Raw genomic sequence first — 70409 nt, forward strand, 5'->3', positions numbered from 1 at the left:
TCACATGGATACATAGTCACTCAAACTTCTTATTTCAGGTACTGTTTGTTTTCAAACGGTTACTGGTTAGTATAGACAAGCATGTCATTTTCCATGTGCTATCCTACAGAATGAGGCCTAGCAAATGTAGAAGATGAGTTGGATTGAACAGTTGTGCATCATAGATTCATAGTTCACTCAAAAAGGTAACAAATCTATGCAGATGACACAGAGCAGCAGAGAATCAACTTCAGTGCAACCACTGACATTAAGTACTTTCTGTAACTGCAGCAACATCTACAAAACTCTGAATATCTGATTGGCAAGGTCAGTAGTTCTTTCTTCTTGTATAACAGGAGTGTCACCTCTTATCTAACAAGCAAGCATTGTCGATACACAAGTCTGAATGTGTATAGGAATCAGATAATTTTCTCCAATATATGTAAGATCACCCGTACGAGATTGATATCAAGATCCAGAGAGCGTTTCACCCTGTGTTCCAAGGCTTCATCTGTATCATAAATGTATAGCTGCTGTACTAAATGGTCCAAACGTTTCCTACTCAACATACCTTCTTTATCTTCTGCCATCATCCAAACATATTGTTCTCTCAAACGCCGCCGTTTCTTCCCAGAAGATGCCTCTGACACCGATAAATGGTTAGAATACTTTGTTTGTAAACTCGAAATGAGTCAGTCCGTAATGATTCGCCAGCATACCTTTCAGTTGAACTGATCGAACTGAGTTACTTCTAGGCAGAAAGCTTTCTTGTCCCTGGGCCCCTTCAATCATAGATGACCCACTGCATGGTGTGTTTAGCATCTTGACGGAAGATTGTGTTGATTCAAGTTGACCAATACCTACAGTGCTACATTGCATCATATGCACTTCATAGTGTTAGAAATTATTTGTCGAAACGTCCACGTGATACTTGGACGTTGGTGGCTGCAGCTTTCTTTGCTAGTCTGGAGATCCGGAGCTTCTTGCAGTGCTCTGCTTTCTTCTCGTCGGATAGACTTGCATACCACCCTTGACCACTTCATTTGTTGCACCCAACGCCTGCATCTTCTGGGCGATGGTTCATATCAGTCGAGGCTGCAGTGGTACATATTACACCTGCAACAATAGGAAACATAACACATTACTTACGAGAGCACAATCTCTCAATACAATACTCTGCAAAGTTAATGAATGAACCATGTGTTTGACGTACTTGCTCATGGTCAATGCTAATCAGAGATGCAGCCTTCTTTTCTGCGCGGACCGCCCGTCGCTTCTGGATGTATTCTGCTCTCTTGTCATTGGACATTCGCGCCCACCCATTTTGACCACTCTTTGGGTTTTTTTCTCGCAGTTCTTCGCCCGCTTGATTTGCATTCACATGAATAGGCATATTCTTGAGGTCTTTAAACAGGCAACATTCCCCTGATCCTACCGGGGATGGAGGTGGATGATGATTCTTCATCAGTGTCACGTTTAAAAAACAATGGGATTAAAAAAACAAAATGGCGAACTTCTTAAATCAGGTCAAGCACATAATGATGGTACACCTCTAATAAATTCATAATACACAGGGATCTAGACCGGATTCTTAAATGTTGCGAGAAATGCACAGGGATCAAAACTGGATCCTTAGAAGTTCACAAGCTTTTATGTAGTACTCTTCTTGCAGTTTAATAGGCTCTGTTTGGCATTGCGTTGGATTATGATAATTCAGCTTATCACACCAGCTTTTGATGTTTGTTTGACCAACTGTTAGTTTTGTGGCTATTTTCCCACAACTGATTATTAAACAAGCATATGGAAGCACAATACATCATAGTTGAGCAACTGCAAGCTGAATTGGAGGCTCATATAAGGCTATCTGCATATATCAGTACAAGGAAGTCCTAGGTACGAAAAAGAAATTGAAAAACAAAACGATACTTCAGTTGGGTACTACCTCACTTATCAGCTCCACCCTTTCTATATATAGTAGTATTATAATATGATGAGTGGCAAAGTACAGACCCAATATTTAAAAGAGATGTATGAGTGCTTTTGTTTCTCTGCATTGCATCTATTTTCACCTTCCAAAATTGTCAATTCCTGTAAAGACATGAATTTCACATCAATCAAAAGAGATATCTGAGAGTTTTTTTTGCTTCGCCCTATAGACCCTGTAGAAATCTCCTCCTGGCTACATATAATTTGGAATCAAATGGTTCGGATAAATCCAGAACAGAAACATGCAATCTGTATACACTTCAAGCATGCAAGTAGAAAACTGAATATGAAGCACGTCGTAGTGGTTTACCAAAAGGAAAATCACATGGGTTTCTTCTAATTATTCTGTTGGGCTATCCATGGTGTTTCATGAAACCAGATCCCTTTGATTGCTATATAGAGTACGAGGTACACCGTACACCTAACTGGTGGCTTGATGTTGTTAATGTGAAAAAAACCTGATCAAAGTTTGCCGCTGGCGAGGGCCTGAATGTGGCGGCGTTGGCGGACCGCACTCGAGTCCGTAGGGCAGCAACCGACCAAGAGGAGAGCGGACAGCGGCGAGCCCGTGGGGAAGCAGAGGAGGAGCGGCGAGCGGTGATGGCGATGGCGATCCGCGATGCATCCGTTGGGCAGCAGAGCAGAAGGGCGATCCGCGGAGGAGGAGCGGCTGGCAGGGCGGCGGCCGTGCGCTGGCGTCTGCAGCAGAGGAGGAGTGGCGGGCAGGGATGCCTACGGCGATCCGCGGAGGTTTGGAGTGGCAGACAGGACGGCGACCCTGCGCTCGCGTCGGGGACAGAACGTGTGGTGCGTTTCTCAGCGGAGTCGTGCGTGCAGTTGGATGATACGTGGGGTACGGAGGATTAGTGGCCTGTTTAATTTTTTGGGTCGATGGCTTGTTTAGTGGCTTGTTGTGTTAAACACGAAAGACTTTTGGGCCATTAAATCTTGTCGATGGACGCGACTGATTGTTTGGATCTGCCCTTCTCTTTCTTTTATAGTGGTAGTAGATGGCATGGTGGGTAATTAAAGCGTAAAACGTGTTTAGTATGCTGGAGGGATGTAGACCATCAAATTACAGGTTTCGATGGATAGGATGATCTGGTTCTTCGCCCTCTCTTTCTTTTATAGTGATAGTAGATAGATACTTGCCACATAAGCAAAATTGTCTTGGAATGTGTTAAGTTACTACCTAAGTTACCCCACTATAGCTAGCCTAAGATAGCAATATTACAGAAAATAAGCTGCTAGTAATTCGTAAGACAGCAATATTACAGTTGTTCTCTTTTCCAAGGATGTAAATGCGAATTGCACCTTTGACCTGATCGGAAACCTATCTGTACCGCTGGATGCAAATCTAGCGGCTCAAAACGCTGGAACGCAAGTCTCTCCCAACCCTAACCCGCTTGGAACCCTCTTATCGCACCTCCCTCTGCTCTGCCCCCCCAAATCGCCGCCGGAACACCTTCCTGCGCCATTGCGCACCGGCGCGACCCCCCCCCCCCTCGCTCTCTTCAGTCTACTCTGCGCCGCCGCCTCGTCTTCTCGTCCCCGCACACGCCTCGGCGGCCAACCCTAGCCGCCTCGGGAGAGAGAAAGATCGGCGGCGGCGGCGGCGACGATGAGGATCGAGGAGGTGCAGTCGACGTCGAAGAAGCAGCGCATCGCCACCCACACCCACATCAAGGGCCTCGGCCTCGACGTAACTCTCCTGCCGCTTCTCCGCTCCTCTCCTCCTGCGGGCTTAGGAGTGTTTCCTTCCACTAGTTGTTACCCCGAATTTTCCTTCTCAGGATGGATTCGTTTGCTTCTCTTCGCTTAGCAGGCCAATGGGACGGCGATAGGGATGTCGGCGGGGTTCGTGGGGCAGGCGGAGGCGAGGGAGGCGTGCGGGCTGGTGGTCGACATGATCCGCCAGAAGAAAATGGCTGGACGCGCGCTGCTCCTTGCCGGCCCACCTGCCACCGGCAAGACCGCACTCGCTCTCGGCATCTCCCAGGAGCTGGGCAGCAAGGTCTAATTCATCCTCTTTTCCCTCCCTCACAAATTGCTAGATACAACTTTTACTGCTACTGTTACATGTTTGGCTGCCCCCATCCGAAAGCTTCATCTTCCACCGGAAGAGCACTTGCTGAAATGTATTGACTATCTCAAACCTGTACCAAGAAAATCTCAAACCTGCAGGTAAGGAGCATTGAATTATAAAGACCACCAAAATCTCAAACCTGCACAATCATGTTTTCATAGCAAAAAGCCCAAGCAAATAAGGCAACATTTACATGAATGCAATGCCCATACTTGCACATATAAAATTGTATGATTGTAATCTCTTATTCTCCTGTTATCACTGACTTTACTGAAATCAATCACCAACACAACATGGGGTGTTACATGTTCAAACTTCCCCTCACAATCATGAAGCTAGACAGGATGTGCGTGATACAGATGCAGGGGGCGTTGCCAGACTACTTCCTTGGACGAATGCCATGGTCGTGTCATTCGCCATCAATCCGGATGACATCAGGATCCTCCAATCCTCCCTGTATCTCTTCCCAAATCGCCATACCAAACAGAAGATAGCACTTGCTGTTGCTGCACATGTACGAATTGAAACAGGTCTGATTTTGTACACTCTGGTTATCAGAGGAGCGACGTGCCAGAAATCTGAAAAAAAAACACCCATCTGGGACGTCGGTGGTCTTTCCGTCTCCCGGCGACGCATCCTCGCCTTCTTCGCCGGCAACGTGCATGGCAGGGTTAGGGCAGTCCTCCTCCAGCAATGGGTAGCGGGCAGGACCACGACATGAGGGCGTATGCCTCTGAATCGTGTAGTTCAGGAGTGAGACGCCGACTTCGCCGGAGGAGGTGCCCCGACAGGAAGTTGCGCAGAGCCATGTATCCTGTGATTGCGGATTTTTTAGGGAGAGAGGGCTCTGGGGGCTGGTTGTTTATGGGGACGGAGTACGTGTGAAGGAGTCTGACGCGGTCATGCTTTCCTGCATGTTTCCCTTTGGGCTTTTGAAGCGGCCATACGAGGGGCCATCCGCCAGGAGGTGTGACAGACAAAAAAAGGTGACGTATAAAATCAAGATTTTATTTAAGGCAGCACTGCGGTAAGGTCACGGGAGCCCAGAACATAAACGTGGCCCAATAACAGCATCAAAGTTTTTTCAGGAGCTCAATAACAAAAACTGCGCAAAAAAAATAGTACCACCTTGGATAGTAAAAATTCTCAGAAAATCATAAATAATAATGTGGGTGAATGGATTAAAAAATTGGAGAAACGCACCTTGCTTTATTAGTAAGGTATAGGTATATATATAGATATAGATTTGGAGGCTAGGTTGTTACTACCTTACTGGACAGTCCTTGATCGTTTAGTCTCTTCTCTTTTCAAAAAATGTTAACTTACTGCTCGTGAAGAGCAGCTGTATGATGAACAGGCAGCTCTGCATTTGCGAGGTCTCATCTAGTTCTAGTAAGACAAGCAACCAAAGTAATTCACTGAGCTCTGACCATTGAAGCATTCACCTTTTCATTTTGTTGTAGCTGCGATGTTGCTAGAGTGGTTGAATTTCATTTCATCTACTTAACTAAATTGGTGTTCTGTAGTATCATTTTAGCTAGTAATGTGTTACCATTTGTCTTGGTCATTAAAAAATTATTTTGAGTTCTATATTCTGCTTCTTGCTGGTCCAAAATATGTCAGTATGCTGCCCTGCTAATGGGAAGTATGCTGTTCTTTAGAAAATATACTTACTCCAAAACGCTGGAGTAAATTTGGTGGATTACTAGCATTTGCTAGCAATTTATCAGGCTGTCTTGTCCATTACATTCAATGTATATGATTTTTTGCAGTGAACTATATATTGATTTACATTTGATGCCCTATGTCTATTTCTGTTTTGGAAGAAACTTCAATCTTCTCTTGCTATTCTGGAATGCAGGTCCCTTTCTGTCCTATGGTAGGATCAGAAGTGTACTCTTCAGAGGTCAAGAAAACTGAGGTGCTGATGGAAAATTTTCGTAGAGCTATAGGTTTGCGTATAAAGGAAAACAAAGAAGTCTATGAAGGAGAGGTAGGAGTGGCATATATGCTCCTTTTCAAATTTGAAAAAGATATCATTCTTGAATTAGTGTTTTACTTCATATGAATACTTTCTTTGTCATCATTTTCTAATACAACTAATATTCTAGTGCTTGTGGCTATATTATTTTGTTTGCCTTTTAGGTTACAGAGCTTTCCCCAGAAGAATCTGAGAGTTCAACTGGTGGATATGGGAAAAGCATTAGCCATGTAGTAATTGGCCTGAAGACTGTAAAAGGGACTAAGCAACTAAAGTTAGATCCTACAATTTATGATGCTTTAATCAAGGAAAAGGTTACTATCTGCTACCTACCCTCCCTTGCTCTCTGCCTCTGTTGCTAGACTGTTAAGTTGCATTTGTATTTTCGCTTTGAATTACAGTGGGTGGATTGTGTATCTCAAGTGTTCAGAATATTGTCTTTATGCAATATATAACATGTGCAAACTAATGGCAAGTATTTACTCATGGAAACTCACACGCATGATCATATTTCTCTTGTTCATTGTTAGATGTTCTATTATGGCATAACAAAACATCGTGAGACTTTACTTAAATTGAGATATGATGCATTATAATTTACTTTCGTTGCTTTGCCTTGGCTCTCCTACTTGTCTTCTGCATGAAGCTGGTTAACATTTGATCATTTGTATACGGTATGCAGGTGGCAGTCGGCGATGTTATATACATTGAAGCTAACAGCGGTGCAGTGAAAAGAGTTGGCAGATGTGATGCTTTTGCTACAGAATACGATCTTGAAGCAGAGGAGTATGTGCCAATTCCCAAAGGGGAAGTCCACAAGAAAAAAGAAATAGTGCAGGTACAAATTTGACGCTAGTTCAGCCTTATAATTTGTTTGCATGTACACTTGTTCAGCCAATTCTGCATTGTACCATCCATAAAACAACTTTTTGGCAATTGGATCTGAGATAATACAGTATGCAATTGCAGCATATAATATCTAATCTAAAGGATCAAAGGTGGAAGGATGCTGCATTTGTTAAGATGAAGCTTCTTATTATTATAGTGTTGCTCAAGCATGCTTAAATATGTGGTTTCCCTGCCAGGTAGTTGTAAGTTGCTTGCTCCCGCTAAATTCCAGAAAATAGAAACGGAAAATCCATAACCTAAGGATTAATAAGATTGTATCAAATACTCAGTCCACATTATTAATTGCGCCTTCCTGGATAAGAAAACATAAAGTTCGCGAGCTAATAAGATTGCGCGCCATTTTTTTTATCATCCGCTCAAACCCAGTTAACTATTATCTTCTTGAATTCACCAATTAAGTAGGAATCGTTGTTCTTGTTCTGTCTAAAGAAAGTTAGAATCATCCTTTACGTACCTACATCCGACGAAGGACAATTGTGTTCAGCGTGGTTTGTTCTCTATTTTCTCTCGGTGGGTGATAATCTTTTCCAATAGCATAGAGTGAAAATTCCTGTTTGTGTTGTAACATAGAAGCGTATTCTTCTTGTTTTCAAGTTCAATGTAAGTCAACTGAAAGAAGTAAATTATATGCTTTCATCTGCATAGGACGTTACACTGCATGACCTTGATGCCGCAAATGCCCAGCCGCAAGGAGGCCAAGATATTTTGTCCCTTATGGGCCAGATGATGAAGTCACGGAAGACTGAAATCACTGAGAAGCTGCGCCAAGAGATCAATAAGGTTTCAAAATTCTCGTTATGCAACATTTTATTTATTTACGTTTGGATCAAATTTTGATAGACCTATTGGAATGGGTGCCTTTTCTTTTGTATGGTCATAGGTGGTTAACAGATATATTGACGAAGGTATTGCAGAGCTTGTACCTGGTGTGCTGTTCATTGATGAGGTATTATATTATTATCTCAGGATTGAAAATCTACTTGTCTTCGTAGGTTTGTTTTGGATTTCCTAAAATATGAATGAGCTTGGGCTTGTTTATTTCCAACTTCTCCTATTGCCAAATAAACTAGTGTCCATCTTGTGGAGCAGCATTGTTCTCCTGAACTAATTGGCTTTATGTTACTAAATGGTAGAACTATGCCTTACAGTGATCTGTTTTCATTAATGATAATAATTTTATCTGTAGGTTCACATGCTGGACATTGAGTGCTTCTCTTATCTTAATCGTGCTCTTGAGAGCCCATTATCGCCAATTGTAATACTTGCTACAAACAGAGGAATATGTACTGTAAGGTAAGAAATTTGATTTAGTTGTTGTGAATTGCTCCATGCTGAACTGCAATACCGGGATCTCTGGCAGCGCCTTGCAATTATGCCCACTTTAGGCGCTTAGGCATCAGGGCGGTGTGCTCGCCTTACCGCCTTAAAAACATTTCTCTTATGTACTATTTTGCCATTATTATACATCTTATGATTGTACAACTATTTTATTTATTCAGGGGAACTGACATGACAAGTCCCCATGGTATCCCAGTCGACCTCCTAGATAGGTTGGTTATCGTACGGACACAGATATATGGCCCTATCGAGATGATCCAGGTTCCTATTTCCTGTCTTATCATGTGTTCAACTTTCCTATGTAGAAATGCATTTAATGTTTGTTTATTGTGCGTTGCAGATATTAGCTATTAGAGCACAAGTGGAGGAGATTGAAATTGATGAAGACAGTCTTGCATTTCTAGGAGAGGTTGGGCAGCAGACATCTTTGAGGTATGGTTCTTCTTGTTGTTTCGGATTATGTCCACACACTTGCGTCCCATGCCAAGATTAGAAATGTGAAATTAAGTTAAATAGCTGGAATGTGGGTTGGAAGGACTTTCTCGAGCCTTTAAAGCTAGGACAGTTTCCAACCTGTTTTATTGCTGTCATCCCACTTTTAGTGTTCTACTTATTTGAATTTCAACATGTCTGTATGTCTAGTGTAATCATTGTTGGTTGTAATGGGTTGTAATAGATCTTGAATCTCTTTGCAGACATGCTATTCAGTTGCTATCACCTGCTAGCGTAGTTGCCAAGGCTAATGGGAGAGACAAGATCTGCAAGGTATATGTTGAATTTCAATAACATGTCATCTTCCTAGCTTGATTTCAGTCACTTGTAGTCTGACTTCACGATCCTCTGTCAGGCTGATCTCGAAGAAGTTCGTGTTCTGTATTTGGACGCAAAGTCCTCTGCTCAGTTGCTTCATCATCAGCAGGGAAGTTACATCACCTAAATTACCCTTGCACAAGAATTCTCAGCTGTCGGCTCAGGTGACTGGACTGTCTTCCCCTACCTTGACTTGGCAAGCAGGCGCTGACTTCAAGAGCACAGTTGGGGGCATTATTTTTGTAGCAGGTGCACTCTGGACTGGACTTCCATTGGTTCAAGAGGACAATTTGATTCTGGTCTATGGCTTCTGTTTGCTGATTAGATTTAGATTATGTGTAGGGATTACCGGGCATCTTCGTTGCCCTTGCTAATTAATGGTTAGATCTCGTTTCCCCCCTTACGACTACCAGTCACCCTTGGATGTATCAGGTCGTGATTCCTTTATGGTAGAACTGGAATTTCTTGGATTATGTCTCGTGTTAAGACCGACTCAACTTGTTGAGCATTTGTCATTGCACGTTGCCTTGCTCACTTGAGCTCAGTAACGTATTGAGTTGTGCTGTAAGTTTGCCTTGTGTAACTTGTTACTCCCTCTGATCCATAGTAATTGATGCTGGTTTAGTACAAAGTTGTACTAACTTTGTACTAAGCTAGTATCAATTAATATGAATTGGAGGGAGTAGATTAATTCATCTACTGTTTTTTTTGCTCTATAAAAATCCACTGCCATTATAAAAGGCCAATAAAACGTGGTACTTTGTTTTGTTTCTAATCACAGGCTTCATTTATTAGCTCGAGTTAGAATAATTACCACATGTAGGCATCTGATTGATAATGAGGCTGATTGTTTTGCAGCCAATTTTTGGCATGCCTATTTGCAAGGCTGGAAGTTGCCAGCATTTGGCATGTTTGGCTGCCAATTGGTAAGGCAAAAAAGATGGAATGCGGTGTCAACATGCTTGTCTATCAACCTGGTGAAGAAATTGTTGGTGCTGGTGAATGCACTTCACCAGAGAGAAACGGTATCTAGCAAATTCTTTATAACGGAAGAACCTGAGTAAATGGCGGAAAACCAGCACATTTGTGGACCCTAAATAAAAAAAACCATGATGTTTATGTTTTATTTTTTGCAAAAATCCACCACCATTTTGCTGACAATTTGCGATCGGTCAATAAACACGTCGGATGGGACTTGCTGGCAATGCTGATGTGGCAACAAAACTTGACACTGTTTGACTTAAACGTTATGCTGCACACATGACCCACCGGTCAGCATCTGGGATCATGCCTTGACGTCGGAATTGGCTTGAGAGCGTGCGTGCTGAGAAGGTGGTGGCCACCATCGGCCGCACCTCCGGCGAATCTTCTTCATCAGGCAAACGCTCCCGAGCTAGGCGAGGTGAGGCGGAGCAGGGGCGGAAGAGGATGGAAATTTTACCCACGGGTACAGGTACCTGCGGGTACCGTATCCGTATGGATAGGGTATGAATACACTTTTATACCATGGGTAGTATTAATACCCTACTTGTTAAGTCATGGGTAGGGACGGGTATAATCTTGTATCCATGGGTATACCCATACCCTGACGCTTGTGAACTAACATTAAGTTGTCGTCAATTAATCATCATTAATTTTTCATGTGACTTTTCTACTCCTATTGACTTATGAGTATGTCGTACTCATCCACCTGTTATTGAGCTAAGATAATTATTTTTTGTCAAATGTGCTATCAATGAGTGTAAAAATGTGAACAACTCGTGTGCTATTTGTTCTACCTGCTGGGTACCCAACGGGTATGGGTAAAATTTCATATGCATGGGTACGGGTATGGGTAGAATTTTGTACCCACTGACTATACAGGTATGGGTATGGTATTGCTTTACCCTGCCCGTACCCTACCCATTGCCATCCTTGAGCACCGCATCTGCAGCCTAGCTAGCCAGGTGAGGTGGGGAGCACAGCGAACAGGGGGAAGAGGTAACGCAAGTAGGGCTGGACCAAAAGCTCGCAGCTCGTGAGCTTAATAAGCGCTCGATAGTTTGGCTCGTTTCTTAATAAATAGAGCCAATCATCAATTTCAGCTCGTAGAGATTAACAAGCTTACGAACGAGCTAATGAGTTTCGCGAGTAGCTCGTTAAGCTCGTTGGTAACTACACTGAACAAATTTTCATCTTCGTGCCTAAATTTTTGTGGCAGCTCAACCATCTATTTAATGTGATCTACATATAAGGCAACAAATTAGTGCATTTCCTTTCGTAGTCACCTCATTCCTTATTAAAAACCACATCTACACACTTATTCTATAGACTGTAACACATCAGAATCTGTTAATGAGCGCTCGCGAGCTTAACGAGCTTCAAACGAGCCAGCCGAGCAGCTCGTTAGTCCACCCCTAAACGCAAGTCATGGCGGCCATGGTCTGCACCTCATCGACGCCGCCAAGGCAGCGTGCGTGTAGACCCCTCTCGTGCGGGGAGACGTTCGCCGCGGGTATGCCCCTGCCGCTGTGCCCCTTCTTCAGCAATGTGCTCACTCACTTCAGCACCGCTGGCTGTACCAGGGGCCAACGTGATATGGCCGTATAGCGCTAGCTGTCCTAGGGGCAGCGCGGGAGTGAGTGGTGTGACCTACGAGAGACAATTCGACGGTGCGAACAATTTTCCTAATCTTTCACGATATGATATCACTTGAAATGGTGTGACTCTTGCGATCTTGTAGATGCAATCACCATGAAAACAACACACACCCGACAATAGAAAGTACGGGAACGACCTTCAACAGATCAGTGGAAATTAGAACTATGGAATCAATCTAAAAAAAAACACAAAGCGTCGATAGCTCATCGATAAATATCCAGCGGTGGCTCCGTGATACCCCGACTTGCCGATCTGTCCATGGAAACTATAACCTAAAAACGAAAATGTCGTAATAATTTTTTCGTAGATGTCTTTGTTAGTGTAACAAGTGTGCTTGCCAATTTTCGTGGAAACGGGATGACAGTGCTTCGTCGGTGAAAATAAAACAAAAATAAATATAACACTTGAAGGTAACATTTGTCGTTTGACTTTTTTTTGCATAGATCAAAATACTTAGGCTTTCCTCCTAAAAATTTGCAGGTAACATTTCGGTGTGACAATGATCACATCAATTATTTTGACATTTGAAAAAAACATTTTTGATGAGTAGAAGCATATGCTCCCAAGAGTCGAATTGGATTTCCGACTAAGGAGCTCCAAATCCTCTTTCCAGTATTGTTGTGCAATAAAACTAGTAGAGAGATGTCCAACCCTATGAGCGTTTTGTGTTTTCTACTAGCCATGGTGCACATGTATTGCACGTTTGGAACAAATATATGTCCCATATATACTAATGAGTACGCAAAAACATATTTATAGTTTACACCCTAATAACCATAAAATAACCCATCAATATAGATGCAGGGGACTCATGATTCGAAGTTCTATTTGGCATGTTATCCAAAACGCCCTATATATTTAATATGCGCCACAATTTAAACAAGACAATGATATGTACTAACGAAAGTTCGGTGCACATCATTGTTGCTCTCATCCATAATGTCGATGCTCATGGTGGTAGAGGCAGAGCTACAAAGTTTCTGATGTGCGGGCCACATATTAGTCCCACGTGCTCATTTTTGCTCCTACTCTTTAGAGGTTTATTGCTGGGTTGGGTGGGTCACATCTAGTTTTGACTCTCGCTAGCTCCGCCACTTTTGTAGTGGTTGGCTTATTTTCAGCTGTTCGATGCAAATAGTAACTCTTATAGTAATTTTTATTGCTTGTGCATAGTTGGTGATCATGCAATTCTGTTTTAGTTGCTGAATGGTGAGTTTGTTGTATGGTGATTCATGAAATTGTTTTAAATATATGCAGAATATGCTTGCTCTCATTTATTTGTTTGATTGAATCCATGGACAGTTAGAAATTCTATTACTGCCACAAAACATCCTTTTATTATTGAACTACCGCTCTTTAGCTTCAGACTTCCATTCCTAAAATCGCGCACCCACACCATAGGCCACTAGGAAGTTTTTTTTTTGTTGCATTCATGCACCTAACCGGATATTGTAGCTAGCTATCTAGGCGGGCCGCGGGCTTCTCAAAAAAAAAATCTAGGCGGGCCGCGGAGCACAGTCCGGTCCACCGGATCCGCCGAATGCAACGCTGGCACCTACGCTTCCATTGCTTTGTCGGAAGAACTTGGCGTCGTAGCAGTTGGGCGCAGTGTGAACAATGATTTGGAGAGTTTCGGGGAAAGGGTGCCCATCGAGGTCGACAGCTACGTAACCCTTGATGACAGCGGGTTTGGGGTCGCCGGGTGGCCGTCGTCCGTTGCCCATAACGGTGCCGGTGTGCTTGCCGCCGGGCCATGTGTTGAGCACCGTGCCACCCACCAGGTTGGCAACGGCCTCAGGGAACATCCACCACGGGAAAATGGCCCGAGGGTAGTAGCCGAGGTCCGTGTCGTTCACCAGCACATGCCAAGGCCCAGCAGGGCTCTGCACATCATCCATCCATCCATGCATGGAAAAGGAAAGCTCGTTAACAAAATGAAACTACGTATTTATTATCAACAAAAATCACGGTACATGTACATATACCTTTTGTATACTAACTAGTAAGTATGGCACGGGATCATCTACACCGGATGCACCATTGACGAGGCTAGCGCCCAGGGCGACGGCCCTGCTTGTTTGAACGAACCCTCCGCAGTTCAGGTTGTAGCACAGAGTCTTACCGTCATCCGGCTTTGCACATCAACCAAACAAGATCAGGTCAGATTCATGCAGCTATATATTAGTACTACTCACCATACGAGTACGCATACTCACCGTATAGAATATGTTTAACCGAGGATTATTGTCCTTTTCTGGATAGGCCTGCAGTCAGAACACACTCAGCATGTAAATGTAGTATCATGTTATTAAGTCATAATAATTATAACAAGAATGAGGTAGTATATGGTGCCCACGTGTACGTACAAAGAGGCCAACTGCTATCTGATTGGTGGCGTCGGGTGGTAATATGCCAGGCATGGGCTCGAATTCGGTGCTCTTAGTGCCGGCCAATAGGAGATAGGTCGCGGTGTACTCCGAGCCGTGGACGCGCGCCGGCTTCCACACCGGCAGCTGTACATACGCTCCGCTGTACGGCACGTTGGCAGCAATCGCGAATGCGAACTGCACCCACATCAAAATCAAGGTGAGATCAACGACGACTTGCAAGCATATACAAACGGACAAAATAAGTATACTGATGAGAAAGACCTCGTATCTGGGGCCGGCCGCATTGGCAGCGCCACTCCAAGTGCTAATATTTGCTGCACGTAGCGGCGATGGGAAAAGACTTCCTGTGAGGTAATTAACGGAGGGGTTCGTCCTTAGGATGGGGATGCTCCCTATGGGGCATTGCCTTGTGCCTTTGTTCCATTCCTGCTCCACCGCCGCCGCCTGCGTATCTCCATCTTGTTGCTCAATGCTCAGCCACCGCGCTGGCTATGTCCCTCATTATCTACATGCACCCGCACACACATTTATGCACGGCGTCACTTGATTCAAAAGGAAGAAAAAATGTGCACTAATTTTCTTGGATATGGAGAACAAAAGCAGACCACTCGCGGAAAATTCAGTAGCTAATTATTTGCATGTATAAAATGAGGATCCTTAACCTGGTGTTTCATGTCCTTCAGCAATGGGTTATCCAGGCTCGGTTGCTTATAGATGTCAACGCAGTCAATTATTTCCCCATTTCTGCTCTGCAATATGCATATAGAAAATGATATGCGCATATATAGATATAACAACAGGTCAGAAAGGAAACAAAACTAATGAAAAAAGTATATTCCCGAAAGAACAAAATCGCAAGGATTTGTATAGTTTAGAATCGACTGAACATATATATAGATGGAGATGGATACACGTATATACCTTTATAGTCATCTTAATGTCTTTGGGATCGAATTGTACCGCATCATCAATAACCGCGGCCAGTGCCAACTCTACTGCAAAAACAACCAGCAGAAGTAAGGAGCACCATGACAAGTTCATCGCCTATGTTGCTGACTCTCTATTGTTTTTGAGTTTTGACTGAACCCTGAGATGAACTAATCGATGGATGCTCATATATATAGGCCGGCCGCAGTACTTTTACCAATTCACACTTAGTTGGGCAATAAATGTTGGAAGAGTATAATGACCAAAATATCCTAGGTAAAATACAATGTATATGGTCTGTGTTGAGCTACTAGTGAACAAATAACTCGGTGGAGTAGGGGAAAATGGGAAAATATTGGTCAAATACATTAAAGACCCATAAATTAGCATGTTGTCTCGTATGAGCTGCTAGCTGGCTGTAGTCATTGTAGTAGTACTCCCTCATTTCCGGTTTATAGGGCTTATCTCAAAATCTTAGGTTTCCCATTTTATAAGACTCAGTTTGGTTGTTCCCCATCACAATTTCAGATTCCAAGGTGCATTAAATAATTACATCGTGCATTAAATAATTACATGCAAGTATTAAGAGAAAATTGACCAATGCATGTACTTTATCCTTGCATGCATTGCAATTAATACATTGGTAAACATAAACTTTTGAGGAAAACAAGAACATTAGTTGAGCGCTTTTGCAAATTACAAAAAGTATTCCACCACTCACCATCTATCTTGGTTGGTGAGATTTTTGAATTGAGCCCTATAAACCGGACAGGAGGGAGTAGTAGACAATATGTTGAACTGGCTGCTAGCTGGCTGTCATCTGCACATTCATCTTTTTACTAATTAATTTGACATGTGTTTTATGATGACTTGTCCATAAATGAGTGACGTAAATGGATGTATGAGTTAAAAATTGTACTCATATATATTAGACTTACCTATATAAAAGTTGTACTCAAGAATTATGTCTACTATAAACAGGAAATGATCTCAAGTCCACGAGCAAGATTTTCAATGTCATCGCTGAAACGATGGACTTCAGGTAGGTGCTTTCCTTCTTGGGGCTGTTGATCACATAAATGTCATCTCTATAACATAGTTATTCGAGATCAAGGTGTCGTGTCTCACTGCCTGAATAGCGATAGAGCTATCTGTGTGAACATTTGTTGCAAGAATAATTTGACTACCTATGTTTTTTGTAGCCTGATCCTCATGAGCTATGTACCCCCCCCCCCCCCCCCCCCCCATGTCGGACCACTTCAGGAAACATTTTTGTTTGAAGGACTTAGTTTTTTTAAAGGAAAAAGTCCATTTTAAACCTTGAATTTGTAGAGCCTAGCTAAATCGAACCCTCAACTTCAAATCCCGGTCGTTGGCACTCTGAACTTATCAATCCCGGTCTAAATTGAACCCTGGAGCTATTTGGCGCACCGGGAAAGCGACGATCCTGGGATTGCATCTCTCAGCTTGCTTCTTTGGTGGGCCGACCAGCCTAAAAAATAGTCATGAATTTTTTTACGAATTCGAAAAATTGTGTTTGATATTGAAAAATGTCCGCAAATCAGAAACAATGTATGGAAATAAAAAATATATTATTAAATACGAAAAAACTTCAGGAGTTTGAAAAAATGTTCAGAAATTAAAAATTATAATTAAATACGAAAAAACTTTAGGAGTTTGGAAAAATGTCCATGAAATAAAAAATGGTCGCAAATCAGGAAAAAAGCAGAAATAAAAAACATTCTTAAATTTGAAAAATCTCCAGGAGTTTGGAAAAACCGCGAACTCAAAAATTGTCACAAAATTGAAAAGCTTCTTGCATTTGAAAAAAAAATCGTGAACTCCAAAAATGTTTTGAATATTAAAAACTGTTCACGAATTTGAAAAAAATATCAAGAATTAAAAAATGAAAAAATGTTCACGAACTCAAAAATTGTTTGCATAGTATATGAGATGTACAATGTTTGATTCTTTTTTGAAAACATTGTACATCTCATATACTATTAGACTCACAGAAATTTTGAAAACAATTGTGAATTTGACAAAAAAAGAATCACAAAATGAATTCTTTTATAAAAATTTAATAAATCATGAATAAACATCACAAAATTTAAAAAAATCACGAAGTTAGAAAAAATCATGAATTTCTAAAAGGATCATGAAAAATTGAAAATGTTCACAAAGTTTTAAAAAGTTCACGTGATATGCACTTGAAAAAATTCACAAAATTTATACAATAATTTTTTTGATAAAAACCGACCCTACACCGGACAAAAACAAAAGCATAAAAACGGCCTAAAAGGGCCGTCCTGCTCGAGAGGGGGGAGGGGGGGGGGGTTGTGCCATACCCGACATGCTCTATTTGGGATTCGTGGTGACTATATCTCGTTTTACGCAAGATGGAAGGATCCCTCTTATGAAACATCTGCAGTCACGAACTGGCCCATTAGCACCACTAAAATAGGAGAAATGAAGAAAAAGCGAGGATTTGATCCTAGGTCACGCATGGAGGTGCTAGGTGTTGCATTCATCGTAATATGGGAGGTGCGACTTACTTAAGGGAAAAAGACCCTAGATTTTTTAATTCTCCTTATTTTTCCTTATTTTTTCTTATTTCTTCCCTGGTTTTCTTTGAGGTTTTTTATCATTATATTTGGTTTTTTTCCTTTGTTTTTATTTTTTTATCTTTGTTTCTTCCATGATTTTTATCTGTTTTCCCTTTCTTTCACATTTTCCTTCAATTTTTTTCTTTATCAGTTTTCAAAGTTTTTCCATTCTTTTTGTGTTTGTTTCTTTGGTTTTATTTTTTCGTTTCTTATTACTTTGGTTTATTTTTTTATTTTCATTGGTTTTTCGGTTTTCTTTCTTTGATTTCGTTTTCATTCTACATTTTTCGTATCCAGGACATTTTTTAAATACACATCTAACATTTTTCAAATACGAGATTAATTTTTTTAGAATACATGGTGAACTTTTTATCCATAAAATTTTCAACAATTTTGAAATGCTTGATTAACATTGTCGAAATAAAAGATAAACATTTTTTAATACATGATCAATATTTTTTCTATACACACTAAAAAAATTCAAATGTATGATTAACATTTTCAAAAAGAAGACCGACATTTCTTTAACACCTGGTCAAAATTTTTCTATACACATTTAATATTTTTCAAATGCTTTACTATCTTTTTTATATGGTCAACATTTCTTCTACATAAATTTAATATATATTTTTATTACATGGTCAACATTCTTTCCATATATTTTGACATTTTTTAATTGCTTGGTTAACATTTTTTATTACAAGAACACGCCAGGACTAACGTGAGTCGCTTGAAAGATAGTATAGCCTGAAGATTTTTCTTTCCCCGCATATTACTAGGCTAGGCCATTTCCAACAATCGTTCATGTTACCTTGCTTGCTCATGTTTTTTCCTTTTTTTTGTTTCATCCGTTTTGTTTGTTCCTTCAGACGTTTCATCTGTTTTTTTGTGTTTCCTTTGTTTTTCACAGTTTTCTATGTTTTATTCCAGTTTTCACTGCCTTTTTTTTTATTTATTTTTTCTTTGGTTCCCTTTTGTTCCTTACTCTGTTTTATTGTTTTTTTCTTTCTTCCATTTTCTTTGTTTTTTGTTTCTTTCTTAGTTTTCATCTGTTTTGTTTTGTTTTCCTTGCTTTTTCTTCGTTTCGTGATGGGTTTTAATGGGTTCTTTGGCTTCTTTCTTTTTCTTCATTTTTGAGGAGTTTCTTTCGTTTGTTTCTTCTGTTTCTTTGGTTTTCACTACTTTTCTTTGTTATTTCTTCAAAACATATCTACATTTTTTATAAACATTTATACATTTTACGTAGTAATAAGGTACACGTGCATTGCATGCATGAGATTTAGTAATCAAATTATAAATAAATAACACACTATAGCATGTAAACCTTGAGTCATATATGCGTGATGTAGATGTTCGTTTAATTCTTATAGTTCATCTAGTTCAAAATCAATTAGCAACAACCAGGTTTTTAGACCCAACGACGTGTACTATCACGTTCAACCATCATCTCCTCTTCAACCTCCCGCTTATATGTGACTCAACGGAGTAGCATGGCCTTTCTTATGGCAACTTCTTGGCCGGTAGGAATTTTGATACATCTGCCATTCTGTCAGGAGAGTTGTCGATGATGTGACAAAAGACCCGCCTTCAACTGGAGTCGAGAAGACGCAGGCAGCAAAGCTCAATCATGCGCGCCAACAATGATGACCCACTCCGCCAATTACTCTGTAAGGCCTCCTCCCTTAACTCCTCTCCCACCTTCATACAGGCTAAAAGCAGGGCCGGCCCAGGGCCCAGGCAGGAGGGGGGCCCATGATGTAGTACACACATATAGTATAGCCCAACAAAAAATAGACAAGGAAAAAAAATATGAGATGAGGAAAACAAGATGGGCTCGACCCAGCAGATCACCTGGTAATGTGTAGCGAAGCGTCACACACGCAAGTCACGGCCGCACGATGCACGCGTACATGTGAAACAAACCAATCGGATTTTTTTTGGAAATGGAACAAATCAATCGGTTCGTCTTCGTCGTCTCATCATCCCGTCGCTCCGTCGTTCCTCGCATGGTGCCTCAGCCGCTCGTTGCCTCCGCGGCATGCAGCAGTCCGGCAACTCGGCCTTCTAGCAATACAACAATACGTATGTATGTGAACGCAGGTACGTATCCAATATCCATGTTCGGATGTTCCTGATCCATTCATTCCTACCCTAATTCCAGTAGTTTCTTTAGCACGTATATTAAAAGAATCATCCATGATTCATCCCATGAAGTATCAAAAAATTTATGTATAATTTTCTATTTCAATCTTTCATAGTATGTATTAAATCATCCTAATTTTTTGTCATTCTGTGTACATGTCTAGGGTTCTGATCATCCGATCTATAAAATTATAATTCGTTGTCTACTCTTTGCTTCGTAATATTAGGACATTATCATGCCATGTTGCCTAAGAAGCATTTGTCGGGTGCCGAAAAAAGAAAAAGAAAGAAAGAAATATATCTAAAAATTCAACCACTAAAGGGTTCTTTGACAAAGTATTTTGCATCTTCAAGTATTGTTGATGTCAATGAAGAACATAGGCAAGGAACTAATCCTGAGCATGAAAATTTAGATGTTAAGGTCAATGAAGATGGTGCAAGTACAGAGGAGCAAATAATTTTGTTTCCTATTTGAGGTAATCATGTCATGTTAGTTTTATTTTGCATTGCTTAACAATTATTGTAGTCCAATTTCAAACAAAAGATGTGTGGTTGAAAGTTTACTTTTAATATTATGCAAATGAAGTTATATATACTGTTTATGTATCACGCAAATACATACATATATGTATGGTCTTAAGACTTTGGGGCCCATATCGTCGAGTTCGCCTAGGGCCTCCCGAAACACAGGGCCGGCCAGGGCTAGAAGAGATGAGAGAACCTAGACTTCCTTGAGAAGAGACCTCAAAATAAGCTTATTGACAAGGTTCTGTCCCGAACCTCCAACAACCACTCTCCACTCGGCACACTAACCAAAGCTTAGGTTGGATCTTATGCTCAATTGTCGGGGAGACTAAAGCCTGAGGACTTGATTTCATCAAGGTCGCTTCATGAAGGAAAAAAAAAACTCGAATACAAAAGCCCACAATCTCGCTCGCTACGCTCTATCTTTAGATGTTGGTCGCCATACACGGCCGATCTCACCGTATGATGCACTACCTCTGTAAAGTAATATATGACCTTTTAGGGCATGGCCATCGCTCCAACATGGACCGCTGCCTCACGTGCCCACGTAGGCTCGGATGCCAGATGGATTCAAAGGTGTAGCCCCGCAGGTGGCAGGTGCATCCTACAGAAGAGCTGTCTGCTTTGTCAGAAAAAAGGTAAAGCTAGCAAAAAGATGAGAGGAACTGGGTAAAGAAAGGATAGAGAAAGGCCCCCACTTTGATAGATGCTACTGCAGCCTCCATTGGGCTTTGATCAATCAACTTGGTGGTTTCACCCTCAATTGTACATGCCCTTAGATCACTATAGTTGTTTGTTATCCGTATAAAGCCAAGGGAAAAAAATCGTATGTTCATCCTTTTACTTCATTGGATTTTTTTGAGTCTGATCGTATATATCCATCCTCGTGGTCCAGACGGGGGCACCGTCATCGGTTGCGTACAAAATTTCTTATCCAATGCACACATCGTTGCCAGCACGGCAGACCCTCTCTCACTCTGGTGGCGTGGATGTACATGCCGCGCCAGCAGGAAAAGGAAAAAAAAAACACGCGAAAAGAGGAGGAGGAGGAAGAATTCCATCGACAGCCCTCCCTCGGAACTATCGGATCTCGGGAAGAAGATATATCCATCGCTGGCACCCGTCGTCTTCCTCCCCCTTCTTCCCCATCCCATCTTCGTCCACTCGCGAGCTCGCCATTAATCCCACTCCACTCGGCTCCAGGAGGGCCGGCCGGCGGCCTCCGCTCGAAGTCGAAGGTGCGACGACGTCGTTTTCCACCCGCCCCCACGTCAGCCACTCCACTCCCGGTACTACCAGTACTAGTCAACGCGCCGGTTTAATGCGATTTTCGCCGTTACATTTTTTTTTTGGTAACGGAAGCTGAGAATTCCTGCGGTGGTGTGCGTGCGATCGCAGGAAGGTCCCCCTCTCGCCCCCCGTTAAGATGATGCGGTGCGCCGTGAGGGGCGGCGGTGCTCACGTCGTCATCGGCGAGCGGAGGTCGCCGTCGTCGTCGCCCGGCGGCAGCGGCGGAAGGAGCGTCGTGCGGATGTCGGAGGGCCGCGGCGGGCTCTGCTGCGGCGGCGTGAGGTCGCGCGCGGCGGATCTCGCGGGGCTCGAGATGGGCAGGCCCAGCGCCGGCGCCGCGGGGCTCTTCCGGAGCCCGCGCTACGGCCGCGTGCGCGCCACCGCCTCAGGTGCGTCGCCGTCACTCCCGATTCGGGGTACACAAGCGTGCTTCTGCAATCTGGGGTTTGGTTGTTAGGGGTGATGCAAGCTCCAGCAACAACCTATACCAATCGCCGCCAGATTCCGTGCGATTCTGTGAATATTTGGCAGGGGGAATGTGACGGGGGGTCATGCCTGCTGCGCCGGCCAGCAATTTCGTTGTGAATTCCGCTTTGGGGAAACAGGGATTGCATCCGCGCTGTCTATCCAGTACTAGTACCAGCTGTAGTTGTCGTGGGTGCTGTACTAGTGTGGTTGCCAGCGGACTTGTGACATGCTTATTGGCCGTCTGAGATTCAGCTTCTGGTGTACCATGGGAATGTCCGGGTTGCATAGTAGGCTCCGAATTGTGCAGGATGTTGGTAAAGAGCTTGCGGTTAGCTGCACATGATGCCATGCCAGTGTATTGTCACTGGAATTTTTCAACCGTTTAACCGTGTCAGCTAATCTAGACTCCTTTACCATCTTATATCCAGCTGACCCCGAGGATATTCCATCTGACAAGCTTCAAGCTAAATCATCTGGGAGTGTTCTGCCGTACGTTGGCGTTGCTTGCTTGGGGGCAATTCTGTTTGGCTACCATCTTGGGTATGTTTTTCCCTTTCACTCTACTGTAGCGTAGAAAAATTTCCCATGCATTGCAAGGGGATAAAAGCGCAGTTTCCTGGTCTAATTGTTAACTGACGAATACCAGTGTCTAGCAAAACTGAATATCTCATTTTGAATACATGTGCTTTAGTGTGGTCAATGGCGCGCTTGAATATCTCTCGAAAGATCTTGGGATTGCTGAAAATGCTGTGTTACAAGGTATGCCATTCTTTTACTTACTAGTATAAGCCACACTTCAATTATTGTAGTTTTAGAATCTTTTCGTACATATCTTCTCTTAGTGTCTGCAATAGGGACATCTGAAATGTCAGATCAATTATGTACAACCATTTTTCTTTTGCAAGATACTTGCATACTGTTTTTAAAAGGGATAAAGAATAACATATGCACTAGGACTTTATGCATTATGAGGATTCCATGAGATATCATTTTGCCTATATGCTTCACAATACATCTGCCTTTTCACTCAGGATGGGTGGTTAGCACAACCCTGGCTGGCGCGACAGTAGGTTCTTTTACTGGAGGGGCTTTGGCTGATAAATTAGGGAGAACACGGACATTTATCCTAGATGCCATCCCTCTTGCTGTAGGCGCATTCTTGAGGTGTGTTCTGAGACTGAATTCACTGCTATAACAATTTATGGTTCAAGGTATACTATTGCTATGTAAACCTAACTCGCAAAACATTTGTAGTGCAACAGCTCAAGATGTCCGTACAATGATTATTGGTCGATTACTTGCTGGGATTGGTATTGGGATCTCTTCCGCTCTTGTGCCGCTTTACATATCTGAGGTTTGTGATATCTCAAAATTATCACAACCACTGTTCAGCAACTTCTGCCTGTGATATTGAGAACTTCCCCAGCTGACCTATTTGCACCTTGTCTCAAAATTATCACAACCACTGTTCAGCAACTACTACCTGTGATATTGAACTTTCCCAGCTGACCTATTTGCACCTTGCAGATCTCACCAACTGAAATACGTGGAGCACTTGGTACGATTAATCAACTTTTTATCTGCATTGGAATTCTTGCAGCTTTGGTAGCTGGATTGCCATTAGCACAAAATCCTGCATGGTTAGTTTTCTCCTATCCTCTTTAACTTTGTCACATTCTGTTGGTGCCTTCTGAATTTATTGTGCTTGTGCTTAAAATCTGTTACCAACTTCTGAATTCTCGAAACTTCTAATTTATGAAACCATGATATATCTAAGAGCAATTGTTTTTTGTAATTACAAGGGGGAAACCTCTTTCTTCATTTGTTTGTGAACAAATGCAATTGTAAGGGAGGAAGTCAGAAACAACAGGAATATTTATTTTTAATACATATGACAGAACTAAAGATGCAAATCCCAATAAATCTGGCATGATAAACGTATGAGTTATTCACTTTCTCCTATGTGGTTGTGTGTAATCAGGTGGAGGACAATGTTTGGAATTTCAGTAGTTCCATCTATTTTGCTGGCTCTAGGAATGGCTGTTTCACCTGAAAGCCCTCGCTGGCTATTCCAGGTTTGTGCTGTGCCAATTCTTTCACCATATTTCGTACTCAGGTGCCAACACTATATTTGAGAATAACTTTCATGCGATTAAACGCAGCAAGGAAAGATTTCTCAAGCGGAAGCAGCTATAAAAAAATTGTATGGGAAAGAGAAGGTTACTGAAGTTATGTATGACCTAAAGGCTAGTGGGCAAGGATCTAATGAGCCAGATGCCAGCTGGTTTGATCTATTCAGCAAACGCTATTGGAAAAGTAAAATTTTCTCTGATTGTTTCCCTATACACTATCAAGTCAATGTCTTGGTACAAAGGAATTAGTGATAAAGTTTCATGTGTTGTCTTGATCTTATAGATGCAAGTGGTTTGGGCAAAGCAACTTCTGCCTATCATCTATGACAGTTTTTTTTTTTTTTTGCATAGGAATGATAATAAGAAGAATTACTATGGTTTTTATGCTCTCACATTTGCATAGTTGCTCGATGGAAACTATCATCTCAGGGTTAGCCTAGAACTTTTCCTTGCAAACTGCTTCTACCAACCATGTTCTTTACAGTCCACGATTGAATGAACAATCATGACTGGGGTACATAACTTGGGTAGCAGTTTATAAGTATTCTTCTGATACTCATTTGTGCCTGCGTCATAATTGATAATCATGATGAAATTTTGGTATATGTGTCCTGATATATTCCTCATACTGCAGTTGTGAGTGTGGGAGCGGCACTGTTTTTGTTGCAGCAACTTGCTGGCATAAATGCTGTTGTGTACTACTCTACATCAGTGTTCCGCAGTGCAGGCATTGCATCTGATGTTGCAGCGAGTGCTCTTGTTGGTGCTGCCAATGTTTTTGGTTAGTTCCGTGTTCGTAAGAGTGTTTCGGTAGTAACTTCCAATTCCTTTTCTGAGGTGTATGCATACTTCTCATAGGCACCATGATTGCATCTTCACTGATGGACAAGCAAGGGAGGAAGAGCCTTCTCATAACAAGCTTTTCTGGAATGGTACTGTCTTTTCTACAGTAGTCTGTGTATTTGTGTTTCTCAATGTGCAAATGACTTATGAATTACTGTATCTTCTTTCTCTTTTGAAGGCGGCGTCGATGTTACTCTTGTCATTGTCCTTCACCTGGAAGGCTTTGGCACCTTATTCTGGCACTCTTGCTGTTGTTGGCACTGTCCTGTAAGTAGTTTACATTCACCTAATATGGATTTCTCCTGGTTTTTCTTTATTAAATAATTTTAGCACTTAACTAACTTGAAATCTTGATTGTAATTTTTGTTCAGGTATGTGCTGTCATTCGCTCTTGGAGCTGGCCCTGTTCCAGCTTTGCTCCTTCCTGAAATATTTGCCTCCAGAATAAGGGCCAAGGCTGTAGCATTATCAATGGGCATGCACTGGGTAAGTCTCTAGTGGTCACAGTTGTGACAACTGACAACTGACAAACAGATGTCTGCGCCAACCAATTATATTTTGTACCCTCCTTCAGCAGTATCGCGTATCTTTTAGTACAAAATACAGGTGGTCATATCTTGTCCACTATTAGATAGATGAAACTGGAAGGAGAAGAAAAAGAAAAATGCATTCTGTAACAGTGATAATCCTTTCTACTCCCTCCGTCCCGTAATATAAGATGTTATTACAACTATCGGTTGTTTAGTTGTAATAACTTATATTATGGGACGGAGGGAGTACTTGCTTAGATGATCAATGTTTTGTACTGTCAGACTTAGCCTACTGGCACCAGTGAATCATCACCTGTTCTTTCTCTTTGCAGGTATCCAACTTCTTCATCGGCCTGTACTTCCTGAGCGTCGTCAACAAGTTTGGAATCAGCACCGTGTACTTGGGATTCGCGTCCGTGTGTGCTCTCGCGGTCCTGTACATTGCCGGGAATGTGGTCGAGACCAAGGGGCGATCCCTGGAAGAGATTGAGCGGGAGCTAAGCCCGCCCAGTAAAGCCGATGCTAATGCTTTCTTGGTGAGTGATCAATGAGCACCGAGCAGAAACCATCCTTGGACCTGGGGATGTTGTCTCTGCCTTTTATGAGTAGTTCCTGAAAGAGTAACTCTTCCTGAAATAAGTGAGCCGCAAGATCACCTGACGCCATGCAAACCGCCTGGTGCTCAGGGTGTTGTGGCACCAGTAAAGCTCAGCTATTTCTTGTCACATCTCAAAATCAAAGAGCTTATGTATCATTGCTCCGGGAGGTGCAAGATTTAGGCTGGCTGTTAGCCCTTGGATGTCATCGTTTTTGAGTGTACAGATGATCTCCTTGTATGTGTCGGAAATAAAACTCCGATTTGCCGAATTTCAAAGCGTGATGTGTAATTATGCTTACCAATTGAAAATGCCCTATCTCGTACTGTGTAAATGAGATCCTGATGCAGCGGTAAATCGGTAAGTACTCCACACAGTTCATGTGTTCATTTGCGAGCGGGTGCGTCTAAGTCAAGTGATGGGTGTGTCTAAGTCGAGTGATATAACATGTAAGAAAAAAAAGGTAATTTTTTGCACGGATCTTAATGCAAGATCCGACAAATATAGCATCGATTGAGACTTGGTTTTCTTAGCAATCCCATTTGCGAAATCAGTAATAACCATGTACTGCCAGCAAAGAATTATTAAAAAAAGGGATGTACTACCTACAAAAGAAAAATCACTTCTTTTTTTTTTGCTGGAAGAAATCAAATCATTCGATGAACTCGAGCAGCGTCCTGGCCACCTGGTCCCTCAGCTCGGCGCGCTTCATCCCGGCCTTCAGCTCCGCGCGCCGCTGCTTCCTGACCCTGGCCTCCAGCGCCGCCGCCCTCTCGTCGCCGATCATCCCGAACGCCGTCCTGAGCACCCCGCAGGGCCGCCGAGACGCGATCGCGTCCACCTCCGCGGCGAGGCAGGGGTACAGCGCCTCGAGCTCCGCGAAGCCCCTCCGCTCGTGGTGGCGCCTCGCGGCCTTGTCGGCGGCGCGACGCTCCCGGCGCCGCGCCCTCTCCGCCAGCGTGTCCGCCACCGTGCCCTCCCAGAGGCGCTTGGAGAGCTTGTAGACCCTCATGTCGTCGTCCGTGACGGGGACGGTGCCGCGGGAGAGCCGCCGGACGGAGCCGTAGTATCGGTTGCGCAGGTTAGACACGCGCTCGGCGGCCTGCTCGCCGCTGAACCGGATGCGGCCGGCGAGGGCGGCCGCGAGGTCGTCGCGGGAGGGGAGCTGCCCGCGCCGCTCCCGGTGCGCGACGACGGCCTCCAGGAGGACCACCTCGTCGGCGCTCGGCCAGCTTCGCAGCCGCGCCCCGGTGCCGGTCCGCGGTCGTCGCGGTTTCTTGGCCGCGGGCGCCTCGGCCGCGCCGTCCGAGGAGGACGCGTAAGGTTCGGGAGAGGGCTCGGGAGACGGGGAAGGTGACGGCGGGAGGCTGATGTCGTCGTCCTCGGACGATACGGAGGAGATCGCGGCCTCGTCGGAGGAGGACGACGGAGACATGGGCGGCGGCGGCGGCGGGTGATTGGCGATTTGGGGAGGGGGCGGGGGTTTGCCGGTTTGGACAGTTCGTGGGTGTGTCTGATCTTGTTTTCTTTTTTTGAGGGAAATGTATCTGGATCTTGTAGGTAGGAGAGTTGTAGCTCAACTGGGCCATTAGGCCCAAAATGCCACATTAATTTTCTGGATATTCTCACATTTTATCACAGCGCATAAACACGTTGCAACATGCAAATCGGGCATTACAATTCCCTCCATGTAATTTCCCTGTATTTGATGTTCTTTTCTTGGAGGGAAAACTGCGCGGAGAAGTCAAATAAATACAGGGGGAAACCACTGTAAAAAGAAATAGCAGGCACGCCTCAAAAATTTGTAGAGAGAAACCTGGTTCAACGTTCCAGGAGAGTGACATGGAGAGTGGGTTTTCGAAATCCAGGTGCACTGAAACGAAAAAAAGGCAATACATAAAATAAAATAAAAATAAAAATAAACAGAAATGCCCACAAGGAGCCACCTAGAAGTTCTCCTAAAAAAAACTTAAAAATGCATAAATATCCATCTTTGTTAGTGGTTGGTTATCTAGTTGCTCATGGTACCATTGCACGACAGGTTTTCGACCGTTCGATTTGCGATTCGAGCGGTCTGGGCTGCCCGTTCGGACATAAGAACTATCGGGATTGCAATGCATACTTACAATTTTTCACGTTTTGCCACAAATTGGTCATACGATGACATACGAAGTAAAATAAAACAAATTGGTTTTACAATAGTGAACGTTAAGACTCAGATGGACATATGATTTTTGCTGCTTACCGATATCTCTTTTAAAAATTTATAGAGCTTAAAACAGAGTAGCAGATCGCCTGGCGAGCTATGGTAGAATAGAGCGTAGCACGGCTTGTTGGCTACAGGATTGCGCACCTTGTATCGCCGAGCTTTTGCCAGCTGATTGTAACTCTGCATCTACAGAATAAAACTCCTTATCGTCGCAAAAAAAAAAAGAATGTTACTAGAGTGTGAACAGTAGTTTTGTCACATTTTCCTCATACATTGTCGAAAATGAATTTGTTTTTCTCACAACAAACCCATACCCTGCAAGCTTGCTAGGGCATTGTGTGCAAGTACACTAGTACATTCGAACTTTCAGAATGTTGGGGAAATCGTACTCCTTGTAACAGGCGAAGGAAGGCAAGATGAGCGACATGTTCTTCACTCCCGGCCGCGGAAGCAGATCACCAACCAACGCCGTCATCACGCCCAGATTCGAATTGAATTCTTCCGGAAGCGTCTCTCCCCTTGTCGTCAGTGGTCTCGGCGTGCGGGCCGACGGACCAACCCAAGCTCCCTCCCCTCTCACAACAGGCGCCAATAATCCCAACCCCAACCCCCAAGCCAGAGATAACAACCCCAGCGAGTCGGCGGCAACCCTCCCTCCCGCACCGGTGGAGATGGGCGCCCCCTCGTACCGGCTCGCGGCGGCGGTCACGGGCCCCTCGGGCGCCGAGGCCGAGTTCCTCGTCGTCCGGCAGCTGCCCCCGCCGTCCCCGCCCGGGGGCGAGGAGGAGGGGGAGTACGGGCGCTACGTCGACAGCGACCTCTACGACCTCCCGTCGGCGCCGCTGCGGCGCCTCGCGGAGGGGGAGCCGGCCCGGCCGGGCGTCGCCGTCGCCGGCGCGGAGGCGGACGGCTCCCTCGACCTCTCGCGCCTCGACGTCCCCGCCGCCCTCGATCAGGTGACCCATCGTTACTTCAGTGAAATCTGGTCGCTCTGCTGAGTAGCTTGCAAAATCTGGTGGTATATATCTGGGGGAGCTATGGATTACGAGTTTGTACAAGCCTTGTTTACTTGTCCTAGTAGAACCATAATTTGACAAACGGCAACTGATCTAAGAGATGGGCTCTTCTCACTCGCTAGATTTTGAGCCAATTGGGCCTGACGAATGCAATGTGCGGGGAGTGGAGGCTCCTCAAGCATATTGTGGAAGCAGAGTTTGGCCCGGACGCGGGCGTCAACACGGTGCTCGTCATCACGCCGCTCGAGTCGAAACCGGAGGCATTGCAAGGTCTGCTGCTTCATTTCTTACTAATGCTTGTGTCCAGGAATTTGCCTGGCCACCAAAATCCACCGTAACTCGAGTTGTGCGTTGCAGACTCCTGTAAATGGATGACCAAGGAGGGTGCTCGGGAATTGCTTTCTGACGTGAAAACCGGTGATACTCGAATTGGGCCCTATGTGCACGCTGGATTTGTGAAATCGGAGCTATCGTCAAATTGTACCACTGACTCCACATTGGTCTCCCAGGTCTGTATAATTTTAATTTTGTTTGGATCAAATTTCGGTTTCTAGTCAACTGTCATGCCGATTTGTCTCCTTTTTCCTGAAAAGCAATGTTTGGTGACAGGAGTACCCTCCTGGAATAACCCTTGTACCAATGAAGAGTAGTACCTTACGGCCATTTCGTACGACTAATCTCGTGGTAATACAAGCAACCAGTGGTACATGCGGATCGAAGCGCCCTGATTATTTTGCTTGTGGTGATGCTTTACTGATAGATCCTGGATGTTGCTCACAGGTTCATACAGAGGTAAAAGCAATATCTATGATTACATTCTTTTAGCTCTACATACAGCGACGGGGTGTATATCTTGAGGATGCAGCTTCTGCCTTGGACTTATTTTGTAAAGTATTATTATCTATTTAATTGCTTTGGTTCCTTCCATGGGACTTTGATTATTCAAACCAACTTCTTCGTACTGGCCTCAAAACTACCCCTAGCTTTATGAGGGAAAGAACTTGTGCCTAAAATATTTGCCTATTAGATTAGAATCACCAAGGAATACCAAAGAGTGACACAAGGGGCCAAAAAGCGCTGAATACTTAATGTGAAAACATTCTCTTTTCAGAGTTGCGGCTATCAGTGCAAAGAACACAACTTGGTGCATAATGCCACAAAATTTGGTTCGGGAAAGAATTAACTTGAATTGTTTGAGAAGACTAGATCTGATTTGTGGTGGGTTGTATAACTCTTTAAAATGTGAACTTTAAACTCAAAGTATGTTAGATGACGGATACAAGTTTGCTGTAAATAGTAACAGTTGTGCTTTTTCTTCCCTTGCTGATTTTTCATTTGTCAAAAGTATGGCATTGTTACTCTCACTGTGGAACAAGTTTGAACTTGAAATTTTATACATAAATTAGTAGAATAATTTGAGAAGTATGCCTTCCATTTTATAGATATTTTCTGTTGCTGATTTGGTAATTGGTACCCAAACCAAAAGTGCACAAAATTGTGCTTTGCAATAGACTTTGTTTTTAATCCGTTAGATGATACTGCATGCACAGCTATAGGGCTGTTGGCCTACAACAGTAGTTGTTTATATTGAATACTGTTTTAAGCAGAAACTGTTCATTCTGTCCTAACAAATGATCACATCCCTGCCATCTCCAGCTTGCAGATCTTGTCAATTCCCTTCCAAAGAAGTTATTGGTCCTTGTTACACATCATCATAATGATCATGTTGAGGGTACGTTAGAATGTTTTCTGTAGCACTTCTTAGTTTTTCTGTTGAAAATTAAGATCATATCTGGGAGAAAAAGGAAAAAGTCATGAAGCTGGAAACATATACCATGCTATAGTTCTTTAGCTCCTCATTTGTGTTAATTGTTATCATGCCTATTTGTCCATCGTAAATAAACTGGCTGCATTTGGCTGAATGACTTAGGTCTTTCGGTTGTTCAGAGATGCAATCCTGATGCTGTTCTTTTGACACATGAAAACACGATGAAGCGCATAGGGAAAGGTAACGACTTACACCTTTTTCTAAACCAAAATTGTAAAGGTTGTTATCCACTTTGCCAATTCATATTTGCCTTCCTATTTTTGGAGTACAAAAGTAGTTCAGGAATGAGTTTACTTGGGATAATTCCATTGACATCTAGCAAGTGAAACCCTTCCCTTAGACCTTGTTTTGACCATCCTAAGAGGTTCCTGCTAGTCATAAACCTGTGATTAATGGTGGAAGTAGAGTTTACAAACAAAAGGAGAAAGGGGAAGAAATTTTTATCTAATAAGCAAGAAAATTATTTAATATTTGCAGCACCTTGAATGAATGGAAGGTTTTGACCACTATAAGTTGGGTACCACATGTCAGCGCATTAGTGGTGGAAGGTGGGGCAAGAGAGCCATCAGGCGTACGAGGTGGTTAAAATCATAAAAAACGACAATATCTCTGGTGAAGCTTGCAATGCAACATATCTTCTTGTTTACTTGGATACTCTCTTAGGTATACGGTATACCTTTCTACATGGTCCTCCTCATAGTGGTTTTCACTCTGTCCTGGTATGTTTGGCACTTCTAAGGTGCTGTATTGTTGGATCATTATTCATTATTAAATGTCAAACTATTAGTTTGTTTTAGTTTTGATTGCCTGTGAACGACGGTAGTAATAATCCAATTTTATTTCATTAATTTAGGGTACTCACTAGCCACCATCTTCAACTGCTATATACCATGGCTATCTCTGTGAACTAGCTCAACTTAATACTCATTAATTTATTTGTGCTGTTCATACACATCTTATATTTCATTCGTGCATGGTGTATAGGGAACTGGTCAACCGGCTATACTGCTGTGACTGGTGGTGAAAGCATATGCATAGGTGACCAAGAACTGCAAGTCATTTTTGCTCCTGTAAGCCAGTGTTTTCCTTGGAGAATCGTTCTCTGGTTTTAGCTTATGCCATTGTTTCGTTACCTAGCATGATAATTCCTTTGAACTTTCCAATAATTAAATACTTAATTATGTAACAATTTTTGTGAAGTCCAATGCAAGAACATAAACCCTAATGGTTATAGTAGCATTTGGCAGTCCGACGTATATTGTTTGGTATTTTGCTTCTTGCTGTTCAAATATAGTTGCATGCCATAGTCCATACAGAATGATTATGCCAACCACTGATAATATTTTGCAACGATTATTTTAAGAAAAGATGGTGGCATGACATTTGTTACTTGAATGGATTTACATTTTATAAGAATTAAAGAATGTTAGGACTTCAGAAAAAATAGTAAAATACACAAAACGTAGCATTCCTAACGTTGTTTTGAAGCAAAATAGTAGCAACACTATACATGATCTCTGCATGACCTAGAAAGTATTCTCCGGAAAACAGTTGACTTATACAGCAAACCAATATTCACATTTGAAGAAGTCTATGTTTCTGTTATTCTGTTGAATTAACTATGTGAACTCATAATGGCCGAAGCATACGATTTGTCTATTTTAGAGTTTGGAGTTCATCCATTTACTGGTATGATCTGATCTGAAGCATGTATTCAGCTGTTTCTGTGGAATCTGCATCATATTTTAGACCAGAACATACTGAATTTATTGATTGATACTTCTCTATGTTTTCAATACTAGGGTCATACAGATGGTCATATGGGGCTTCTCCATGTCAATACCAATGCACTAATTGTCGGAGATCATTGCGTAGGGTAAGCATCATTCTTCAGCATATTAGCAGCAGTTGTTGCAGATACTATATGACCATTCTTCACTGATATCTAAATTGATGCAAGTATTAAATCGAACTACCATATCTAAATTGTATTACTTGTTAATGTTATATTTGACGAATGGATAAGACACACGAATAGAATGACCAGCTTCAAGGACTACAACATGCTCGGATTTTTAACTTGTCCCCACTCACTAAAGAAACTACTGGGCTGTCATATATAGGCCATGTATAATGTACAGAGGCTTGTCTATAGACAGCATATTAGACACCCACCAGTTTTTTTAATTTTATTAATAAAAAAGATGCAAGAACTAAAGTACTGACTACTTTTGCTCAAAAGTTATACAGAATAAAATCACACACTAAACAGGCAAGTGATGCTAAATAAAATAAACACTGAGAAGTAATGATGCATAATTTTGCCATTTTCAGGCATGGAAGTGCAATATTGGACAATAGAGCTGGTGGCAACATGAAGGTAACAATGATTTTTGTTTGGAAGCTCATTTCTTGCATTATAACCGAAGTTCGCAAATCGTGGAAAATCTCTCGGTTTCTTTCCCATCTTGTACTTTGTTTCTGTGCTTTACGTTTTCTAGCAATGCTGCCTCGAGAGAGTTGTGTTGTCTAAATCAGAGTTGCATTGGCATAAGGGTGTTCTGAATTATGCAGGACTACTTCCAAACCACATACAAATTCTTGGAGATATCGCCACACGTGCTAATTCCAATGCATGGAAGAATCAACCTATGGCCCAAGCATATGCTTTGTGGATATCTCAAGTATGGAATTAATCGCTACTGCAAACTTTGTCTACACTTCACATGTTCTATGGTTGAACAAGTTCATTTTTAGCAGAATATAAGATGAACTTTATAGTTTCAGATTTGTCGAATCAATTCAAATGTAGTCTGTTCCTTTGTTGCAACTTTTCCTGTTTCTTCTAAAAAGTGGCCTATTATCGTTTTCTACATACCCACCTCTTGATGGATGCACAATTATGTTGTTATTTCTTCATCTTTGTTCGTACCTGATAGTACGATACAGTTATCTGTTTGTAGATACTGCAGACATTAGCTCAGATGTAATGTGCATCTTACTGAATTTGTAGGAATCGAAAGGCTAGAGAAGCCTCCATTCTGCAATCCATAGAGAATGGTGCTCAAACTTTGTTTGATATAGTTTCAAAGACTTACTGTGATGTAGACAGGAAATTATGGATTCCTGCGTCCTTTAATGTTCGCCTTCATGTTGATCATCTGAACTCTCAACAGAAACTTCCCAAGGTGAGTGAAAACTGCACTCAACTTCTGTATGTTTCATGATTAATCCAGAGTAAAGAGCCTGTATGTTCCATAATTAATACATGAAAAAAGACTACAAGTGAGTGGTTACCATTTTGAGAGCTTTTCCTCCTGTGGGCTCTGAAAATTCAAAGAAACACAATAACACATCAAATTTCAGAATATTTTTTGTTTGATATTGTAGAAATATTTATAACCTATACTAGTGCAGACCTGTAGGGGAAGTATTATGGGACGAAAATTTAGCCAGATGCAAATCAGAATGCACCTGAATGTTTTCTGCAATATTTTACACTGTAACAATATCTTCGACGAAAAAACACATCGAAATATTCTGAAAACTGTCTGCAACTTCTCACGTTTCCTTATTTGACAAGCATGCTCTTGTTAGAACCAGTTATTCATTGATTCTGATGATGCTTCAATTTAATTTTCTTGGGGATCACCATGCAGGATTTCTCCTTAGAAATGTTCAGTGGAAGTTGCGATGAATTTATGTCTAGCCTGCAGCAGTGACCATGAGTGTGAGAAGTAAATCGAATGCTCCTTCTGAGTTTGTATTCCATCTAGGCTGCTCTGTTGAGTTCTCTGGCGTTTTTGTGCACAAAACTAAACAAAGTGATAATGGGGGTTATGTTATTGAATAAACCGAAACGTTTTAGCTATTATCAGAAGTGTACATACATATCGAGAAGCCCCATTGATATAACATGTTACTCAATTTATGCAGGACTTCTCAACGGAAAAGTTTGAATCGAGCTGCGGAGCACATTTCATATTTCGGTGGGGCGTGGCGTATGCCCAAGCCAGGAGCTCACCCGCCCTCATCATCGCGGCAAGTGCCCTCGCCGCTGGTGGTCTGGCAATTGTGTATGCCCTCAGAAGGAGCAACGTCAACCAGCCCTAGGATTCTTCTCCGAGACCCGGCAATCCCCATCCGCGTACACGCGTCTGTCGACCTACGATCGTGCTGTGAGTCAGACTGTAAACTCCCAAGATTGTTCGTAATTGCACATTTGTGAACTTTGCTCCGTATACACACAACGCAAGGGAGAAGCTCCCGGTGCTACGTTGGGTTCCTCCTAATCCACAGGTACTTTCGACCTAGAGATCCATGTGTAGGTTAATCGAATACAGAGACTTTTGACTTTGTTCTAAAATAAAACCCGCACTGACCTGGGTCTAGGTTTCAGCTGTCGGCCCAGTTGCCAATTTGTGAGAAGACCAGGAGTGGCCATGTTTACAACTGTACATGTGAAGAGAATTGCTTCCTTGGCAATTACTACCGCTGACAAAATTAAAAGTATGTGTACAAACTTATGCAAAGAGCAAGCGATGTTCGCCAAAGCATCAGGGTGGCCGGTTGCGCGTGTCTGCCTGCCGTAGCTGTAGCTGGTTATGAAGGAAAGAGTGCCTGGAAGTCCCACTCCGGTCTTTGTCGGCCTGACGAGGGAAAGGGGGAGAAGGAGAGGCTCTAAAGACATAGAATGGTTGATGCCGGAGCAGGAGGGGACGGTGCAAGAGTTGCTCTAAAGAGAACAAGCTAGAGATGGAAAAAGAGTGACTGATACTTTTTCTCTCAAATAAAAGAAAGAAAATAATGCCTGATACGTACTCCATCTGTTTTAAAATAGATGACTCAACTTTATACTAGTATAAAGTCTTTATACTAGTAATAGATGATTCAACTTTGTACTAACTTTATACTAGTATAAAGACTTTATGTTAGTATAAAGTTGAGTCATTTATTTTAAAACGGAGGGAGTACTAGGTTGCTTTCGTGCTAATTACCACCGCTGCCGAAAGTAGCACTGTTAGGAGTGATACCGACTTCTGCATGTAGTGGAATTAGCAGAGCAGCAAGGATGGACGGTTGCACGTGTCTCCCGGACGTAGCTGTGGCCCAGTGTTCCATGTATGTAGTATAAGTAACCAAGAGCTGCATTTCTTTATGCCCGACGTAGCATGGCGAGCAGCAGCACGGCCAAGCCCATGGAAGCCCTCCCTTCCGGTTCCGGGAGCATCCTCTCCAATGTGGTCACCGTCCTGCTGCTCCTCTCCTTGGGCTTCGTCTTCGGCATGGTGTACAACGCCAACTTCCAGGAATCCTACCTCACGCCCTTCCTGCAGCCGCTGCCTTCTCTCCTACGGCCATCGCCGACTCCGGTGGTAGCGTCCGGCGTCGGGCCACCGTCGCCCTCTCCCACGTCGTCGTCGCAGTCCCCGCCGGCGCGAATGGGGTTCGTCGACTTCCTCGCGCCGAGCGGCGGCGGCCTCACGCACAACATGACCGACGAGGAGCTCTTCTGGAGGGCGTCCATGGTGCCCAGGGTCGCTCGCGCGCCGCGACGCATCGTGCCCAAGGTGGCCTTCCTGTTCCTGGTGACCGGGGACATGCCGCTGCGGCCGTTGTGGGAGAAGTTCTTCGCCGGGCACGAGGGGCTCTACTCCATCTACGTCCACGCCAGTCCCGCCTACACCGGCTCGCCGCCGGCCGACTCCGTCTTCTACGGCCGTATGATCCCGAGCCAGGTAACCAGCAAAATGCAAAATTGAAATAAGAAAAAACGGTGCACACACACCAAAAAAATAGTAGTTGCGGTGAGCGTGGATCTAACACGCGACCTTCAGATCTTCAGTCTGACGCTCTCCCAACTGAGCTATCCCCGCTAGTGTTAATTTCCATGACAATAAGCTTTATTTAGAGGTGTTGCGCAGATAATTTCCATCCAGGCATTCTATGTTGGCACACAAACTTTCGCAAAGAAAGACATTTTTTTTGTGTCATGTATAAAAAAAATGTCTTGTCACTAGCTGTAATCAAGCATTGAAATTGTCCTTTTACACAAACCACAAAAAATGTCCATTTTCACTGAAACTTTGTGCACGATCATATAATGTCCGGATGTACATGCAGGATTTCTTCTCGAAATGTTTTAACTTTTTAAAATGTGTATTCACCTATGAGCCAAAGTGAATTTCTGACTATATTTTTTATACACGCAGAACACGAGCTGGGGCAACATGAACCTGGTCGACGCCGAGCGACGGCTGCTGGGGACGGCGCTGCTGGACCTCGGTAACGCGCGGTTCGCTCTGCTATCGGAGACGTGCATCCCTCTCCTCTCCTTCCCGGCCGCCTACGCCTTCCTCATCGGCGCCAACGCCAGCTTCATCGACAGCTTCCCCACCCGCGCGCGGCACGCGCCCTTTTTCCTCCGCCGCAACATAAGCCGCGCGCAGTGGCGCAAGGGGTCGCAGTGGTTCGAGATGGATCGGGAGCTCGCCATTGACGTCGTCGCCGAGGAGCGGTACATGGCCGTGTTCCGCGGCGACCACGGCATCGCCAACATGTTGGAGCACTACATGCCGACGCTGGTGACCCTGCTGGGCTGGGGCGTGCGCGCTGCCAACCGGACCCTCACGTACACCGACTGGCCGAGACCGGGCCCGCACCCGGCGAGCTACGACGTGAGGGACGTCACGCCGGAGCTGCTGGGGGGGATGAGGCGAGGGAACGGGGAGTGCGGCTACGGCGCCGGCGGGGCGGTTGAGTTCTGCTTCATGTTCGCGCGCAAGTTCTCCGGGGACGCGCTCGGCAAGCTGCTTGAGCTCGCTCCTAAGGTCATGGGGTTTGGTTGAAATTTTGTATGTATAATAGCCGCTAGTTCGTGTGTGTTTTTTTCACAAAAGAAAAGGTTGTATTTGAATTTTTTTACGGAAGGCCATGGCGGTTTATTGATTATGTTGTTAGGAAAAATGATTGAAATTATTATTGATCAAACTTATGCATTATTTTAGTATTAGTACTTTATAAATTATTTTTTTATCATTTACCTACTTGAGGACGAGCAGAAATTAAGCTTGTGATGTTGATACGTCTCCAACGTATTTATAATTTATTAAGTGTTCATGCCATATTTACAATAAATTTATATGGTTTTGTTGTACTTTTATATTATTTTTCTAGACTAACATATTAATCTAGTGCGCAGTGTCACTTCCTGTTTTTTTGCCTATTTCTTTGTTTTGCATAAAACTATACCAAACGAGGTCCAAACGCGATAAAAATTTACGGTGATTTTTTATGAAGGAAAAGAGACCAACGAAAGCTTCGGGGAAGGACTAGAAGATACCCATGGGAGCCACAAGCTCAAGCGGCGTGCCCTCCCCCGGGGCACGGTACCTGAGCTTGTGGCCCCCCAGGAACCCTCCTGGCGTGATTCCAACACTAAGAAATCCTATAACAGCGTGTTTGGTAATAACAGGGAAAGGGAATGGGAGTTTAGAGATGGGAGTTTGCGAGCGGATTAGACATGGGAAATTGATTTTAAGTCCCATTCCTCTGTTTGGCATGTGAAGGCAATTAGAAGTGGGATTTTAAGAGGGAGTTAACTGCCCCTGTTTGATTGGTGGGATTAGGCAGGAGAATGCCTTCCTCACGTACGTACTCAGCTAACCAAAGGTCCCTCACGAACGTGCACAATCAACGAAATGTTTTTCTTTTTTGCTAATTCCCAATCCCCAGTTCAATTACCAGGGGTCCCCTAGGGAAGAGATCTGAGGGAGTTGGCCCTCTTAATTCCCCTTCCCCCTCCTTTCTTAATTCCCATGTCCCTGAGTCAATCAAAGGATTTTAAGTCTCACTTACCTTAAACTCCCATTCCCAATCAACAACTCCTCCCAACCAAACAAGCTGTAAATTCATAAACCCCTGGAAGTTGACCTATATGAGTTATCTACCGCCGCAAGCCTCTGTTCTGAAGCGATCTCATCTGGGGTCCTATTCCAACACCCTGCCAGAGGGGGAACGTCGTCACCGAAGGCAATCTTCATCATCCCCGCTGCCTCCATGACGAGGAGGGAGTAGTTTACCCTCGGGGCTGAGGCTATGTATCAGTAGATATGTGTTTGATCTCTCTCTCATGTTCTTGATGTGGCACGATCTTGATGTACCATGAGCTTTGTTAATAAAGTTGGATCATATGATGTTGTTCCTTCTCTATCTTTATTGTGATGAATTGAGTCTTGCACTTTGAAGTTTTGTATGTTGGATTGAATACTTTGGATTTGAGACCACTTAATGTATGTCTAGCTTGTGGGTACTCGTGGTGACAATGAGGTAATCTATCGAGATCACTTGATATATGTTTTGGTAATCAACTCGCGAATTCTCGTGATGACTGTTGGGGATCGTAGCAGAAATTTAAAATTTTCTACGCATCACCAAGATCAATCTATGGAGTCATCTAGCAACGAGAGAGAGAGAGGAGTGCATCTACATACCCTTGTAGATTGCGAGCGGAAGCGTTCAAGAGAACGGGGTTGATGGAGTCGTACTCGTCGTGATCCAAATCATCGATGATCCTAGCGCCGAATGGACGACACCTCCGCGTTCAACACACGCACGGAGCGGAGACGTTTCCTCCTTCTTGATCCAGCAAGGGGGAGGAGAAGTTGATGGAGATCCAGCACCACGACGGCGTGGTGGTGGAAGCAGCGGGATTCCAGCAGGGCTTCGTCAAACGCTACTGGAGGAGGAAGAGATGTCACGGGAGGGAGAGGGAGGCGCCAGGGCTTAGGGTGCGGCTGCCCTCCCTCCCCTCCACTATATATAGGGGCTTGGAGATCCCATCTAGAGAGGGGGGGCAGCGGCCCCCGGGGCGGCGGCCCCTCGGGGGGCAACGCCCCCCTTAGGGTTTCCAACCAGGGGGGCGCATGCCCCCTCGGGGGGCAACGGCCCCCTAGGGTTTCTAACCCTAGGCGCCTTGGGCCCTTAGGTTGGACGCACCAGCCCACCAGGGGATGGTTCCCACGCCATTTCAGCCCATGGGGCCCTTCGGGATAGGTGGCCCCACCCGCTGGACCCCTGGGACCCTTCCGGTGGTCCCGGTACAATACCGGTGACCCCCGAAACTCTCCCGGTGGCCGAAACTGGACTTCCTATATATAAATCTTTACCTCCGGACCATTCCGGAACTCCTCCTGATGTCCGGGATCTCATCCGGGACTCCGAACAACTTTCGGTTAACCGCATACTAATATCTCTACAACTCTAGCGTCACCGAACCTTAAGTGTGTAGACCCTACGGGTTCGGGAACTATGTAGACATGACCGTGACATCTCTCCGGCCAATAACCAACAGCGAGATCTGGATACCCATGTTGGCTCCCACATGTTCCACGATGATCTCATCGGATGAACCACGATGTCAAGGATTCAATCAATCCCGTATACGATTCCCTTTGTCTATCGATATAGCACTTGCCCAAGATTCGATCGTCGGTATACCGATACCTTGTTCAATCTCGTTACGGCAAGTCTCTTTACTCGTTCCGTAACACATCATCCCGTGACCAACCCCTTAGTCACATTAAGCTCATTACGATGATGTTTTACCGAGTGGGCCCAGAAATACCTCTCCGTCATACGGAGTGACAAATCCCAGTCCCGATTCGTGCCAACCCAACAGATACTTTCGGGGATACCTGCAGTGTACCTTTATAGCCATCCAGTTACGTTGTGACATTTGGCACACCCAAAGTACTCCTATGGTATCCAGGAGTTTCACAATCTCATGGTCTAAGGAAAAGATACTTGACATTAGAAAAGCTTTAGCAGACGAACTACACGATCTTGTGCTAGGCTTAGGATTGGGTCTTGTCCATCACATCATTCTTCTAATGATGTGATACCATTATCAATGACATCCAATGTCCATGGTCAGGAAACCGTAACCATCTATTGATCAACGAGCTAGTCAACTAGAGGCTCACTAGGGACACGTTGTGGTCTATGTATTCACACACGTATTACTGTTTCTGGATAATAGAATTATAGCATGAACAATAGACAATTATCATGAACAAGGAAATATAATAATAACCATTTTATTATGACCTCTAGGCATATTTCCAACAGTCTCCCACTTGCACTAGAGTCAATAATCTAGTTACATTGTGATGAATCGAACACCCATAGAGTTCTGGTGTTGATCATGTTTTGCTCGTGGAAGAGGTTTAGTCAACGGATCTGCGACATTCAGGTCCGTATGCGCTTTACAAATATCTATGTCTCCATTTTGAACATTTTCACGAATGGAGTTGAAGCGACACTTGATATGCCTGGTCTTCTTGTGAAACCTGGGCTCCTTGGCAAGGGCAATGGCTCCAGTGTTGTCACAGAAGAGAGTCATCGGGCCCGACGCATTGGGAATAACTCCTAGGTCGGTAATGAACTCCTTCATCCAGATTGCTTCATGTGCTGCCTCCGAGGCTGCCATGTACTCCGCTTCACATGTAGATCCCGCCACGACGCTTTGCTTGCAACTACACCAGCTGACTGCCCCACCATTCAAAATATACACGTATCCGGTTTGTGACTTGGAGTCATCCAGATCTGTGTTGAAGCTAGCATCGACGTAACCCTTTACGACGAGCTCTTCGTCACCTCCATAAATGAGAAACATATCCTTAGTCCTTTTCAGGTACTTCAGGATATTCTTGACCATTGTCCGGTGTTCCATGCCGGGATTACTTTGGTACCTTCCTACCAAACTTACGGCAAGGTTTACATCAGGTCTGGTACACAGCATGGCATACATAATAGACCCTATGGCCGAGGCATAGGGTATGACACTCATCTTTTCTCTATCTTCTGCCGTGGTCGGGCATTGAGCCGTGCTCAATCTCACACCTTGCAATACAGGCAAGAACCCCTTCTTGGACTGATCCATATTGAACTTCTTCAATATCTTGTCAAGGTACGTGCTTTGTGAAAGACCAATGAGGCGTCTCGATCTATCTCTATAGATCTTGATGCCTAATATGTAAGCAGCTTCTCCAAGGTCCTTCATTGAAAAACAATTATTCAAGTAGGCCTTTATGCTTTCCAAGAGTTCTATATCATTTCCCATCAATAGTATGTCATCCACATATAATATGAGAAATGCTACAGAGCTCCCACTCACTTTCTTGTAAACACAGGCTTCTCCATAAATCTGTGTAAACCCAAACGCTTTGATCATCTCATCAAAACGAATGTTCCAACTCCGAGATGCTTGCACCAGCCCATAGATCGAGCGTTGGAGTTTGCATACCTTGTCAGCGTTCTTAGGATTGACAAAACCTTCCGGCTGCATCATATACAATTCTTCCTTAAGGAAACCATTAAGGAATGCCGTTTTGACGTCCATTTTCCATATCTCATAATCATAGAATGCGGAAATTGCTAACATGATTCGGACAGACTTCAGCTTCGCTATGGGTGAGAAGGTCTCATCGTAGTCAACCCCTTGAACTTGTCGATAACCCTTAGCGACAAGCCGAGCCTTATAGATGGTTACATTACCATCCGCGTCTGTCTTCTTCTTAAATATCCATTTATTTTCTATGGCTCACCGATCATCGGGCAAGTCAGTCAAAGTCCATACTTCTTTTTCATACATGGATCCTATCTCGGATTTCATGGCTTCAAGCCATTTGTCGGAATCCGGGCCCGCCATCGCTTCTTCATAGTTCGAAGGTTCACCATTGTCTAACAACATGATTTCCAGGACAGGGTTGCCGTACCACTTTGGTGCGGAACGTGTCCTTGTAGACCTACGAAGTTCAGTAGCAACTTGATCTGAAGTTTCATGATCATCATCATTAACTTCCTCTCTAGTCGGTGCAGGCACCACAGAAACATTTTCTTGAGCTGTACTACTCTCTGGATCAAGAGGCAATACTTCATCAAGTTCTACTTTCCTCCCACTTACTTCTTTCGAGAGAAACTCTTTCTCTAGAAAGGATCCATCTTGGCAACAAAGATCTTGCCTTCGGATCTGAGGTAGAAGGTATACCTAATAGTTTCCTTAGGGTATCCTATGAAGACGCATTTTTCCGATTTGGGTTTGAGGTTTTCAGGTTGAAGTTTCTTGACATAAGCATCGCATCCCCAAACTTTCAGAAATGACAGCTTAGGTTTCTTCCCAAACCAGAATTCATACGGTGTCATCTCAACGGATTTCGACGGAGCCCTATTTAAAATGAATGCGACAGTCTCTATAGCATAACCCCAAAATGATAGCGGTAGATCGGTAGGAGACATCATAGATCACACCATATCCAATAGAGTGCGATTACGACGTTCGGACACACCATTACGCTGAGGTGTTCCAGGCGGCGTGAGTTGTGAAACAATTCCACATTTCCTTAAGTGCGTGCCAAATTCATGACTCAAATATTCCCCTCCACGATCTGATCGTAAGAACTTTATTTTCCTATCACGTTGATTCTCAACCTCACTCTGAAATTCCTTGAACTTTTCAAAGGTCTCAGACTTGTGTTTCATCAAGTAGACATACCCATATCTATTTAAGTCATCAGTGAGGGTGAGGACATAACGATAACCACCACGAGCCTCAACACTCATTGGACCACACACATCAGTATGTATGATTTCCAATAAGTTGGTTGCTCGCTCCATTGTTCCGGAGAATGGAGTCTTGGTCATTTTGCCCATGAGGCATGGTTCACACGTGTCAAATGATTCATAATCAAGAGACTCCAAAAGTCCATCTGCATGGAGTTTCTTCATGCGTTTGACACCAATGTGACCAAGGCGGCAGTGCCACAAGTATGTGGGACTATCATTATCAACCTTACATCTTTTGGCATTCACACTATGAATATGTGTAACATCACGCTCGAGATTAAATAAGAATAAACCATTAACCAGCGGGGCATGACCATAAAACATGTCTCTCATATAAATATAACAACCATTATTCTCAGATTTAAATGAGTAGCCATCTCGCATTAAACGAGATCCAGATACAATGTTCATGCTCAAAGCTGGTACTAAATAACAATTATTGAGGTTTAAAACTAATCCCGTAGGTAAATGTAGAGGTAGCGTGCCGACGACGATCACATCGACCTTGGAACCATTCCCGACGCGCATCATCACCTCGTCCTTCGCTAGTCTTCGCTTATTCCACAGCTCCTGTTTTGAGTTACAAATATGAGCAACTGCACCGGTATCAAATACTCAGGAGCTACTACGAGCGCTGGTTAGGTACACATCAATAACATGTATATCACATATACCTTTGGTATTGCCGGCCTTCTTATCCGCTAAGTACTTGGGGCAGTTCCGCTTCCAATGACCGCTTCCCTTGCAATAAAAGCACTCAGTCTCAGGCTTGGGTCCATGCTTTGGCTTCTTCCCGACAACTGGCTTACCGGGCGCGGAAACTCCCTTGCCGTCCTTCTTGAAGTTCTTCTTACCCTTGCCTTTCTTGAACTTAGTGGTTTTATTCGCCATCAACACTTGTTGTTCCTTTTTGATCTCCACCTCCGCTAATTTCAGCATTGAATATACCTCAAGAATGGTCTTTTCCATCCCCTGCATATTGAAGTTCATCACAAAGCTCTTGTAGCTAGGTGGGAGTGACTGAAGGATTCTGTCAACGACCGCATCATCCGGAAGATTAACTCCCAGCTGAGATAAGCGGTTGTGCAACCCAGACATTTTGAGTATGTGCTCGCTGACAGAACTATTCTCCTCCATCTTACAACTGTAGAACTTGTCGGAGACTTCATATCTCTCGACCCGGGCATGAGCTTGGAAAACCATTTTTAGCTCTTGGAACATCTCATATGCTCCGTGCTGCTCAAAACGCTTTTGGAGCCCCGGTTCTAAGCTGTAAAGCATGCCGCACTGAACCATGGAGTAATCATCACTACGCGACTGCCAGGCGTTCATAACGTCTTGAGTTGCTGGGAAAACAGGTGCTTCACCTAGAGGTGCATCAAGGACATGTGCTTTCTTGGCAGTTATGAGGATAATCCTCAGGTTACAGACCCAGTCCGTGTAGTTGCTACCATCGTCTTTCAGCTTGGTTTTCTCTAGGAACGCGTTGAAGTTGAGGACAACATTAGCATGGGCCATTTGATCTACAAGACATATTGCAAAGTTTTAGACTATGTTCATGATAATTAAGTTCATCTAATCAAATTATTTAATGAACTCCCACTCAGATTGATATCCCTCTAGTCATCTAAGTGATACATGATCCGATTCAACTAGGACGTGTCCGATCATCACGTGAGACGGACTAGTCATCATCGGTGAACATCTTCATGTTGATCGTATCTTCTATACGACTCATGTTCGACCTTTCGGTCTTCCGTGTTCTGAGGCCATGTCTGTACATGCTAGGCTCGTCAACTCAACCTAAGTGTATTGCGTGTGTAAATCTGGCTTACACCCGTTGTATGCAAATGTTAGAACCTATCACACCCGATCATCACGTGGTGCTTCGGAACAACGGACCGTAGCAACGGTGCACAATTAAGGGGAACACTTTCTTGAAATTATTGCGAGGGATCATCTTATTTATGCTACCGTCGTTCTAAGCAAATAAGATGTAAAACATGATAAACATCACATGCAATGAAATAGTGACATGATATGGCCAATATCATTTTGCTCCTTTTTGATCTCCATCTTCGGGGCGCCATGATCATCATCGTCACCGGCTTGACACCATGATCTCCATCATCATGATCCTTGTCATCGTGTCTTCATGAAGTTGTCTCGTCAACTATTACTTCTACTACTATGGCTAACGGTTTAGCAATAAAGTAAAGTAATTACATGACGTTTATGTTGACACGTAGGTCATAAATAAATTAAGACAACTCCTATGGCTCCTGCCGGTTGCCATACTTATCGACATGCAAGTCGTGATTCCTATTACAAGAACATGATCAATCTCATACATCACATATATCATTCATCACATCCTTTTGGCCATATCACATCACACGGCATATGCTGCAAAAACAAGTTAGACGTCCTCTAATTGTTGTTGCAAATTTTTTTCGTGGCTGCTATAGGTTTCTTAGAAAGAACGCTTCTTACCTACGCCAAAACCACAACGTGATATGCCAATTTCTATTTACCCTTCATAAGGACCCTTTTCATCGAATCCGATCCGACTAAAGTAGGAGAGACAGACACCCGCTAGCCACCTTATGCAACTAGTGCATGTCAGTCGGTGGAACATGTCTCACGTAAGTGTACGTGTAAGGTCGGTCCATGCCGCTTCATCCCACGATGCCGCCGGATCAAGATAAGACTAGTAACGGCAAGTAAATTGACAAAATCGACGCCCACAACAACTTGTGTTCTACTCGTGCATAGAAACTATGCATAGACCTAGCTCATGATGCCACTGTTGGGGATCGTAGCAGAAATTTAAAATTTTCTATGCATCACCAAGATCTATCTATGGAGTCATCTAGCAACGAGAGAGAGAGGAGTGCATCTACATACCCTTGTAGATTGCGAGCGGAAGCGTTCAAGAGAACGGGGTTGATGGAGTCGTACTCGTCGTGATCCAAACCACCGATGATCCTAGCGCCGAACGGACGGCACCTCCGCGTTCAGCACACTTACGGAGCAGAGACGTCTCCTCCTTCTTGATCCAGCAAGGGGGAGGAGAAGTTGATGGAGATCCAGCAGAACGACAGCGTGGTGGTGGAAGCAGCGGGATTCCAGCAGGGCTTCGCCAAGCGCTACTGGAGGAGGAAGAGGTGTCACGGGAGGGACAGGGAGGCGCCAGGGCTTAGGGTGCGGCTGCCCTCCCTCCCCTCCACTATATATAGGGGCTAGGGGGGCGCATGCCCCCTTGGAGATCCCATCTAGAGAGGGGGGGCGGCGGCCCCTCGGGGGGCAACGGCCCCCTAGGGTTTCCAACCCTAGGCGCCTTGGGCCCTTGGGTGGGACGCACCAGCCCACCAGGGGCTGGTTCCCACGCCACTTCAGCCCATGGGGCCCTCCGGGATAGGTGGCCCCACCCGGTGGACCCACGGGACCCTTCCGGTGGTCCCGGTACAATACCGGTGACCCTCGAAACTCTCCCGGTGGCCGAAACTGGACTTCCTATATATAAATCTTTACACCTGGACCATTCCGGAACTCCTCGTGACATCCGGGATCTCATCCGGGACTCCGAACAACTTTCGGTTAACCGCATACTAATATTTCTACAACTCTAGTTTCACCGAACCTTAAGTGTGTAGACCCTACGGGTTCGGGAACTATGTAGACATGACGGAGACATCTCTCCGGCCAATAACCAACAGCGGGATCTGGATACCCATGTTGGATCCCACATGTTCCACGATGATCTCATCGGATGAACCACGATGTCAAGGATTCAATCAATCCCGTATACGATTCCCTTTGTCTATCGATATAGCACTTGCCCGAGATTCGATCGTCGGTATACCGATACCTTGTTCAATCTCGTTACGGCAAGTCTCTTTACTCGTTCCGTAACACATCATCCCGTAACCAACCCCTTAGTCACATTGAGCTCAGTACGATGATGTCTTACCGAGTGGGCCCAGAGATAGCTCTCCGTCATACGAAGTGACAAATCCCAGTCTCGATTTGTGCCAACCCAACAGATACTTTCGGGATACCTGTAGTGTACCTTTATAGACACCCAGTTACATTGTGACGTTTGGCACACCCAAAGTACTCCTACAGTATCCAGGAGTTTCACAATCTCATGGTCTAAGGAAAAGATACTTGACATTAGAAAAGCTTTAGCAGACGAACTACACGATCTTGTGCTAGGCTTAGGATTGGGTCTTGTCCATCACATCATTCTCCTAATGATGTGATCCCGTTATCAATGACATCCAATGTCCATGGTCAGGAAACCGTAACCATCTATTAATCAACGAGCTAGTCAACTAGAGGCTCACTAGGGACACGTTGCGGTCTATGTATTCACACACGTATTACTGTTTCCGGATAATACAATTATAGCATGAACAATAGACAATTATCATGAACAAGGAAATATAATAATAACCATTTTATTATTGCCTCTAGGGCATATTTCCAACAATGACATTGGAGTAATCTATGCATAAATGTTGATAAACGTTTTCACCATACTTTCTCCAATAGAAACTTTGGAGTGATTCTTTATCACATGTTGAGGGATGATACGTCCATTTTGCATCATGCTTTTATATCAATATTTAATAAATTATGGGCCGTTATTACACATTATGTCACAATACTTATGCCTATTCTCTCTTATTTTACAAGGTTTACATAAAAGGGAGAATGCCGGCAGCTGGGATTCTGGGCTGGAAAAGGAGCAAATATTAGAGACCTATTCTGCACAACTTCAAAAGTCCTGAAACTTCACGGAAGATGTTTTCCAAATATATAAAAAATACTGAGAGCAAGAACTTCACGAGGGGGGCCACACCCTGCCCACGAGGGTGGGGGGCGCGCCCTACCCCCCTGGGTGCGCCCCCTACCTCGTGGGCCCCCTGGTGGTCCTCCGGTGGCCATCTTCTGCTATATGAACTCTTTCGATGGGAAAAAAAATCATAAGCCATCTTCTCGGACGAAACTCCGCCGCCACGAGGTGAAACCTTGGCGAAACCAATCTAGGGCTGTGGCGGAGCTGTTCTGCCAGGGAAACTTCCCTCCCGGAGGGGGAAATCATCGCCATCATCATCACCAACGCTCCTCTCATCGGGAGAGGGCAATCTCCATCAACATCTTCATCAGCACCATCTCATCTCAAAACCCTAGTTCATCTCTTGTACCCAATTCTTGTCTCCAAGTCTGGGATTGGTGCTAGTAGGTTGCTAGTAGTGTTAATTACTCCTTGTAGTTGATGCTAGTTGGTTCAATTGGTGGAAGATCATATGTTCAGATCCTATATGCATATTAATACCCCTCTGATTATGAACATGTTTATGCTTTGTGAGTAGTTACTTTTGTTCCTGAGGACATGGGAGAAGTCTTGCTATTAGTAGTCATGTGAATTTGGTATTCGTTCGATATTTTGATGAGATGTATGTTGTCTCTCCTCTAGTGGTGTTATGTGAACGTCGACTACATGACACTTCACCATTATTTGGGCCTAGAGGAAGGCATTGGGAAGTAATAAGTAGATGATTGGTTGCTAGAGTGACAGAAGCTTAAACCCTAGTTTATGCGTTGCTTCGTAAGGGGCTGATTTGGATCCATATGTTTCATGCTATGGTTAGGTTTACCTTAATACTTTTGTTGTAGTTGCGGATGCTTGCAATAGAGGTTAATCATAAGTGGCATGCTTGTCCAAGTAAGGGCAGTACCCAAGCACCGGTCCACCCGCATACCAAATTATCAAAGTACCGAACGCGAATCATATGAGCGTGATGAAAACTAGATTGACGATATTCCCATGTGTCATCGGGAGCGCTTTACATCTTATAAGAGTTTGTCCAGGCTTGTCCTTTGCTATAAAAAGGATTGGGCCACCTTGCTGCACCTTATTTACTTTGTTACTTGTTGCTCGTTACAAATTATCTTATCACAAAACTATCTGTTACCACTTATTTCAGTACTTGCAGAGAATACCTTGCTGGAAACCACTTATCATTTCCTTCTGCTCCTCGTTGGGTTCGACACTCTTACTTATCGAAAGGACGACGATAGATCCCCTATACTTGTGGGTCATCAAGACTCTTTTCTGGCGCCGTTGCCGGGGAGTGAAGCGCTTTTTTTAGGTGGAATTTGGCAAGGAAAAATTTATATAGTGTGCTGAAATTTACTGTCACTTGTTTACCATGGAAAGTAATCCTCTGAGGGGCTTGTTCGGGGTATCTTCACCCCGACCAGTAGAGCAAAGAGTTGCTCCTCAACCTACTGAACCTACTGAAAAATGAAAATGAAAATGAAAATGCTTGCTTTGAAGTTCCTTCAGGTATGACAAAAAAACTGTTAGCTAATCCTTTTTTAGGAGATGGAACAAAACATCCTAATGAACATCTGATATATGTGGATGAAGTTTGTGGATTATTTAAGCTTGCAGGTGTACCCGGAGATGTTGTTAAGAAGAAGGTCTTCCCTTTATCTTTGAGGGGAGATGCATCGACATGGTATAGGCTATGTGATGATATGAAGTCTTGGAACTACAAATGATTGAAATTGGAATTTCATCAGAAGTTTTATCCTATGCATCTTGTTCATCGTGATCACAATTATATATATAATTTTTGGCCTCGCGAAGGAGAAAGCATCGCTCAAGCTTGGGGGAGGCTTAAGTTAATGTTATATTCATGCCCTAATCATGAGCTCTCAAGAGAAATGATTATTCAAAAATTTTATGCTCGGCTTTCTGGTAACAATCGTACCATGCTTGATACTTCTTGTGCTGGCTCTTTTATGATGAAGTCTATTGAATTCAAATGGGATTTATTGGAAAGAATTAAACGCGACTCTGAAGATTGGGACCTCGACAATGGTAAGGAGTCAGGTATGACACCTAGTTTTGATTGTGTTAAATCTTTTATGGATACCGATATTTTTCATAAATTTAGCACTAAATATGGACTTGACTCTGAGATAGTAGCTTCTTTCTGTGAATCTTTTGCTGCCTATGTTGATCTCCCCAAGGAGAAGTGGTTTAAATATCATCCTCCCATAGAAGTAAAAGTAGCTGCACCTATTAAAGTTGAAGAAAAGACTATCACTTATAATGATCCTATTGTTCCTACTTCTTATGTTGAGAAACCACCTTTCCCTGTTAGGATAAAGGATCATGCTAAAGCTTCAACTGTGGTTCGTAAAAGCAATATTAAAACATATACACCTCCTGAGCAAGTTAAAGTTGAACCTAATATTGCTATTGTTAAAGATCTCTTGTCTGATAATATAGATGGGCATGTTATTTATTTCTGTGATGAAACTGCTAGAATTGCTAAACCTTGTGATAAAGATAAACCTAGACCTGTGGTAGGCATGCCTGTTATTTCTATTAAAATAGGAGATCATTGTTATTGTGGCTTATGTGATATGGGTGCTAGTGCTAGTGCAATACCTTATTCTTATGCATGACATTGCACCTGCTGAGATGGAAGATATTGATGTCACAATTAAACCTGCCAATAGAGATACTATTTCACCAATGGGAATTGTTAGAGATGTTGAAGTCTTTTGTGGGAAAACTAAATATCCTGCTGATTTTCTTGTTCTTGGTTCCCCACAAGATAGCTTTGTCCCATTATATTTGGTAGACCCTTCTTAAATACTGTTAATGCTACCATAGATTGCAAAGAGATGTTGTTACTATCGGTTTAGATGATATGACTCATGAATTTAATTTTTCTAAATTTAGTAGACAACACTGCGAATAAGAATTACCTAGTAAGGATGAAATTATTGGTCTTGCTTCTATTGCCGTACCTCCTAGTGATCCTTTAGAACAATATTTGCTAGACCATGAAAATGATATGTTTATGAATGAAAGAAGGGAATTAGATGAAGTATTCTTTAAACAGGAACCTATTCTGAAAAACAATTTACCTGTTGAAATCCTAGGGGATCCTCCTCCACCCAAGGGTGATCCCGTGTTTGAGCTTAAACCGTTACCTCATACTCTTAAATATGCTTATCTTTATGAGAAAAAGATATATCCTGTTATTATTAGTGCTAACCTTTCAGAGCATGAGGAAGAGAGATTATTGAAAACTCTGAAGAAGCACCGTGCTGCTATTGGGTATACTCTTGATGATCTTAAGGGCATTAGTCCCACTCTATGTCAACATAAAATTAATTTGGAAGAAGATGCTAAACCAGTTCGTGATCATCAATGCCGGCTGAATCCTAAAATGAAAGACGTGGTAAGAAAGGAGATACTAAAGCTCCTTGAGGCAGTTATAATTTATCCCGTTGCTGATAGTCAATGGGTAAGCCCTATCCATTGTGTCCCTAAGAAGGGAGGCATTACTGTTGTTCCTAATGATAAAGATGAATTGATTCCTCAAAGAATTATTACAGGTTATAGGATGGTAATTGATTTCCGCAAATTAAATAAGGCTACTAAAAAGGATCATTACCCCTTACCTTTTATTGATCAAATGCTAGAAAGATCGTCCAAACACACACATTTTTGCTTTCTAGATAGTTATTCTGGTTTCTTTCAAATACCTGTGTCAGCCAAAGATCAATCAAAGACAACTTTTACATGCCCTTTTGGTACTTTTGCTTATAGACATATGCCTTTTGGTTTATGTAATGCACATGCTACCTTTCAAAGATGCATGATGGCTATATTCTCTGACTTATGTGAAAAGATTTGTGAGGTTTTCATGGACAATTTTTTCGTCTATGGATCTTGTTTTGATGATTGCTTGAGCAACCTTGATCGAGTTTTGCAGAGATGTGAAGAAACTAATCTTGTCTTAAATTGGGAAAAGTGCCACTTTATGGTTAATGAAGGTATTGTCTTGGGGCATAAAGTTTCTGAAAGAGGTATTGAAGTTGATAAAGCCAAGGTTGATGCTATTGAAAAGATGCCATGTCCCAAGGACATCAAAGGTATAAGAAGTTTCCTTGGTCATGCCGATTTTTATAGGAGGTTCATTAAGGACTTCTCAAAAATCTCTCGGCCTCTTACTAATTTATTACAAAAAGATATACCATTTGTCTTTGATGATGATTGTGTAGAAGCATTTGAAATACTTAAGAAAGCATTGATCTCTGCACCTATTGTTCAGCCACCTGATTGGAATTTACCCTTTGAAATTATGTGTGATGCTAGTGATTATGCTGTAGGTGCTATTCTAGGACAAAGAGTTGATAAGAAATTAAATGTTATTCAATATTCTAGTAAAACTCTAGACAATGCTCAAATAAATTATGCTACTACTGAAAAAAAAATTCTTAGCAGTTGTATTTGCTTGTGATAAGTTTAGACCTTATATTGTTGATTCTAAAGTAACTATTCACACTGATCATGCTGCTATTAAATATCTTATGGAAAAGAAAGATGCTAAACCTAGACTTATTAGATGGATTCTCTTGCTACAAGAATTTGATTTGCATATTGTTGATAGAAAAGGAGCTGAGAACCCCGTTGTAGACAACTTGTCTAGGTTAGAAAATGTGCTTGATGGCCCACTACCTATTGATGATAGCTTTCCTGATGAGCAATTAAATGTCATAAATGCTTCTCATACTGCTCCATGGTCTGCTGATTATGCTAATTACATTGTTGCTAAGTTTATACCACCTAGTTTCACATACCAGCAAAAGAAAAAGTTCTTCCATGATTTGAGGCATTACTTTTGGGATGACCCACATCTTTATAAAGAAGGAGTAGATGGTGTTATTAGACGTTGTGTACCTGAGCATGAACAAGAATAGATCCTACGCAAGTGTCACCCTGAAGCTTATGGAGGACACCATGCTGGAGATAGAACTGCACATAAGGTACTGCAATCTGGTTTTTATTGGCCTACTCTCTTCAAGGATGCCCGTAAGTTTGTCTTATCTTGTGATGAATGTCAAAGAATTGGTAATATTAGTAGACGTCAAGAAATGCCTTTGAATTATTCACTTGTTATTGAACCATTTGATGTTTGGGGCTTTGACTATATGGGACCCTTTCCTTCCTCTAATGGATATACACATATTTTTGTTGCTGTTGATTACGTTACTAAGTGGGTAGAAGCTATTCCAACTAGTAGTGCTGATAATAACACTTTTATTAAAATGCTTAAAGAAGTTATTTTTCCAAGATTTGGAGTCCCTAGATATTTAATGACTGATGGTGGTTCACATTTTATTCATGGTGCTTTCCGTAAAATGCTTGCTAAATATGATGTTAATCATAGAATTGCATCTCCTTATCACCCTCAGTCTAGTGGTCAAGTAGAATTGAGTAATAGAGACCTCAAATTAATTTTGCAAAAGACTGTTAATAGGTCTAGAAAGAATTGATCCAAGAAACTTGATGATGCATTATGGGCCTATAGAACTACATATAAAAATCCTATGGGTATGTCTCCGTATAAAATGGTCTATGGAAAAGCATGTCACTTACCTCTCGAACTAGAACACAAGGCTTATTGGTCTATTAAAGAACTTAGTTATGATTTTAAACTTGCCGGTGAGAAGAGGTTATTTGATATTAGCTCACTTGATGAATGGAGAACCCAAGCCTATGAAAATGCCAAGTTGTTTAAAGAAAAAGTTAAAAGATGGCATGACAAAAGGATATAAAAGCGTGAGTTTAATGTAGGTGATTATGTATTGCTATACAACTCTCGTTTAAGATTTTTTGCAGGAAAACTTCTCTCTAAATGGGAAGGTCCTTACGTTATCAAGGAGGTCTACCATTCCGGTGCCATAAAAATCAACAACTTTGAAGGCACAAATCCGAAGGTGGTGAACGGTCAAAGAATCAAACACTATATCTCAGGTAATCCCATAAATGTTGAAACCGATGTTATTGAAACCGGAACCCCAGAGGAATACATAAGGGACACTTTCCGGAACATTTCAGACTCCGAAAAGGAATAGGTATGTGGTACGGTAAGTAAACCGACTCCAAAACAGTTTTTAAGGCAATATTTCTCCGTTTTGTAATATTTAGAAAAAAAAGAAAAATAAGCAGCAGTCCGGAAAGGACATGAGGGCTCTTCGAGGGTGGAGGGCGCGTCCCCCTACCTCGTGGGCACCTCGTGTGCTCTCCGGACTCCGGACTCCGTTTTCGTACACGACACGTATTTTGGTCAGTAAAAATTCATTATATAATCCCCCGGAGGTTTTGACTCCTGTATCACGCAAAAATCTCCTATCTTTGTTTCGAGCTGTTTTTCTGACAGATCTAGATTATCATGGCGTCTCCAAGTGCTCCCAAGGACAAGTTCTTTGAGAAGGTCATCAACCCTTACCTCGCGGAGGTGCAACGACACCCTCAAACCATTGAGATGCATGATGGGTTGCTGCACATCCGTGATGCTGAGGGACCGAAGGAGACCAGAAACGTGGAGACGAGGCTCAAAGCAATGGAGCAACAAGTTTTCAAGTGTCAGGGGATGGTGGAGCGTGGACTCAACTCTAACCACATGATGATCGCAGAATTCACCAACAAACACAAGCGGGATGCCGACAACATCAGGGAGACCATCTTCAAGCTTCAAGAGAAAATTGAGCACCTTCAAGCTCAAATCTATGACCTGCAAAACCAAAACTGTGAGTATGAATATAGATTCAAAAGGATGAGTTTGGCTGCAGATTTGAGGATCCCGGAGACTCGGTCATCTTTCTATGATGGTGAGCCTATGACTTGGAAGAAGGACGACAAGCCTACGCCATCAACAAAATCACCATCGTCTCCACCAACAAAGAAGAATTGAGTATCTGGTATGGGCACTCCACTTGGCAACTGCCAAGCTTGGGGGAGTGCCCGGTATCGTATCACCATCACTTTTATCTTTACCGTTTTTCTTAGTTCGATCCTTTTGGTAATATCTTGATCTAGTAGAATAAAAGTTCTTAGTATGATCTAGTCGTGAGTTTTGCTCTATTATCCTTCTATGTAATCGAGTCCGTGAGCTATATAATAAAGATTAGTGTTGAGTCAAGGTCTTGATTATTTTGCCATGATCCTAAGTGAATAAAAGAAAAGAGAAATAAATAAAAAGAAACAAAGAGATCATGTGAGTCTTATGGAGAGTAATGAGCTCACATAGAAAGAGTATGATGAATAAAAGTTGTTGAGGGTTGACAAACATAGTTTTGGTCATTGTTGCAATTAATAGGAAGTAATAAAGAAAGAGAGGTCTTCACATATAAATATACTATCTTGGACATCTTTTATGATTGTGAGCACTCATTAAAATATGACATGCTAAAGAATTGACATTGGACAAGGAAGACAACATAATGGGTTATGTTTTCTTACATCTGAGATGAATTATATTGTCTTGGATCTTCCAACATGATGAGCTTGCCTTTCCCCCTGATGCTAGCCAAATTCATTGCACCAAGTAGAGATACTACTTGTGCTTCCAAATACCCTTAAACCAGTCTTGCCATAAGAGTCCACCATATCTACCTATGGATTGAGTAAGATCCATCAAGTAAGTTGTCATCGGTACAAGCAATAAAAATTGCTCTTTAAATATGTATGATTGATTGGTGTGGAGGAAATACACTTTATACGATCGTGTGATATGGAAGTAATAAAAGCGACAGACTGGATAATAAAGGTCCGTATCACAAGTGGCAATATAAAGTGACGTTCTTTCGCATTAAGATTTTGTGCATCCAACCATAAAAGCGCATGACAACCTCTGCTTCCCTCTGCGAAGGGCCTATCTTTTACTTTTATCTCCTACCTTGCATAAGATTCATGGTGATCTTCACCCTTCCTTTTTACATTTTATCCTTTGGCAAGCACAATATGTTGGAAAGATCCTGGTATATATGGCTAATTGGATGTGAGTTTTCATGAACTATTACTGTTGACATTACCCTTGAGGTAAAACGTTGAGAGGCAAAACTATAAGCCCCTATCTTTCTCTATGTCCGATTAAAACTCCATACCCACAAGTATTGCGTGAGTGTCAGCAATTGTGAAAGAATATATGATAGTTGAGTATGTGGACTTGCTGAAAAGCTCTTATACAATGACTCTGTCCTATGTTATGATAAATTGCAATTGCTTCAATGACTGAGATTATAGTTTGTTAGTTTTCAATGAAGTTAAAGATTCAAACTTGATATTGTGATTGAATTATTACTCTAGCATTAGAGATTATATGACAAAGAATTATATGAGTTGTTGTTCTAAGAATGATCATGATGCCCTCATGTCTGTATTTTATTTTTATCGACACCTCTATCTCTAAACATGTGGACATATTTTTAGATTTCGGCTTTTCGCTTGAGGACGAGCGAGGTCTAAGCTTGGGGGAGTTGATACGTCCATTTTGCATCATGCTTTTATATCAATATTTATTGCATTATGGGCTGTTATTACACATTATGTCATAATACTTATGCCTATTATCTCTTATTTTACAAGGTTTACATAAAGAGGGAGAATGCCGACAGCTGGGATTCTGGGCTGGAAAAGGAGCAAATATTAGAGACCTATTCTGCACAACTCCAAAAGTCCTGAAACTTCACGGAAGATGTTTTCCAAATATATAAAAAATACTGAGAGCAAGAACTTCACCAGGGGGGGCACACCCTGCCCACGAGGGTGGGGGGCGCGCCCTACCCCCCTGGGCGCGCCCCCCTACCTCGTGGGCCCCCTGGTGGCCCTCCGGTGGCCATCTTCTGCTATATGGAGTCTTTCGATGGGAAAAAATCATAAGCCATCTTCTCGGACGAAACTCTGCCGCCACGAGGCGGAACCTTGGCGAAACCAATCTAGGGCTCTGGCGGAGCTGTTCTACCGGGGAAACTTCCCTCCCGGAGGGGGAAATCATCGCCATCGTCATCACCAACACTCCTCTCATCGGGAGAGGGCAATCTACATCAAGATCTTCATCAGCACCATCTCATCTCAAAACCCTAGTTCATCTCTTGTACCCAATTCTTGTCTCCAAGTCCGGGATTGGTGCTAGTAGGTTGCTAGTAGTGTTAATTACTCCTTGTAGTTGATGCTAGTTGGTTCAATTGGTGGAAGATCATATGTTCAGATCCTATATGCATATTAATACCCCTTTGATTATGAACATGTTTATGCTTTGTGAGTAGTTACTTTTGTTCCTGAGGACATGAGAGAAGTCTTGCTATTAGTAGTCATGTGAATTTGGTATTCGTTCGATATTTTGATGAGATGTATGTTGTCTCTCCTCTAGTGGTGTTATGTGAACATCGACTACATGACACTTCACCATTATTTGGGCCTAGAGGAAGGCATTGGGAAGTAATAAGTAGATGATGGGTTGCTAGAGTGACAGAAGCTTAAACCCTAGTTTATGCGTTGCTTCGTAAGGGGCTGATTTGGATCCATATGTTTCATGCTATTGTTAGGTTTACCTTAATACTTTTGTTGTAGTTGCGGATGCTTGAAATAGAGGTTAATCATAAGTAGGATGCTTATCCAAGTAAGGGCAGTACTGCTACCTCTTGAGCTTGCGTTGGATTTCCCCGAAGAGGAAAGGATGATGCAGCAGAGTAGCGTAAGTATTTCCCTCAGTTTTTGAGAACCAAGGTATCAATCCAGTAGGAGGCCACGCTCAAGTCCCTCATACCTGCACAAAACGATAGCTACTCGCAACCAACACGATTAGGGGTTGTCAATCCCTTCACGGTCACTTACGAGAGTGAGATCTGATAGATATAATATTTTTGGTATTTTTGGTATAGAGATGCAAAGTGAAAAGTAAAAGGCAAAGTAAAAAAGCAAAGAAATATTAAAGTGATGGAGATTGATATGATGAGAATAGACCCGGGTGTCGGTGTCAAAACCGGTGGATCTCGGGTAGGGGGTCCTGAACTGTGCGTCTAGGCCGGATGGTAACAGGAGGCAGGGGACACGAAGTTTTACCCAGGTTCGGGCCCTCTCAATGGAGGTAAAACCCTATGTCCTGCTTGATTAATATTGATGGTATGGGTATTACAAGAGTTGATCTACCACGAGATCAGAGAGGCTAAACCCTAGAAGCTAGACTATGGTATGATTGTTGATGTGTATGTTGTCCTACGGACTAAAACCCTCCGGTTTATATAGACACCAGATAGGGTTAGGGTTACATAGAGTCGGTTACAATGGTAGGAGATCTGATCATTCGTATCGCCAAGCTTGCCTTCCACGCCAAGGAAAATCCCTTCCGGACACGGGACGGAGTCTTCAATCTTGTATTTTCATAATCCAGGAGCCCGGCTGAAGGTATAGTTCGGCTATCCGAACACCCCCTAATCCAGGACTCCCTCAGTAGCCCCTGAACCAGGCTTCAATGACGACGAGTCCGGCGCGCAAATTGTCTTCGGCATTGCAAGGCAGGTTCCTCCTCCAAATACTTCATAGAAGATCTTTAAACACAAAGATAGTGTCCGGCTCTGCAAAATAAGTTTCCACATATTGCCATAGAGAGAATAATAATATTAACACAAATCTAATCTGCTGACGTATTCCGTGGTGCAACATGCCACGGCCAAGCCTTTATCCAAATCGTTTCATTATCCCACCTCAGCGCGTTATGCGAGGCGGTTTCCTTGGCACGTCTTGTCAAAGAAGAGATCGTGTCCCCTCATTTCGGGATTCTCATCAATACGGGCGTGGGTAACCCAACCGCACCTTTGATTACGGCGCTTGGAGATAAGCAAGTTTTACCAGGCTGGTGGGGACACATAATCGCGTCCACCCATATAAGGGGATAAGGATCCACCTTTTCACCCACGCCTTCTTCCTCCTCTGCCTATCCATTCTTGCGCACTCGAGCTCTAGCGCCCAAGTCCGCACTACCACCTCAACCCTCTCCAGTCATGTCCGGAGCGGGAGGCAAGTGGATGGTCTCCTCCGTCACGGAGGGACACATCAAAAAGCTGAGGAAGGCCGGATATCTGGCCAGCGACATCGCGCACCGGCTCCCCGAAAAGGGGCAGCTCATCCCCACTCCTAGGCCCCACGAGAGGGTGGTATTTCTCCCCCATTTCCTCCGCGGACTGGGCTTCCCTCTACATCCATTTGTCCGGGGGCTCATGTTCTACTATGGCCTGGATTTCCACGATCTGGCCCCGAACTTCGTCCTCAACATCTCGGCGTTTATCGTCGTGTGCGAGGCCTTCCTCCGCATCCGCCCCCATTTCGGCTTATGGCTAAAGACCTTCAACGTCAAGCCGAAGGTGGTGCGCGGCAGCCAGGCGGAGTGCGGCGGCGCCATGGTTGGCAAGATGGCCAACGTTCTGTGGCTCGAGGGCTCCTTTGTGGAGACCCTGAAGGGGTGGCAATCAGGGTGGTTTTACATCACCGAGCCACGCGACGCCGAATGGGTCGCATCCCCTGAGTTCCGATCCGCCCCCCCCCCCACGCGGCTCACCTCCTGGAAGGAGACGGGCCTATCTTGGGGTAAAAAAGGAGAGCTGACCGGACTCCAAACATGCATCCAAACCCTGGTGGACAAGAAGCTCAAGCTTGTCAACGTAGTCCAGGTTATGCTCGTCCGCCTAATCCTCCCGTGCCAACGACGGGCCTTCAACCTTTGGGAATTCGACCCGGCGCAGCATCAAACTCTTAACAGGCTCTTCGACACGATGTACGAAGATGCCTGGAGGGTGCTTTTCAAGGGCGCCGAGGCTCCCGTATCCGTTGCCGAGGATCACGGATTCAGTACTCAGCATCACGCTCATGCGGTAAGCTGTTTTTGTCCTTTTGCAGGGTATCAGTTTTTCATAGTTTGACCCTATGCGGGATCTGAGTTCCCTTATCCTGGATAGGATTGGGTGGTGACGTCCGGACACATCAACTGTCCGGCTCCTCTGCCCGAAGGCCCAGCGGACGCTCGCTTGGCGAAGCTGCTGGTTCCGGCGCCCTATGTGGTGCCGGAGAAGAAGGCCACGAAAAGGGCCACGGGAACTCGAAAGAGTGCCCGACGCCAGGAGGTGTCGGATTCATCATCCGACGGTCCCGAAGCGCCTTCCTCTCGTGAAGACGAGGAGGAAGAAGAAGAGACCTCTCCCCTTCCAGCGGAAGGAGAGAAGAAAAGGAAGGCCGCCCTCTCTGAGGAGGCCGGAGGGTCCAAGAAGGGGAAAACCCTTCCTCCGGACTGCTCCACTGACGCCGACGATGATGAAGAGGAGTGGCAGCCCAGGGCCAAGCCCCTGGCGAAATCGTAAGTATCCGGATACCGGAGTGACTCATAGTATTTGCCTATTGCATAGCTTTCCCTTATGTCGAACGTGTTTATGCAGACCACCCAAAGACCGACTCGACGCGTCGTCGAGCGGCTCACTGGGCTCGTCGGAGGTGAACTCACTCCCGACGGCTTCCTCCCCACGCCCTACGGGCGACACTGAAGTGTTGTCCCAACAGGTTCCAAGCAGGGAGGAGGTGGTCCTGGAGGCGACATAAGGCGACCTCCCGGACTCCAGGAGTAAAGGGGAGGAACCCCCCTAGGGCTCCAAGTCCGGCTTAAGGCCGGACACAGCTCCGGAATCTTCAAGGGTTCCAGAGTCCGGCGGGCGATCTCCTTCCAAGAGGAGCAAGCCTACCGTGCCGGTGTCCTCTGTCCAACCGGAGGCGCCGGACAATATGTTGGAGGCGCTCCAAGGTGCCTCCATCGATGAGGGGCACCACACTATTATGAGTGCGGTGATCCAGAAGGTTCAGTCCGCCAAAAGCGGACTGACTGAAGCTTGTACAAGCCTTTACACAGGCTTTGAGGTAAGTAAAGAATGTTCAAATAATGTTACCGCATAGACAGTAGCCCCTGATGCTCTGTTGGGTGTTCGGGAAGAAAAGCCGAATAGAGGATCAAAGAATTCACAGGAGTCTAACAAAAGGAGTCAATATGCGTATGCAGGCTTCTCTGCTAGCGTCCGCCGCATTGACTGCGGAAGTGGACGTGCTGAAGCAGAGTCTCGAGAAGTCCGAGCAAGAGCTCGGGCGTGCCAAGAAGCAGCTCGAGGAGAAGGAAGGTAAGAAATACCCTGTTTGAATATGTATATAAAAAAGGTGCAATTGCAAAAAATGACAGGATTGACATGGCTACTGCAGGGGCCACGTCTGAGGTGGCGACCCTTAAGCAAGCGCTGCTCGAGGCCGAGAAGAGTGCGGCCGTGGAGCGCACCGAGCGGGAGAGGTATGAGGCTGAGGTTGGCAAGGTGCGGCAAGAGCTCCAGGTTCTCATGAAGAAACATGAGAGCTTGGAGCTTGACTCGAAGACGCGAGCGTCCGAGCTCGCGGCAGCTATAGAAAATGCCAAGACTGCCAAGGCCGAGTCCCAGAAGACCCTCCAGGAGTTGGATGAGGTGAAGAAGATTGCGGCGGGTAAGGCATTCTTTATGCAAAGCAAACACATAAACGTGAGTTACCTATTACTTACCCGAATCCGGAGCTCTCCAGGGGCATTTGCAGATCTTCCCCAGAGTGTGTCTGATGCCGCCGCATTCTATCGAGCCGAGGAGGGCAGCTCGATGGAGAAGGTGTTCTGGGCTCAGTACGCTGAGGCCGGACACCCCGTGCCCCTGAGCGACCAGCTGAAGCAACTGGTCGAGCTCCACAAGGCGGCCGAACATGCCATGAAGGGCCTCCTAGTTCGGCTGTGGCCTGGAGAGGCCCTGCCTGGGAGCTATTTCGGGCTGGTGCGGCGGCTGGTGGAGGCCTGTCCAAGGCTTGAAGACATCAAGCACTCTGTCTGTATTGAAGTTGCCCGTAGGGCCCTTGCCCGTGCTAAGGTGCACTGGGGCAAGCTGGATGCGGAGAAGCTTGTGAAGGACGGGCCACCGCCGGGGAAAGAGCATCGCAAGCCCGAGAAATATTATAAGGATGTTCTGAAGGGTGCCTGCCTTGTTGCGGATGAATGTACCAAGGATGTAGTTTTTGAGTAAAACCCGCTCGTGTTATCCTGTGTGCTGAAGACTTGTTCATATGCACTAAGCAATGCTGCTTGAATTTAAAATATTACCTTCTGTGCGGTTGTTTATCAATACTGAGAGATGGCGAGTCGTCGGCTTCTGCCCCCTTGCCGCTAGTGCTGGGGTGTTCGGGGATAAACCTGGGCGCTCTTTTTCCCATATTTGGGTCCTTCGAGGGAGGCGCTCAGCCCAACGAACGAGGCAATCGGACTATAATGCGTGAACACTCTCACTTAGCCATAGAATTCTATAATTTTAAATTTCGGCGAAGCCCCTAGTATTCGGAAGACCGAGTTCGGGGCGCTATCGACACCTTGGACGGACAGAGTCGACTCCTCGCCCTAAGCGGCATAAGTCTTTAAGGACTCGAAAAGACCTCTCGAACAGCGACCAGCTCTCGCCTCATCATGACGGTCAGTTTTAGCTTTCTCCACTGAGGTGCTCGGCCCAGCTTAACCGGGGCACAATCGCAGTGGTTCTCCTAGTGCTACCTTAGCTGATATAGCGGAACGTAAGGCACCAAAACATAGGAGCCGGGCAAACCCAACTATTGACCCAAGACATGATTCAGAGCCGATGCATATAATGCTATAAGTTCGGGGTGCCGCACTTGTGAAAGTGTTCGGACTTCTTACACCATGTTGAGGGGTACTAAATCCCCTGGCGTATTTTGGCCGTACCAAAGTGTACGGGTGCAACATGTCATGAAGGAACATATATATAAAGAGGGTAATGCAAAAAAATAGACAAAAGCTATGCATTGTTCATTAAAATAGCTGCGATCAAAGCAGAACGATACAAGTAATGCGGTAAACAAAAAGTTGGATTATTTAACATGTCTGCTCTAGGGGCAAGCTGCGGAATAGTATGCAAAACAGGTATACTGCTCGTGATAGAGGCCACCTGTGATTTCCGTAATGCGGCATGGCTTGTATGCTTCCCTGGTTCTTGCATCATTTGTGCGGCAGTTGAACTGCCGAACAGGCCTTTCAAAGAGTAGAGTCCTGAAAGTAAGAGAAAAGTAGAAAATCGGCAGCCCCTGTTGCAGTTTAAGCCGTGTTTTGGGCGTGCCGTGATGGTGCCCCTCCCCCAATGCCCATGGTATTTCCAGAGCGTAGTTATGGACGTGCAGTACTAGCGTCGCCTTTTTGCGAGGGTTGGGGTTGGGGCCGCATTGCTACGCCTGCTCGGAATGTGCCAGGCGGTCTTGTTGTAGGTTACTCCGGGCGCGCTTGACGGTGTCCGGTCGTTGAATGGCCGTACTGGAGAACTGCCTGGAGAGGCTGCTTTGTACTTCCACTGTGAGGGCCGTCGTGTGCTCCTTCGTTCGGAGGGAGCGTTCGGTGTTTCCATTGACCGTAATTACTCCTCGAGGGCCTGACATCTTGAGCTTAAGGTATGCATAGTGCGGGACCACATTGAACTTGGCAAATGCGGTTCGCCCGAGCAGTGCATGATAACCACTGCGGAACGGGACTATGTCGAAGATTAACTCCTCGCTTCAGAAATTATCCGGAGATCCGAAGACCACTTCAAGTGTGACTGAGCCTGTGCAGCTGGCCTCTACACCTGGTATTACGCCTTTAAAGGTCGTTTTGGTGGGCTTAATCCTCGAGGGATCTATGCCCATTTTCCGCACTGTATCCTGGTAAAGCAGGTTCAGACTACTGCCGCCGTCCATAAGGACTCTAGTGAGATGAAATCCGTCAATAATTGGGTCGAGGACCAATGCGGCGAATTCGCCATGACGGATGCTAGTGGGATGGTCTCTTCGATCAAAGGTGATCGGGCAGGAGGACCATGGGTTGAACTTTGGGGCGACTGGCTCTACCGTGTATACGTCCCTTAACGCGCGCTTCCGCTCCCTTTTGGGGACGTGGGTTGCGTATATCATGTTCACCGTCCGCACTTGTGGGGGGAAACCCTTCTGTCCATTGTTGTTCGGCGGCCGGGGCTCCTCGTCGTCATCGCTATGCAACCCCTTGTTTTCATTGTCAGCGCTTAATCTGCCTGCCTGCTTGAACACCCAACAATCCCTGTTGGTGTGATTGGCTGGCTTTTCGGGGGTGCCATGTATTTGGCACAAGCGGTCGAGTATTCGGTCCAAGCTGGACGGGCCCCTAGGATTCCTTTTGAATGATTTTTTCCGCTGACCGAATTTAGAGCCTCTGAATCCGGCATTAACTGGCGTATCCTTAGCATTGTCGCTGTTGATTCGGCGCTTCTGTTGGTTGCGACGCGACCTGCCACTAATGTCACTGATGTCCGAACTACCAGGTTTCTTGGTCATATTGTTGCTACGAGCAAGCCAGCTATCCTCTCCCGCGCAAAAGCGGGTCATGAGTGCCGTGAGTGCTGCCATAGATTTCGGCTTCTCCTGTCCTAGGTGCCGGGCAAGCCACTCATCATGGATATTATGCTTGAAGGCTGCTAAGGCCTCTGCGTCCGGACAGTCGAGAATTTGATTTTTCTTTGTTAGGAACCGTGTCCAGAATTGCCTGGCTGATTCGTCTGGCTGCTGAATTACGTGGCTTAGGTCGTCAGCGTCTGGGGGTCGCACATAGGTGCCCTGGAAATTGTCGAGGAATGCGGCTTCCAGGTCCTCCCAACAGCTGATTGACCCTGTTGGCAGGCTGTTAAGCCACTGCCGGGCTGGTCCTTTAAGCTTGAGTGGGAGGTATTTGATGGCGTGGAAATCATCGCCGCGGGCCATGTGGATATAAAGGAGATAATCCTCGATCCATACCGCGGGATCTGTTGAGCCATCATATGATTCGATGTTTACGGGTTTGAAACCCTCGGGTATTTGATGATCCATTATTTCGTCTGTGAAGCACAATGGGTGTGCGTCGCCTCTGTACTGGGCGATATCATGATGTAGCTCCAATGAGCTTTGTCTACTGTGTTCGGCCCTGCCGAATTTGTGGCCGGCGTGACGGTTATTGTCTCGAGCCGTGGGGCGCCTATGCGATCCGTAGATCGATCTTGTTTGCCTTGCCTTGTCCTCCAACATGTCTCATAAGTCCGGCGCATATTCCCGTGCCTTGGTACGGGGTGCGGCTTGGGTGGAGGGCCATGAGGCCTCTCTGTCGCGGCCACGAGGTGGCCTGTCGGCCGCGTCGAGTGCTTCCTCCTCTAATCGGGGTAGCAACCTGTGCTTCGGGTAGCACTTGGAGGGTCGTTCGGGTTTATGCTCTTCGGCCGCAAGGACTTCAGTCCATCTATCGACTAGCCGATCTTGATCAGCTTTAAGCTGCTGCTGTTTTTTCTTGAGGCTTCTTGCCGTGGCCATAAGCCTGCGTTGAAAATGCTCTTGTTCGACGGGATCCTTCGGCACGCCGAATTCGTCATCGTTGAGGCTTGCCTCGTCTTCGGAGGGAGGCATACGATTATCGTCCTCGACCTCTCTGTCGGCCACTCTCTCATGAGGGCTGGTTTCTCCATCCTCCTGTGCTAAATCTTGCTCGGGGGGATGTTCTTTGGCGCTTTCCGGGGTATTATTATCTCCCGTGCTGGAATCGCCGTTTTTGTGTTGGCGGGATTTTGAGCGGCGCCGCTGACGCCGGCGCTTTTGCTGTTTCTTGGAGGGGTCATCCTCCGCTGTTCCATCGCCCTCTCCCTCTTTTGGGGTGTCCACCATGTATATGTCATATGACGAGGTGGCTTTCCAGGGCCTAGTAGGCGCTGGTTCTTCATCATCTCCTTCATCGGTGTCCATACCGTCGATGTCTTCGGAGTCGAAGTCAAGCATGTCGGTTAAGTTGTCGACAATGGCTACAAAGTGGGTGGTGGGTGTGTTTTGAATTTCTTCATCGTCCGTACCCCAACCTTGCTGACCGTAGTCCGGCCAGGGCTCTCCTGTCAAAGAGAGAGACTTCAGTGATTTCAGGATATCGCCGAAAGGCGAGTGCTGAAAGACGTCCGCGGCCGTGAACTCGATCGGCGCCCAATCGGATTCACTCGGCAGGGGCGCGGAGAGTTTGGAGTCCGGAGAAGAATCCAGCTCCATGGAGTCACGAGTCTTGTAGAGTACGGGGCTGGTGTTCGGCTCAACTGCCGTTGGGATCGCAGCCCCCGAGGTGGCGTCCAACCGCCCATCCTCGATCGACGCGGCCGGCTCCGAACTAGGGGTCGGGGCCGATGCGGGTGCGGCCTCCAGGGCTTTGTTCGGCGGTAGAGCTAGATCATGCTCGTCGTGACGGAGCGGCGCGCTCGGCAGTGGTTCGAATCCGTCGAAGATCAAGTCCTCGCGGATGTCGGCCGTGTAGTTTAAACTTTCGAATCTGACCTGACGGCCAGGGGCGTAGCTTTCGATCTGTTCTAGATGGCCAAGTGAATCGGCCCGCAGTGCAAAGCCGCCAAAGACGAAGATCTGTCCGGGGAGGAAGGTCTCACCCTGGACCACATCGCCATTGATGATCATAGGGGCCATCGAGCCTGACGGCGACAGCATAGAGGAACTCTCAATGAAAGCACCAATGTCGGTGTCAAAACCGGCGGATCTTGGGTAGGGGGTCCCGAACTGTGTGTCTAGGCCGGATGGTAACAGGAGGCAGGGGACACGAAGTTTTACCCAGGTTCGGGCCCTCTCAATGGAGGTAAAACCCTACGTCCTGCTTGATTAATATTGATGGTATGGGTATTACAAGAGTTGATCTACCACGAGATCAGAGAGGCTAAACCCTAGAAGCTAGCCTATGGTATGATTGTTGATGTGTATGTTGTCCTACGGACTAAAACCCTCCGGTTTATATAGACACCGGATAGGGTTAGGGTTACATAGAGTCGGTTACAATGGCAGGAGATCTGATCATCCGTATCGCCAAGCTTGCCTTCTACGCCAAGGAAAATCCCTTCCAGACACGGGACGGAGTCTTCAATCTTGTATTTTCATAATCCAGGAGCCCGGCTGAAGGTATAGTTCGGCTATCCGAACACCCCCTAATCCAGGACTCCCTCACCGGGGGCCATAGGTTTCACTAGTGGCTTCTCTCAAGAGCATAAGTATTCTACGGTGGGTGAACAAATTACTGTTGAGCAATTGACAGAACTGAGCATAGTTATGAGAATATCTAGGCATGGTCATGTATATAGGCATCACGTCCGTGACAAGTAGACCGAAACGATTCTGCATCTACTACTATTACTCCACTCATCGACCGCTATCCAGCATGCATCTAGAGTATTAAGTTAAAAACAGGGTAACGCTTTAAGCAAGATGACATGATGTAGAGAGATAAATTCATGCAATATGAAATAAACCCCATCTTGTTATCCTCGATGGCAACGATGCAATACGTGCCTTGCTGCCCCTTATGTCACTGGGAAAGGACACCACAAGATTGAACCCAAAGCTAAGCACTTCTCCCATGGCAAGAAAAACCAATCTAGTAGGCCAAACCAAACTGATAATTCGAAGAGACTTGCAAAGATAACTAATCATACATAAAAGAATTCAGAGAAGATTCAAATATTATTCATAGATAGACTTGATCATAAACCCACAATTCATCGGTCTCAACAAACACACCGCAAAAAAGAAGAAGATTACATCGAATAGATCTCCACAAGAGAGGGGGAGAACTTTGTATTGAGATCCAAAAAGAGATAAGAAGCCATCTAGCTAATAACTATGGACCCGAAGGTCTGAGGTAAACTACTCACACTTCATTGGAGAGGCTATGATGATGTAGAAGCCCTCCGTGATGACGGCTCTCTCCGGCGGAGCTGCGGAACAGGCCCCAAGATGGGATCTCGTGGATACAGAAAGTTGCGGTGGTGGAATTAGGTTTTTGGCTCCGTATCTGTTCGTTTGGGGGTATGTAGGTATATATAGGAGGAAGAAGTACGTCGATGGAGCTTCGGTGGGCCCACGAGGGTGGGGGCGCACCTGGGGGTATAGGGCGCGCCCCCTACCTCGTGCCCACCTCGAAGCTTCCTTGGCGTAGGGTCCAAGTCTCCCGGGTCATATTCAGGAAGAAAATCACATTCTAGAAAGGTTTATTCTGTTTGGACTCCGTTTGATATTCCGTTTCTTCGAAACACTGAAATAGGCAAAAAACAGCAATTCTGGTCTGGGCCTCCGATTAATAGGTTAGTCCCAAAAATAATATAAAAGTGGAAAATAAAGCCCGATATAGTCCAAAACAGTAGATAATATAGCATGGAGCAATAAAAAAAATTATAGATATATTGATAGGTTATCACTTTCATATCAAGCATATCAAGCATCCCCAAGCTTAATTCCTGCTCGTCCTCGAGTAGGTAAATGATAAAAAGAGAATTTTTGATGCGGAGTGCTACTTGGCATAATTTCAATGCAAATCTTCTTAATTGTGGTATGAATATTCAGATTAGGAAGATTCAAGACAAAAGTTCATATTGACATAGAGAATAATAATACTTCAAGCAAACCAACAAAGCAATTATGTTTTCTTAAAGTAACATGGCCAAAGAAAGTTCATCCCTACAAAATCATATAGTTTAGTCATGCTCCATTTTCGTCACACAAGAATGCTCTCATCATGCACAACCCCGATAACAAGCCAAGCAATTGTTTCATACCTTAATAATTTCAAACTCATAAACTTTCACGCAATACATGAGCGTGAGCCATGGATATAGCACTATGGGTGGAATAGAATATAATGATGGGGGTTATGTGGAGAAGACAAAAAGGAGAAAGTCTCACATCAACGAGGCTAATCAATGGGCTATGGAGATGCCCATCGATTGATGTTAATGCAAGGAGTAGGGATTGCCATGCAACGGATGCACTAGAGCTATAAATGTATGAAAGCTCAACAAAATAAACTAAGTGGGTGTGCATCCAACTTGCTTGCTCACGAAGACCTAGGGCACTTGAGGAGGCCCATTGTTGGAATATACAAGCCAAGTTCTATAATGAAAATTCCCACTAGTATATGAAAGTGATAACTCAAGAGACTCTCTATATGAAGAACATGGTGCTACTTTGAAGCACAAGTGTGGAAAAAAGGATAGTAGCATTGCCCCTTTTTATTTATTTTATCTTTTTTTAGGCCTTCTTTTTTTCTTTGGCCTTTCTCTTTTTTGGGGACAATGCTCTATTGAATGATGATCATCACACTTCTATTTATTTACAACTCAATGATTACAACTCGATACTAGAACAAAGTATGACTCTATATGGATGCCTCCGGCGGTGTACCGGGATATGCAATGAATCAAGAGTGACAAGTATGAAAAAATTATGAACGGTGACTTTGCCGCAAATACTATGTCAACTACATGATCATGCTAAGCAATATGACAATGATGAATGTGTCATGATAAACTGGATGGTGGAAAGTTGCATGACAATATATCTCGGAATGGCTATGGAAATGCCATAATAGGTAGGTATGGTGGCTGTTTTGAGGAAGATATAAGGAGGTTTATTTGTGAAAGAGCGTATCATATCACGGGGTTTGGATGCACCCGCGAAGTTTGCACCAACTCTCGATGTGAGAAAGGGCAATGCATGATACCGTAGAGGCTAGCAATGATGGAAGGGTGAGAGTGCGTATAATCCATGGACTCAACATTAGTCATACAGAAC

General features: G+C 44.4%; 5 protein-coding genes and 1 non-coding gene across 12 annotated transcripts; 4 read left to right on the forward strand and 2 right to left on the reverse strand.

Annotated features, from left to right (window-relative positions):
• The first annotated feature begins 3369 nt into the window (after positions 1-3369).
• On the forward strand, positions 3370-9657 carry LOC125528885 (ruvB-like protein 1). Its single transcript, XM_048693307.2, has 12 exons — positions 3370-3667; positions 3791-3979; positions 5913-6044; positions 6197-6346; positions 6715-6870; positions 7587-7721; positions 7822-7887; positions 8128-8234; positions 8441-8540; positions 8620-8711; positions 8975-9044; positions 9127-9657. Exons 1-12 carry the CDS (start codon positions 3587-3589, stop codon positions 9214-9216), a joined length of 1368 nt encoding a protein of 455 aa, XP_048549264.1. The 5' UTR covers positions 3370-3586; the 3' UTR covers positions 9217-9657.
• An 11581-nt stretch (positions 9658-21238) lies between these two features.
• On the forward strand, positions 21239-26449 carry PGLCT (plastidic GLC translocator). Of its 2 annotated transcripts, none has more exons than XM_087546024.1 (14): positions 21239-21551; positions 21717-21998; positions 22506-22617; positions 22769-22836; positions 23109-23241; positions 23332-23431; positions 23605-23717; positions 24059-24152; positions 24240-24393; positions 24844-24990; positions 25068-25141; positions 25231-25319; positions 25424-25538; positions 25915-26449. In XM_087546024.1, exons 1-14 carry the CDS (start codon positions 21257-21259, stop codon positions 26131-26133), a joined length of 1995 nt encoding a protein of 664 aa, XP_087402150.1. In that variant the 5' UTR covers positions 21239-21256; the 3' UTR covers positions 26134-26449. The 2 variants fall into 2 exon arrangements, with proteins under 2 accessions (XP_087402150.1, XP_048561407.2); XM_048705450.2 differs by having other exon boundaries at positions 21390-21608; positions 21718-21998.
• A 153-nt stretch (positions 26450-26602) lies between these two features.
• Positions 26603-27843, reverse strand: LOC125542413 (uncharacterized). Its single transcript, XM_048705451.2, has one exon. It carries the CDS (start codon positions 27611-27613, stop codon positions 26831-26833), a length of 783 nt encoding a protein of 260 aa, XP_048561408.2. The 5' UTR covers positions 27614-27843; the 3' UTR covers positions 26603-26830.
• Positions 27844-28776: 933 nt separating this feature from the next.
• On the forward strand, positions 28777-35629 carry LOC125542414 (Metallo-hydrolase/oxidoreductase superfamily protein). Of its 6 annotated transcripts, none has more exons than XM_048705453.2 (13): positions 28777-29343; positions 29526-29673; positions 29761-29912; positions 30013-30195; positions 31060-31135; positions 31334-31411; positions 32216-32301; positions 33034-33107; positions 33566-33611; positions 33806-33915; positions 34245-34419; positions 34891-34961; positions 35168-35629. In XM_048705453.2, the coding sequence occupies exons 1-12, from the start codon at positions 28804-28806 to the stop codon at positions 34951-34953; spliced, it is 1731 nt and encodes a 576-aa protein (XP_048561410.2). In that variant the 5' UTR covers positions 28777-28803; the 3' UTR covers positions 34954-34961; positions 35168-35629. The 6 variants fall into 6 exon arrangements, with proteins under 6 accessions (XP_048561410.2, XP_048561411.2, XP_048561413.2 ...); XM_048705454.2 differs by having other exon boundaries at positions 34891-34968; positions 35168-35334; XM_048705456.2 differs by having other exon boundaries at positions 34891-34990; positions 35168-35306.
• Positions 35630-35851: 222 nt separating this feature from the next.
• On the forward strand, positions 35852-38243 carry LOC125542416 (glycosyltransferase BC10). The gene is made up of 2 exons (XM_048705457.2): positions 35852-36969; positions 37444-38243. Exons 1-2 carry the CDS (start codon positions 36403-36405, stop codon positions 38077-38079), a joined length of 1203 nt encoding a protein of 400 aa, XP_048561414.1. The 5' UTR covers positions 35852-36402; the 3' UTR covers positions 38080-38243.
• Positions 37035-37107, reverse strand: TRNAF-GAA (transfer RNA phenylalanine (anticodon GAA)). The gene has a single exon. It is a non-coding gene; the product is annotated as a tRNA-Phe (tRNA).
• Positions 38244-70409: the final 32166 nt, after the last annotated feature.

Source organism: Triticum urartu, chromosome 3A (genome assembly GCF_056163025.1).
Source record: "Triticum urartu cultivar PI428250 chromosome 3A, HENAU_Tu73, whole genome shotgun sequence".
Lineage (NCBI taxonomy): Eukaryota > Viridiplantae > Streptophyta > Magnoliopsida > Poales > Poaceae > Triticum > Triticum urartu.

Bases quoted from the DNA above. Each gene is read 5' to 3' on its own strand.
- LOC125542413 (XM_048705451.2), bottom strand. From the start codon at position 27,613: ATGTCTCCGTCGTCCTCCTCCGACGAGGCCGCGATCTCCTCCGTATCG.
- PGLCT (XM_087546024.1), top strand. From the start codon at position 21,257: ATGCACACATCGTTGCCAGCACGGCAGACCCTCTCTCACTCTGGTGGC. The intron at 22,618-22,768 runs GTATGTTTTTCC...CATGTGCTTTAG, and splicing joins CTGTTTGGCTACCATCTTGG to TGTGGTCAATGGCGCGCTTG. The intron at 22,837-23,108 runs GTATGCCATTCT...CTTTTCACTCAG, and splicing joins TGAAAATGCTGTGTTACAAG to GATGGGTGGTTAGCACAACC.
- LOC125542414 (XM_048705452.2), top strand. From the start codon at position 28,804: ATGAGCGACATGTTCTTCACTCCCGGCCGCGGAAGCAGATCACCAACC. The intron at 30,196-31,059 runs GTAAAAGCAATA...TGCCATCTCCAG, and splicing joins GCTCACAGGTTCATACAGAG to CTTGCAGATCTTGTCAATTC. The intron at 34,420-35,167 runs GTGAGTGAAAAC...CAATTTATGCAG, and splicing joins CTCAACAGAAACTTCCCAAG to GACTTCTCAACGGAAAAGTT.
- LOC125528885 (XM_048693307.2), top strand. From the start codon at position 3,587: ATGAGGATCGAGGAGGTGCAGTCGACGTCGAAGAAGCAGCGCATCGCC. The intron at 3,980-5,912 runs GTCTAATTCATC...TCTGGAATGCAG, and splicing joins CCCAGGAGCTGGGCAGCAAG to GTCCCTTTCTGTCCTATGGT. The intron at 8,712-8,974 runs GTATGGTTCTTC...ATCTCTTTGCAG, and splicing joins GGGCAGCAGACATCTTTGAG to ACATGCTATTCAGTTGCTAT.
- LOC125542416 (XM_048705457.2), top strand. From the start codon at position 36,403: ATGGCGAGCAGCAGCACGGCCAAGCCCATGGAAGCCCTCCCTTCCGGT. The intron at 36,970-37,443 runs GTAACCAGCAAA...TTATACACGCAG, and splicing joins GCCGTATGATCCCGAGCCAG to AACACGAGCTGGGGCAACAT.